The sequence below is a fragment of the Macrosteles quadrilineatus genome, unplaced genomic scaffold (assembly GCF_028750875.1).
Source record: "Macrosteles quadrilineatus isolate MER2022 unplaced genomic scaffold, UCM_ALF_1.0 Scaffold_3__2_contigs__length_128488019, whole genome shotgun sequence".
In the NCBI taxonomy this organism is placed as follows: domain Eukaryota; kingdom Metazoa; phylum Arthropoda; class Insecta; order Hemiptera; family Cicadellidae; genus Macrosteles; species Macrosteles quadrilineatus.
The window spans coordinates 23,521,604-23,593,692 of record NW_026542596.1 but is presented as its reverse complement, the minus strand read 5'-3'; the positions used below and the strand labels follow the sequence as shown (position 1 = coordinate 23,593,692).

The 72,089-nt window shown below is 34.6% G+C and overlaps 4 protein-coding genes across 9 annotated transcripts in view; 2 read left to right on the top strand and 2 right to left on the bottom strand.

The window, feature by feature from the left end:
• LOC128990542 (uncharacterized) overlaps positions 1-12,838 on the bottom strand; it is a 21,146-nt gene extending 8,308 nt beyond the window's left edge. For 2 of the 3 annotated variants that reach the window (XM_054412950.1, XM_054412951.1), the window contains exons 1-9: positions 12,610-12,837; positions 8,921-8,953; positions 8,207-8,269; positions 7,601-7,931; positions 7,327-7,462; positions 6,758-6,852; positions 5,053-5,165; positions 4,021-4,132; positions 1,621-1,740 (exon numbers count right to left, since the gene is read on the bottom strand). In XM_054412950.1, the coding sequence (XP_054268925.1) occupies positions 1,621-1,740; positions 4,021-4,132; positions 5,053-5,165; positions 6,758-6,852; positions 7,327-7,462; positions 7,601-7,931; positions 8,207-8,269; positions 8,921-8,953; positions 12,610-12,687 (1,081 nt within the window). In that variant the 5' untranslated portion in view covers positions 12,688-12,837. Of the gene's footprint in view, positions 1-1,620; positions 1,741-4,020; positions 4,133-5,052; positions 5,166-6,757; positions 6,853-7,326; positions 7,463-7,600; positions 7,932-8,206; positions 8,270-8,920; positions 8,954-12,609 lie in introns of all 3 variants that reach the window. The other variant, XR_008490539.1, reaches the window with a different exon arrangement.
• A 7,501-nt stretch (positions 12,839-20,339) lies between these two features.
• On the bottom strand, positions 20,340-42,574 carry LOC128989708 (nuclear pore complex protein Nup50). Its single transcript, XM_054411712.1, has 6 exons — positions 42,451-42,574; positions 32,808-32,966; positions 30,801-31,099; positions 24,836-25,291; positions 23,959-24,060; positions 20,340-20,657 (listed from the first exon to the last, which is right to left on the bottom strand). Exons 2-6 carry the CDS (start codon positions 32,964-32,966, stop codon positions 20,345-20,347), a joined length of 1,329 nt encoding a protein of 442 aa, XP_054267687.1. The 5' UTR covers positions 42,451-42,574; the 3' UTR covers positions 20,340-20,344.
• A 948-nt stretch (positions 42,575-43,522) lies between these two features.
• On the top strand, positions 43,523-45,795 carry LOC128990610 (succinate dehydrogenase assembly factor 4, mitochondrial-like). The gene is made up of 2 exons (XM_054413079.1): positions 43,523-43,820; positions 45,561-45,795. The coding sequence occupies exons 1-2, from the start codon at positions 43,637-43,639 to the stop codon at positions 45,728-45,730; spliced, it is 354 nt and encodes a 117-aa protein (XP_054269054.1). The 5' UTR covers positions 43,523-43,636; the 3' UTR covers positions 45,731-45,795.
• Positions 45,796-51,569: 5,774 nt separating this feature from the next.
• LOC128990356 (prolyl 4-hydroxylase subunit alpha-1-like) lies at positions 51,570-70,229 on the top strand. Of its 4 annotated transcripts, XM_054412698.1 has the most exons (11): positions 51,570-51,609; positions 51,948-52,130; positions 53,997-54,133; positions 54,869-55,018; positions 55,839-55,997; positions 58,802-58,953; positions 59,440-59,673; positions 60,117-60,338; positions 62,463-62,519; positions 63,882-64,047; positions 69,668-70,229. In XM_054412698.1, exons 2-11 carry the CDS (start codon positions 51,979-51,981, stop codon positions 69,763-69,765), a joined length of 1,527 nt encoding a protein of 508 aa, XP_054268673.1. In that variant the 5' UTR covers positions 51,570-51,609; positions 51,948-51,978; the 3' UTR covers positions 69,766-70,229. The 4 variants fall into 4 exon arrangements, with proteins under 4 accessions (XP_054268673.1, XP_054268675.1, XP_054268674.1 ...); XM_054412700.1 differs by lacking the exon at positions 51,570-51,609 and having other exon boundaries at positions 51,968-52,080; XM_054412699.1 differs by lacking the exons at positions 51,570-51,609; positions 51,948-52,130 and adding an exon at positions 52,485-52,518.
• The last annotated feature ends 1,860 nt before the right edge of the window (positions 70,230-72,089 follow it).

Genomic DNA, 72,089 nt, shown 5'->3' with positions numbered 1-72,089 from the left:
GGTTGTGTTTAAACTGGTACAAAAAGTAAATATTTACAATAGTAAATTAATTTAAAGTAAAGTTAAAACAGACGATGACAAGGATATTGGAAAATATAGGAAAAAATTACCTTTTAATTTGGATATATTACAGTAAATCTAGAGAGAAAGGTCTATTGTGTTTTGAGCGTGAAAAATGAGAAAAATCCATTTTTACCCCCATAAAACCCCACGTAAAACTCCATTCCCATGGTCCAATCATGCTAGTTTGCGAACTCATTCAAGTTTATCCCGCCTTACACCTTTAAACCAAATTTTATCAAAATCTGACAAAAATTACTCGAGTTATCGTGTTTACGGATACATATATAACTAACTATCTCTCTCTCTCTCTATATATATATATATACACACAACTCTAAAAATTTGAACGAATTGTGTTTTTGGCCTCTGGGGACATCAAAATGAAAAAGTAAATTGGTCCAGGGTCTATGTCTTACCGTGCCACCTATGGTAATAGCTACTTTCCTGTAGGGAAATTCGCTAAAATTATAAGTACAGTAGACTCCCTCTTATCCGGACACCTTTTAACCGGACATCGGTTTAACCGGACTACACTCGGCGGAAATTACATCTCTTTAACCAGACAATTTTTATCAGCACATCCGTTTAATCGGACTAGATCGGCAGGAAGTGGGATATACTAAAACAAATTAGCCAAGTTTGATCAAAATATGTTTATTAACAAGCAAACTACAACATTTTACAATATTCTCCATATGAATAACATGGAAATTTAAAATTTAGTTTTTTTAATTTTCTCCGTTACTTACCAATAACCGTACAAAAACACTTTGATATACTAAATTATTTGTTTTTTAAGCTCTTTATAAAGTTACGAATGGAGTTTTTGGCCCCTGGGGACATCAAAACGAAAAAGTAAATCGGTCCCGGGCCTAGGTCTTACCGTGCCACCTACGGTAATAGCTACTTCCCTATAGGAAAATTTGCTAAAAAAATTCTGAATTCAGGTTGTCTTTGTCTATAAAACCTCGGTTGGTGTCACTAAAGACAAAAGAAACTGCAAACCTCTTCAAAATGGAAATTCCCTTTTTTTACATAAAATATATGCCAGAAAGCAACCCACTCCAACCAGTAGAAGTCCAATATCGAGTATTCTACGACCCAACTGTTTTAGATTGATTTTGACAACTTTGAGGAGATTAAGGTCTGTTAATTATCGTACTTTATCAAATGTTATTATTGTGTTTTATGTTTTTATTTATTTTATCCATTATTCTTTATTATGGACAAATAGAATAAATATAGACTGTCAAAGGAAGGTTCCGGCGCCCACCGCTAGGAGTGCTGTGTAGTAACGGCGCACACCGCTGCAGGCCGCAGGAGCCGTATGCGAACAGCAGACGCTGCAGCCGTGTGCGCCGTTACTACATGGCAAACCTAGCAGTGGACGCCAGAACTTATGCTAACCGCAGCACGGCTGACGATATTTATTCTATTTGTCTATGGTATTAATTGAAATAAATAAAAGTTAATAAGTTTCCATCTGTCACAAGTTATACATATACCTTGTAAATATGGCAGTAAACATGTATATTTCAGTAAATATGTTATCATTACCTTCTATGAGAACACTGTTGGGTGATGGGGGTGCCTGGTGAGTACAGGCTGGACAGATGCGGTTGGATACACAGAATGTATGACAACCTGTCTGACAAATTTGGCATTCTCTCAGCTCTCCTAAGCAACAAACAAAACTCTTCAATAATCAACAGCTTCAATTCAACTAGTTAGTTTAACAGAAGTTAAAAATTCTATGACTGTGGTGAACGAAGTACAGCATGGTATGAGTAAAAATTTGTCAATTATGGTAAAAGTAAAAAATTTGTTGTGAGAAATATAACTTGATTGTCACAATTGCTCTAAGACAGTTTAAAATGATAGGTTGCCTATTTTTTGTTAATGAACTGTCAGAATTATATTGGCTGGAATCAACTTGTAAATAATTTAGGCCTACTTTAAAAGTACTGTTAGAGCGCGGGACTTCAGTCCCTGAGGTCCCGGGTTCAATCCCTGCCAAGTCACCAATGGATTTTATCTAAGTGATAATGCGCAACCCCTTGGTCTAGCCTGAAGTAATGTGAAAAAAATCCCAGGCTCGTGCCTAGCGTCCTAGGAAAAAAAAACTTTATAAGTACTACCTATCTATGGCTGTAAAAACATTCAGAAAATATAGTAACAACATGGAAATCCCTTTGCAGTTAACATACACTCCAAGTTAATTGTTAAGTTAGTTTGTCATGTTAAATATCAAGGTAGATGACAGTGGTCCCAATTTACAGATGGGGACTAGTATTTGCATCTTTTTCTGCTACCCTGTGGAAAAAAAAATAGAATTTCTAGTAACAATTACAAGTTATTCATCAACTAGTTTTTAATGTATTTGTGTAGAAACAAACAATGAGTTTGAAGAATGTAGCAAAATGCCTGAAGCGCTGAAACTCACTTAATTGATCCACTTGTACTACCACTTTCACCTGACTATTACTTAGAGATGGACGGGTCCCAAAACTTCATGAAATTAAAAAAAAAAAAAAATTCCGGATTAACAGCACAGGAATACATGTGAATTGGGATTTTATCGGCACAGGATTTGAACTGATTGTCGACGATTTTGCCGCATCGCAAATGGCAATGGCTGTTTTCACGACCGTGGGAGATATCACCAGTATGGCAACTGACGATGATTATGTCTCCGGGGTTACAAGAGAAGTTCACAACAGTTCAGCGAACACGGGAGGCAATGACGATGTCTCTGTAATCGCGGGAGATGTTTAAGGTGACACTGCAACCGAGCGACATGTTGACGATCGCCCCTTGACCGTGATTCATGATAAAGATGATACCGTGAACGCGGAATATGTCAAAGATCGCGCCGTGACAGCGCGTGTGTTCGGAGACATGTCGGCGATGGTATCATGACCGCGAGACATGTCGGCGATGGTGCCGTGACCGTGTGAAGTTCATGATGGCGCTGCGAACGTGAGTCATGTTGACAATGGCGCTGTGACCACGAGACATGATGAGGATGGTGCCTTGACTGGGATACAAGTTCACTATGGCGCCGTAACCGCGAGTCATGTTGAAAATGGTGCCATGACAAGTTCGGTGGTGACACGAATGCGGGACATGTTGATGATGATTCCGCGACCACGGGACAAGTTCACAATGACGCCTCGAACGCGGGACATGGAGACTACGGCACTGTGACCACGAGGCGGGTGTCTACCAGATTTCTCAAATGAAATTCCCCACTTTTCTTTATCAATGTTTTTTATCCTGACCAACTACTCGGTCCATTTCCCTTATTACACCTTTTTCCGTCTCATGGTACCATGGTAATCATGGCACCATGTCAACAGTTCTCGCAGTCACTCGCCATCATCAACATGTCTCGTGGGTATGCTACCATTGTCAACATATCTCGAAGTCACAGCATCATCGTCAACATGTCCTGCAGTCACTGCATCATCATCAACATGTCTGCGGTCAAGACATCATCGTCGACCGATGCGATGAGGTGAAATCAGCGACGATTAGAATGAAATGCGTTCCAAGAAAATCCTGTATTGAATGTAACCCCGCCCCAATGAACGGGAATATATTAATTCTGAAAATTTACTAAAGTCTTGGAAACAGTCCATCCCTAATTTTGAAGGGTTGGATTATTCCTGACCTAAGGCCGAAATTCATTACTTTTTCACTACCTTGCAAAATTTCCAACTTTCACGGGATTCCCGAATGGTAGACACCCTGACGAGGCACATGCTGACGATGGCGCCGTGACAAGTTCACGATAGCGCCGTGAACGCTGGACATGTTGACAATGGCCGTGACCGTAAGACATATCAACATGTCCAAGATGGCATAGACAAATAGAATTAAATACGATGTTGTCGTGAACGCGGGTCTTATAGCTACACTGAACATCGACCAACAGAGCTTTATTACAGGACTGACCTGGTTTCCGACAGACAAAGCACAGATCAGAATCGCTAAGAGGAGTTTCACAATCTCGTACTGAATACTCTCCCTCTGCTTCAGGCTCTTTTAGTCGGGAGCGTTTCTGCAACTGAGGTCAAAAAAGTCAGAAACATCAATAACGATACCAATAGTAACAAGGTTGAAATACATTTTGTACTATCGAAGTAACCTGTTTTTCAGAAAAGCGACCAAGTTTTTGAATCTACAGATTTATTCTCAAGCAAAGTCTAAAGTTTAAAATCCTGATATTTAGAAGAGTCACCGAAAAAAAATAACAATGCTGATAGCAGACATGTGGCTGTACACATATGTATAGCATCATGTTTAGCTGGCAGATCCGCAGATTAATAAAAGTGTAATTAACTTATAGATAAAGATGGTTAATCAACACAATCACCTTACAGATTACAGTGTGGCAGTAAGTTGCATTGTGCTACAGAAATACAAAATTTTCAGACAAATATAAAAATAATGTTTTTACTACTAATTATGGTTTATACTTATACTTTTAATTGAAAAGGCGACCATATGAAGGTAGGTATTTTAGTTTTTGCCAGTAACAGAATTTATACAGAATTTATATACAGTAGACTCCCTCTTCTCCGGACACCTTTTAACCGGACATCGGTTTAACCGGACTACACTCGGCGGAAATGACATCTCTTTAACCGGACAATTTTTATCAGCATATCGGTTTAACCGGACAAGTGGGCGGAACTGAAACGACTGTTCTCGTGGGAAATATTTGAGACCAGTGATCACGTGTCTAAATACAATGCTCTCCTAAATTTAAGTCAAATATTTGGGTTACATAACAAGTTTTTGGGGACGACAGTTTAACCGGAAAACCCGTTATCCTGACTGGCCTCGGTCCCGAGGAGTCCGGATAAGAGGGAGTCTAGTGTAGTAGTAATTTGAAACTCAGCTTTCGTTGAAATTTTAGTTTTATATAAAAATGCTGTGTTTTAAGTAAGATACCTACTGAAACTACTGAAAGGTATCATTTACCGTGGTCAGCTCCCATAGATCATCGTAAAGATGGTGATGACTGTTTACCCTTCTTCTTCTCCTTTCACTCTTTTTCTTGATAATTTTATTGAAAGTTTCTTTAGTGATTAGACCTGTAGAAAGAAATCTAAATTAAAAAAAAAATAGCAAACCAAAATCATGACTTTAGATATTCCTCTCAAAGTTAAACATAAGTTATATTAAGGAACCATATAATTAATTTTCATTTACTTTTAGTACGGTAAACCCCTTTTATCTGCAACCTGTTAAGCATAAAACATTCAAATCAATTGCAACATTAATCAAATTGGCAACATGAACTGAAGCCAGGGCACAACTAGTTGGTAACCGCTGTGAAGGTAAAGTTCAGAAACAATTGTCAATTATCTTATCTTAAGAAATAGATTTGTTGTAGGCCTATACATACAGTTCAGATTTCAAGATTAGGGGAATTTAAATAAACGGTATCAGCAATGTGACACATACTTTCTCCCATTAGCTTGTCGACAACCTTTATCATTTTATAGGGAAAATCACAAAAGTTCCAATACTTTTGATCCGTAATATATACAGCAATGATTTTGTACTATTTTGTTTAGAATCGTAAGGGTCATAACATACAAATTTCAATCAAACCCAGCTTTTACAAAAATCAGATTTTCTGTTTTTTAGGTGGTTTTTTAATGGGAAAATAATATAGCCTTAGAAGTTGTAACAGCTTTTGAACCACAATTTTTACAGCAATGGGAGTCAGGCTATACCATTTTAGCATACTAAACTTTTATCAAAATCGTTCAGGCCATTTTTTAGAAAATTTGATTTTTTTGTTATTTTATGGAAAAATTGCCATTAAAAATTAAAATTAAAAAAAAGGAAAATAACGCCTGGAGATACCATGGGTTAGTAGTTAGTACCCAAAACGGGTACTAATGGGGAGGCCCAAAACGGAGGCCCAAATATCTACTCAAACCTCAAACTATAAAATGTTGACGAAATCAATACTTTCTATCTATTGAGCTCTTTGGGATAAACTTCAATGCAATCTTTATAACACTTAATCTCACTAACGGCTGAACATATTTTAGCCAAACTTACCAAGGTTGTTTTGTCAAATATTTGGATGGTTTAGACGCTATGAAAGCAATCCTAGTTAACTTATTTACACACAAGACGACAACACCTAATTATTAATAGTATAATTGGTTATTTTGTACTACGGAATAGGGGGAGAAAGTAAAAATAAATAAAAGTAAAACCCACTGTTAAATGTTACTGTGAATCGAAATGGCCTTTAAATGGTAATAAATAATTAACAGCAAAAATAGGTCACCAGAAACGGCCTCCTCTCCTTTTTTTTGGAATCAAGTTTTTATTGTAATCCTATTAAATGCCTTAAATTTATCCTCAGTAGCATATAGTGGATGTCTCATATTTACTGTTACTGTACCAGTAGAATTCTTATTATAAACACCATTTGGATGCTAAGTTTATGGATATATATTAGTAGATATGTAGGCAGACATATCCAAACGGTCCTACTACTAGGCCAACATTAATCATAACGATTTAGAGGGAAACGACATAATGTTGGCGTCCATCCATACCAACACAAAAATATTAAAACATCGTAGGAATTGTAGAGTTAATTATGTGGTAAAAAACATGTATAGTCCTGTTAAAATGTAAAGAAATGTTGATTACTTACCTAAAGCTAGAGCAAAGTCTACTTTATTTTCTTGTTCTGATGTTTGTTGGGATATCAAGGAATCCGAAGACTCTTCAGAAGAACTACTTAAAACACTGTAACAGACCGTAAAAAAAACTTATAGTCCAAACCACACAATTAAAGAATGTGAAGTTGATTTGATACCATCAGGAAAAAGTTTTGGCTTAAGGTTTGTATAGACACAAAATAAAATAGGCTTCTACAATATTCAATACATCTTTGAAATGTTTAATTTGCATTATTTTGGCTTACACATTTAAGTTTGAAATGATTACCTACTGTATAAGGGTAATAGTTTTTTATTTCTGATATTGGAAAGTAATTAGAGAATTATATCGATCGTGCTGCAGTAAAGTTGAGTTAAAAAAAGGTTACACATAGCCTCTCAACAGCACACTAATTGGTGTTCCCTTTATGATAAAAACAAAAAAAAAAAACTTTATGGAATTGTAGAGAACATATTTTGGTTTAGTTATTGTTTTAACATTTAATCTACAACATGGAAATTTAACATAAAAACTCTGACTAATTCTAAAGCGAGCACTCACTCTAAATTCTTGGTCCGAGCAGGAACAGGTGAGCTTGGTCTTGGGGTGACCTGAAGAGTAGATTTAGGCCGTTTACCTGGACTTGAGTTGTGGTAGGGTTCACTTGCTGGTCGTTTCGCACCTCTCAGCTCAAATTCTGTAGGATAACAATCACAGTTTCAGTTTCATAGCATTCAAAAGCCTTTTAGAGCTTTCATAGCCAATTCAACCACTAAAAGTTATTTTTGAATATGTAGACCTAAAATGTGGAAATACCACATTTATGTCAACTTACCTGTATTTCCGTTGATGGTGACCGGCGACTGACAAGGAGGGGTCCGATTCTCCTCACTTGAACTGTCCACCATAGGTTGTCTCTCTTTTGGCAACACATTGTTTCGATCACAGTTATCACTGTCACTAGCATTGGAGGTCACAAACGACCTATCCCTGTTGGCAGCTTTTTTGAGAAGGGACCTGTTGAGGTCTGAGTTTCTTTGCTTGATGCTGTATTTGTCATTTTCATTGCTGATCTTTATTTTTTCAAGATTATTTTCTTTCTTGTTGATATTTACTTTCAACTGAGAGGTCTTCAGTTCGTTTCGTAGCCGGCTAACTAATATTTTCTGGAAAGGAGAGATTGTTTATCAACTTAAAATCTTATCAAACATAGATATCAAGGAGATAATTAATTTAGACTTGCCATTACATTATGGGTAGCTTAGATATAGTCTTGCTGTTTAATGCCTCACTTGGGGGTTTTAATTATTTATGAAAATTTAATATGATTAGGCCTACAATTTATTTTATGCATTAAAATTAAGTTAGGCCTACATCATTTTAAATTTAACAATTTGGATTGTACTCACTTATACACAAAACTTGCAAGAAAGAAAATTACCTGTGATTCTCCCAAACATATTATGTGCCGCTGAACTTCTTCTATCTGCTTCCTGACGTTTTCCTACAAATTTGATGAGTAATTAACATAAGTTATTGTTATGCAGTAGGCCTACATGGTAAGTAGTTTACATTGAACTGAGAACGACTTACAGGAGACTCCCTCTTATCCGGACACCTTTTAACTGGACATCGGTTTAACCGGACTACACTTGACGGAAATGACATCTCTTTAACCAGACAATTTTTATCAGTACATTGGTTTAACCGGACTAGATCGGCAGGAAGTGGGCGGTACTTATACAACTGTTCTAGTGAGATGATTTGAGACCAGTGATCACATGTCTAAATACAATGCTCTCCTAAATTTAAGTCGAATATCACCGTAAACGGTCCGTTTTAACGAGTTTTTGGGGACATCGGCTTAACCGGAAAGACCGTTATCTGGACTGGCCTCAGTCCCAAGGAGTCCGGATAAGAGGGAGTCTACTGTATATTAAATTGCAATCACTCACAATAGGACCAAAAAGAAATAATTTGTCAAATAAATAAAAGGCCATAAACTTAAAAAACCACAAAAAAAGTAAATTTTAATTTTTATATATTTATTAATAATAAACCAAGAAAATTAATATTTACATAGCGTAGGGCTACTCAATAGGTGGAAAGTAAAAATGTATTCAATTCAACTCAACACTTTATTATTATTACTTACGGAGGGGCTGACTTGCTGTCTAAGCACCAAGACCTGGAAAACAATATTTGTGATTAGGTACTTAGGACATATAAAATAGTAAACACATAGCACATAGTTAAAGTGATGGTTCTTGAACCAGGGATGACTAAAAAAAAAATACGTTTGACAGTTTGAACAATCTAAAAGGGTTTAGGATTTTTATAAATAAATCACCCTTAAAATTTCTTTTAGTTTTTTTTATAATTATTTAAAATTGGAACACTCAAATATTTGTACACAATCCATGTGTTATAAGTACTCCAAGACCAGGCGTGTGCACAGTGACCAACTGCTTATCAACAAAAGTAGATGACTAATCAAACCTTATCTAGCTTATTATTACAACATGTAGATTCCTCCAAGGGTTTCAGAAACATTCAATATTCTCAACAAGAAGAAAGAGTCTTGACAAATTTTTAGGGTGGCTAAAAGTAGTTTTTATTCAATGTAAAGTACGGAGTACAGTAAATAGAATCAGAAAATGTATAATGTAATGCTGAAATAGTACATCCAATTCAATTGATTAACTTTTTTTTAAGGACTAGTAGAAATCCATATATAAATCCCAAAGTAGGCTACGCATGAACTTTTGAGAAAACTAAAAATCACATCCATAAACCATGTACTTAAAATTTTCATGACGAGAAACCTTGAGCAAAACCATCCATTATTTCATAAATTGCCCTTTAAGGTTGTAATTCCTTTCTAAAGGGAACTTTCCATATACCTAATGTTAGAAATACATCAGCAGCTGTACTTATTTGTTTGTTATTCTTTCAATTTATTACCTTATTAAGATCAGGTGTGATTGTTTGTATTACTGTATTCTGTTATGTTTATTCACTTCAGCTTAACTTAACTAATCAATAGTTTTATTAATACTTAGAAGTCAAACGGGGTGAAACCCGTGGGTAACTGCTAGTTATAATAAAGCTTAAGTATCCGAAGATGTCTGTAAAAATTGAGAGACCAGTAAACGATGGAATGGCCTCTGGATCATCTGAATGAACTAAGTTATCAGAAGTTTAAATTAGCCTACTTGGTTAGGCCCTACTATCAAAACGATCCATAGTATCGTTAACACTAACACCCATCCACAACCCAAGAAACTGCTGTGGTATTTGTAAACTTACAAGGATCTCTTTTACATCAACCAGGTACCTAATTTAAGCCTCTATTAGGCCAGCAGTGAACATTTATTTATTTGAACATTGTTTTTCAAAATGTAGGTTGTCTTGTTTATTATCACAATTTAATTTGGGTCTAGTTCACATAGGTACTGTGTCATAACTGATGATCTACCGAGGCATTAAGCTTTAGCCTACAACCAAAATTGAACTATTTTACAAGGACCAAGTTAAGAAGTTAGAGTTGAAATAAATGTGAAACAAAAATTGTACGCAACAAGTTACTGTAACTTGAATGCTCAAAATGGCAACTTAGGCCCTACAGAGACATAAAACAAACTTAATTTACCGAGATACATTTATCTAAACCAATTAGTATGGTTCCTTATTTCAAAATTTTTTTAGAAGTTACGTATCTCACTTTCAAGAAATCACTTTCTTCTATCAAAATTTGAAACAAGGTGGAATACGTAGAAAAGGTTATAAGTTGGGGTTTATACAAATACAGGATTAACTTATTGCTATTTGCGTTACAGTAACTAAAAATAGTTCTTACAAGACAATGCCCCCAAGAGTTTGCTTTTGTATAACTGTACATAATGTAAGACAAATGTCTTGTAAAATTTTGCAAAACCTGTTTGTATACTTGGTTTTCTTGTAAAATTCCTGTCTCTTGTAAAAATATGTTTTTCGTACTTATTAATCTACCTTTGTAACTTAATACATTGCTACACATTTTTTCAAGCTCAGGTTGGCCGATGGACCCGAGACTACCTGAGGCCACCCCTCTAATACCTCGGCGCGTCTTTCCATCGGCCAACCTGAGTTTGACAAGTGGAAGTATTCTCGTAAGCACTCATAAGTTACCTTCTTTATTTTTGTAAAATTGTGGTCATTTAATTTGTATTGTGTAGGCATATAAGGATAGCTGGTAAGTTAACTTAATCCCTTGTACTATAACTATATTCTAACCTAATTATAACCTATAATATACCTAATGTACCTATAACCTAATTCTTGTACAAATTGGCTATGGGCGTTGAGATAAATGAAATGAAAAGAGGAGTTAAAATTAATTAGGCCTAAGTGTGTTGTTATTTCTTGGACGATTTAGCCTAAGCATTATTTGAAAAAATCAAAAAAAGGTTTAATGGTTAAAAACTAGGCTCCAATTGTCCTCCATCATTGGGTTTTCAATAAACGATCCTGACTATGGAACGAGCTGATCTTGTAGTCAGTAACAAAGCTGTCATCTCATCCAGTCAACCATGCATTGTTCACTCATGTTCACTTTAAAAACACACACGATGATGTATCGGTTTAGTAAAAATATTGCTATAGGCTATAACACTTATCTACCCAATAGTTACGCAGCATTTTAATTGAAACCACCTTTTCAAAACCCAAAATAAAATTATACTCACTCATTGTTCTTAAACTCTCATTAAAATTTTAATTTTATAACAAGGTTCTTTTAATGAAATTAAAAATAACTTAAACTTAAAATTTACTTCTGCAGAATTTACTAGGTATAACTAGGTACTTATGTATAACTTACACAACAAAACCCTGACAGTAAGGCTTGCTTGCAAACTTTGGCCTGTATAAATACCTAACTTGTGCTAAAGTTGTGTCATATGAGTCTACTGTCAAATATTCAAAAACACAGCTGATAATTCAAAACAAAATTAACATAATGACAGACAAAATATGCTGGAAGATAAGTTAACATCTTTTCAGCAGCATTCCTCAAGTACATGGATTGAGGTTAGGACCTAAATAAGGACAATTAATTGATGAACATATCTTAGCGAGCCTATAATTAGGCCCTAATAATTTTTAAATCATTTCTGTCTAAAGGGTTAAGTTGGGTAAATTGTATACAAGTTTCGGCTTTAAAGGCATAAAATGTACAATATGCTTACTTAAAAATTGTAACTAAAGTTACATGTAACTTAAACTTATTTAGTTTAATTTACCAATTTACTTATTGGTAAGATAACGTGTTGATAAAAAAAAAAAATACATTTAGAAAATCTGCAGTAGAAAACAAAGTTTCAAATGAATATCAAGATAGTTGGTGTGACTTAATTTTAATTAGAAATTTAACTTAATTGTAATTAAATACAAGTAAAAGATTTCCTTTAAACTGAGTTAGAGCCATATTAAGTTAATAATAATTATTTTGTATATATTTAAACAGTTTATGATAGAACGAATTAAAAACTTTTAATTCAAAGAGTAAAGTTTAAATCCAAATAAAAGAGGAGCAAGTTTATACATCTGTTCCAGCTTCCTCAACTTTGTTTGCAAGTAGTCATAAAGCAATAGCTCTGTAAAGTTCTCGGAGATAAAAATATCTTTCAGGTCTTTCGAAATACGGTTAATTATGTAAAAGAATAGTTAAAAGTTACACCAAGTTCTAAATATCCGATTATATTTTTGAAATATATTCAAACAATACAAACTCACTTTATAAGTGCAAAGAATTAGAATTTCTTAATCGTTAACCAACTTCTCTGTAACTTAAAAACAACCAACCTGATGATTCTGAATTGCCGTGATGAGTTCATTTTGTATCTTCACAATGTCGTTTTGCAAGGTCTCGGTTATGTCCATGGTTAAATAAAAATACAAATGAACAGCAAAATAATGCAGATGTGGAGAAAATCACAGTCCAGTTCACGATTCACACAACAGCCAAGTCGAACCCCTTCCACCTCAAGAGTCGCGGCCGTGGCCGTGCTTGTAAAGTCCTTGCAACAGATCCGCGCGCGCGCACTCTGCCACCACAACTCGAAACTAAAGCTAATTGATGCCGTTACGTCAATAACTTAGTTTTAGTAGTATTATCTCTTTGCATTTAGAACAGTCTTGATGATATATTTCCAAGTTTTATTTGGGTGGAATGGTAGTTAAGGATCTCAAAATAGCAAAGTAGCTGATCATATGGTATCATTTTACCAGATGTTCTTCCTCCTTAAAAGAAATCAATAACGTCAACTTATCAACACAAAAGAATCTAAAAAAAAAAATAAATCAAAATCGTGGTTATTTAAAAATCTAGGAGTCTTTTTACCATAGGAGTAATTTTTTGCCCTAAATTCATATAATTTTATTTCAGGAGTTGAGGTAAAAATAAAATACAGTACCTAACAAAGTTATCGTATCCGTTTACAATTGTCTGCGCTGTCTTTATAAAACACAAATCTGCTATTATTCTAATTCCATCAGGAATTTCTTGTGTACGGCAGAACTCTTTTATTTATGAACCGATTTTAATGATTGAGGTGTCAAATTATAGGGAATACTCTGTAGAAGCCAAGGAATAATTTTTGTCACGCTCAGTTCAATGTGATTTGCTCCATTGGACTTAAAAGTTTTCATGTATTTTTAAATACAAGTCAAAGTTTATTAAGTTTTACAGGTTTTACCTAACATATGATTCATTTCTTAAAAAAACATCTGTCTTCATAAATATAACCTGTTTTCCTTCTGTCATTTTAATATTTACTTTTTAGCGAATTTCCCCTATAGGGAATAAAGCTATTATACCGTAGTACTCATGGTAAGACCTGGACCCGGGACCGATTTACTTTTTCGTTTTGAGGTCCCTAGAGACCAAAAACACCATCCGTTCAAATTCATATATATATATATTTATTTATGTGTCCGTTAGCGCGATAACTCGAGCAAAAATCGTCCGATTTTGATTAAATTTGGTACAAACAAGTAAACCTACGTTTATTCGAACGAGTTCGCGAACCAGCATGATCGGACTATGGGAACAGGGGTTTATGGGGGGTTTTATGGGGCAAAAGTTAGTTTTCCCATTTTTGACCCTATAAACTTAAAATTTAGCATTTTCTTTTCAAACCATTTTGTAGAGCTTAAAAAAAGAAATAATTTAGTATATTGAAGCGTTATTATGCACCTAATGGTTACGGAGAAAATTCCAAAAAACTGTAAATGTAAAATTCCCATGTTATTCTTATGGAGAATAAGTAAACTGTTGTAGTTTGCTTGTTTATGATCATATTGTGATCAAATTTGGGAAATGCATTTTACTAAACTATTATCATTTTACAAAAAAACACCTTCTTACCCTCCCTGTTGCAGCAAACCTTAGTACTCGTTAACTAATGTTATTTTTAAATAGGGAATAAATGTGATATTTTTAAGGAGACATTTTAGTGTAAATCCAATCAGGCAAATGTAAATTCGCTTAGTCTGCAGGTTTGCTGCGACGGGGGTATTCTGTTTACTTATTTGTTTACTTTCAAATACAAAGATGACTTTAGTGTAAATCCAATCAGGCAAATGGAAATTCGCTTAGTCTGCAGGTTTGCTGCGATGGGGGTATTCTGTTTACTTATTTATTTACTTTCAAATACAAAGATGACTGATGAAATTGTATAGTTTATTTATGCAGTTTCATTCAGAGTATTGGGGAGTAAATATCAGTTTATTTCTTTTTGTGATTGTATTTTATTTTCAGATTTGGTGTGTTTAACGTTATCATATATATTATTATGTGTTGAGGTTTCCAATTTTTAATTTGGACTGGGCTATCATAAAATGCCACTCAAGAAACAATCCCGAGTTTGCGATTCGGCCACGATTACTAGAAAAATACCCGGTATGGATCATAAACATAAACAAAATGACGTTGTTGGCCCGAATCCTATACTAATAGCATTGAACATATGTTTTAGCAGTTCCATTTAACCAATGTTAAATAATGTTTATTTTCGGGCCAAAAACGTCATTTGTTGATGTTTATGATCCATGGATTCGGCGACGTATTAACAACAGAGATCGTATGATAAGAAATCTAGAATATTTACCTACCTATGCCGGTTTTTGAAATTCAAACAATGTGATAGCATAGTGCATAGTGATGGTGATTATTTTAATATTGCATGGCCTATTGTCACAACAGACTATTTTGGCTTAGGAAATCTTAGCGTACAGTTCACAACAGATTTAAATTATCAATGCAATTAAAATGAGTTCCCAATCTCCGGAATAAAACTGCAATGGTATGGTAACGAAGCTAAATACATAAGGATTTGTAAAATAATATTATGGGATGAAGCTTCTGTGTTTAATAAGGCTTTACCGTCTGTATTATGATTACTGCGAGATATTGCTAGAAGAGAAGACCAAAAAGCCTTTTAATGAAAATGTTTTTGGAGGTGATTTCCGACAATGCCTACCATTTTCCCTGGCAAGAATCGCTGTGCAATGGTAGAAAATGCGATAATTATATCACTTTTACGGCCAATGTTTGAAAATATATCACTTGCTAAAACATGAGAACAAATCCAAGTGAATCAATATTTGCTGAATATCTTTTACGAATAGTGAATGGCCAAGAGAGAAATATAAATTTAAATCCATAAAAAGGACTGGTTAATGGAACCAGATTAATGGCGAAAGAGATTAATAACAGAGTATAAATCTAGAAATTGTTACTGGAAGTCTGCCTGGAAAACGAGTAGTATTACTGTACTCCAATTAAGTTTAGAATCGTCAGAAGGAAATTTTATCCTAAAACTCGAACGTCTTTGTTCCCATGCCGAATTGCTTTTGCCATGGACATCACAAAAATTCAAGAACAGGCACTTGAAAAAGTCAGTCTTATCCATCGAAGTATATGTTATATACTTCGATGGATGGTCTTATCTGCCAGAGCCCTACTTTCAGCATGGAATTGTACGTACCGCGCTTTTGATTACCGGTAACTTAAAATAATAGCAATAGTCAATGAAAATAGTCAAAGAACAATGAAACCAATGTGTCATATGGTTAAAAACGTTAGAGTGTTTACGAAAAACCTCGTATATGGGAATAGTTTCGTTGCTAAAAGCAAAACATTAATTTGGTGACTGAGGGAATTAACTTTTATTTCGAATTTTGAAAGTCAAGTGATAATGGAGTAGGAAGTAGGCTATGTTTAATCTACGATAATCCTGTCAAGCGAGTTTCATCATAACCCTTTAGAAAGATAATGACGTTTTATATACCAGCTCTGTTCAGTTAAATATCCAGTTTAAATAACATAAACTCTTAAAAAAATTACCTTGTTAGGATATTGTATCAATATTGATACAATCATATTATTAGTCAAAGATATCACGCTATTTTCACGTTACTATTCCGGAAAAGGTGTTTTTTATATGGAGACGAGTATGGTAATTGTTAAGTACACGCATGCGAGTACCAGTAACAAACATTTTGGACGAGTGACGTAATAGTATATTACGTTACTAGTCCTGAAAATAAGTGTTTACCGGACGAGTGTGGTCGTTCCTGTGCGAGACGAAGTCGAGTACAGGATTACCATACGAGTCCGGTACACACATTTTGGACGGAGTTACGTACGATACTACTAAATCTGTACAAATCCTTATATATTTCCACCAACTAAAGGACTAAAAATCACTAGTCATAAGCTATGTTTTTATTTATAACCACTCATTGCCACCTAAAAACAGTATAATCAGCTATGATTGGTGTCCGGTAATAGTAGTTTACGCAACGATTGCGTTAAGTTAGTCTTTACGACACGAGTAGAAAATTTAAGGCACTCGCCAAGGCTCGTGCCTTAAAAACTTCTACGAGTGTCGTAAAGACTATTAACGCGAGTTGCGTACACTACTTTACCTACGACAGTTTTTTATTACTAACAATCTGGTTTTTAGTTACTAACAATCACTACTCATAACTTCTTAGAGAGGTTATGTTTTCGTTTATTGTCAGTGCCACTGAAAGTGATGCAACGACTTATTGTATAATCAGCTGATTTCATGTAATTACGTGTTTGTAAAACTTCGTTAAATGATAAGTTACCTCTTTCAGGGAATTGATTCTGCTAGCAGCATTCTTACCATAAATACTGCATCAGGTACAATTTAGGGAAATATTGCATTTAATTTATTTTTTTACAACTGAATGATTATAGTGAAAGAGTTAATTTACAGTCAGATCTCAACATCGAATATTATAGAATATTATTAACAGTTTGTGCTCTCATTTCCATCTCGTCAACTTCACTTTCACTAACTGACATTTTAAAAACAGTTTAATCTACATTCCTTTAACTTCCACCAACTTAATTAAGAATACGCGAGTATCAACATGAACAAGTCGGTTCAACAATTAAATTGGTCAACTGATCAGCTGATCAGCTGATTAGTTGACGTTCGAAGCATTACAATTTCTTTTCTCTCAATACTTGAACCTCATTGGTCCGTTACCTGTGTGGATATGAGAAAACTATGCGGATATGAAATGAAACTATGCGGATATGAAAGTAAACAGCTGTAAAGTGAAACTTTTCAATTCTAAGAACTGGACTGAAATGGCTACTTTAAAAAACGGTCGTAGGTAAAACTTATTTTCCTACAGTCACCTGACAAAGTTGGCTTCCTTCTACTGTTTATAGTACAGAAAGCTGCTAATTGCTGCATATTTATACTTTGCCGCACGGTTTATACTTTGTCGTACGGTTTATACTTTAATTGCCGCACATCAGGATTCCAACGAAACAACACAAAACAGCGTAGTTCTATTATGCACGTAATCCGTGTACGCTTGGAAATAGGTTGGCAACACTTAAAGATAATAATACTATGAGCAGCTGATTGACTATTAGAACTAAGATTTAACCTGTCATTTCGTGTTTATAGTTTCGGTATTTCTGAACTTTCTGGAATTTTCTTTTAAACGTTTTTAAAACATTCCTACGATCTTAATAAACAAGAAAATTCCTTTAAAGCATTTTTTTAGGCGCGGAAACCACTTCAAATTACAAAAACATACGGAACTATATTCTCAAAACGTGGAGCACATTTATTGCCGAGAAAAAATAGCGGAGTGATACGGACCGCGAGTACTACTTTCACTTTCCCTAGGGCAGTAGGGCACCATTTTGATTTTTGTTGCCATGTTGCCAGCTGAACCTAAAAACGTGTTGTATAAGTATAGTGTTTGAAAGACTAATGATTTATATGCTTTATATAGTGACTGTAGGAAAAATATAATGTGTAACACGAGTGAAAAAGGTCTTTGCTGCACTCGAGATCATTCCACACTCGCCTGCGGCTCATGCGTAAACATTGCTCTCGTGTGCAGCAAAGTGCCACTTTCACCACAAGTTACACAAATAACTATACAGTACAGTACTACCATTGACTTTATATCTACACAGTGTAGATACGTATAAAGTCAATGGTAGTACGCTGTCAAGTACTCAGTATTAATATGAAACCTCATTTGAACAAGCTGGCGGCAAACAGCTGTTTTCTGGACTAAATCCTTGCGTGGGAAGTTCGTCAAAATAATGTAGTGTGGTGGTCGCTAATTCTGAAACTGACCTAACAATAAATACCCCCGCCGCAGCAAACCAGCAGACTAAAGCAAATTTCCAAGCATTTTTGCCTGATAAGATTTAAACACTAAAATGTCTCCTTAACAATATCACATTTATTCCCTATTTAAATAACATTAGTTTAACGAGTACTTAGGTTTGTTGCAACAGGAGGGTAAAAAGGTGATTTTTTTGTAAAATGTTATTAGTTTAGTATGAAATGAATGCATTTTCCAAATTGGATCAAAATATGTTCATAAACAAGCAAACTACAACAGTTTACTTGTTCTCCATAAGAATAAGATGGGAATTTTAATAACGCTTCAATATACTAATTTTTTTTATAAGCTCTACAAAATGGTTTGGTAAGAAATTGCTAAATTGTAAGTTTTTAGGGTCAAAAACGAGAAAACCCAATTTTTACCCCATAAAACCCCCCATAAACCCCTGTTCCCATAGTCCGATCATGCTGGTTCGCGAACTCGTTCGAATAAACGCAAGTTTACACGTTTGTACCAAATTTCATCAAAATCGGATGATTTTTGTTCGAGTTATCGCGCTAACAGACACATATATAAATATATACAGTATATATAAATTAATATACAATTGTTTGGATAAAGGGCTACTATTATAAATATTCAAGAAAGCATACTAACTCAGTACCCTGAAATTATTTTTAATTTTTTTAAACTCTACATGTTTCGACCTTTAGGCCATTTACAAGAGTAACATAACCTCACTTTAAACACAACAAATTGATTAATAAATAAACATCATGTGATGATCTTGACATATGATTTTTCTTAATATTTATGGTAAGATAATCTTTGGTCATGAAATTTTATCATATATATATAATCGATTAGTTTTTTTTTTTATTTTATCTTTCTCTTGTTGTTTGTCTTAAATATTAAATTAAATTCTTTAATTTTATATTTTTCATATTTTATGAAAAAATTAAAGAATATTGTATAGGTAACCATCCATTGCCAATTACAATCAGCTGGTGCCCGATAAAAATGCATAACCGTACAGGGTAGTACATGGAAGCCCCTAAAGGCAAAGTGGACTAACCCACACATTTTCAGTTTTTAGATTGGTATACCTGCTGGTGAAGAAAAATCAGCTCTATCTAATGGTAAAACAAGCTAAGCTCTATCAGCTGCATTTTTTTTTCTAGAACAAAAAAATGTTTAGTCCAAAATGCATTATCACACATCTTCTTCTAGGCAGAATGGACTAACCCACAAAATTAAGTGCAAATTTGGACTACCCCCCATTAGAACAATGTTAATCCAAATGTCATTTTGTTGTAAAGTCAAAATGGACTAAACTCTGACATGCCTTTTATTTTTTTTGCTCTATTCTCCTTTATACTCTATGTAGGTCTTAGTTCCACATTGGTGTAACAGTAAAATGGACTAACCTTAATGTTAAAATGGACTAACCCACAGGAGATGGAAGCAAAACGGACTACTCAATTTTGGAAATGAAATATTGTGTTTTTTTTTAATAATTTACCAAACAGTATAATTCTATGGGTTAAATCTGTCAGATTACAAAAAGATCAACTGCTGACCTAAGATATGATTTTTTAACTTTAGCACTCAAGTTAGGTTTGCTTGTAGTTACAGCGTCTGCTGGTCACATAGGTTCCTGTGCTCTTCGCCTGCAGCGGTGTGCGCCGTAACTACTGTACACGGCACATCCTAGCGGTGGGCGCCGGAACCTTCCTTTGAAAGTGTCACTTTTATCTTTCCCAAGTGGTATTTTTATTTTACCATATTTAAAAAAAAATTTAGTTTATACCAACAAAAAATTAAATAAGGAATATTTTTTACACAGAAAATAGAAAATAGGTAGATGGCATAGGTTTAATAAACGAGTCAAATGGTACAATTAGTTAGATGGCTTATATTTGTCTATGGTGCTAAGCAAGTTATCCGCTTCTTCAGCAGTCTTGACTCGCAGAAGCACTGTAGTGGGAGGTGGAGGGTCTTGTGGCGTAGGTAGACACACCAACATGACATTGTTCTTGCCCATGCGTTGTGTCGGTACGCCGCTAGACAGCAGCACATTCAACAGTACATTTCCCAGAACCGTCTCAGCTCTCACTAATAGCTGGTGCCTCTCCTCGTCAACTTTCTTGATGTACAGGGTCCCTACTCCTTTGTCCTTATAATTACTGTCTTTCTTCACAAACACCTTACATCTGAAAAAAAGCATCAAAACATTATAAAAAATACGAGTACTTGCCTTGAATGAATTAGTGACCAGTGGCGTAACAGAAGGGCCCGCAATGCGGGGGGGCCCGCGACCGGTGAGCAGAGAGGCCTGTGAGACCGAAAAATTGGAGTTCATTCTTATTTAAATGTACGAGTATTATCAATCATTCAATAATTGTATAGAATAAGTAAGAACATTGATATTATTAATATTATGTTGTTATCAGTTATCGTTTAATTTCGTTTGGCCTCTTCAGTGATAACGAACTAGGGTAACAAATTTAACGTGAATCTTTGATTATTATGCAATCTTACTTTCATCACCGAGAAATATTTTACTTCTCGGTGATTTCGTACACTGCTTATGTTGTCTGCAAAAATTTTGTTACTTTGGAGCCTGGAGTCATGAATGTTGGCTGGGGCTATTAATATTGTACTATTTTACATTTTAGTTTTGTCCTAATATTGATTGTATTTTGTTAAATACAATATACTGCTACTCTACTGACTGTGTTTGTTAGCCCATATCTTATTTTACCTCACAATTAACCAATACTAAAGACATTATTGTTGTAAAATAAACGCTTGAAATCCATACAAAGATAAAATAAAAAAAATGCAATAAGCTATTTTAGCCTTTAATAAAAGTACGTCAATCTATTAAATTAACCAGCTTTTAGTGTATGAGTTAATTATAACCAACGATTAAACTAACCTAATAAATTAATACTTTAATACTTTACTTTGAAATGGCGACCATACCAATGTAGGCATTTCAAGCCAAGAATTAATGGAGATGAGTGTAGGATGAGTGGTGCAACCTTTTAGTTTTGAAAGAGACTAAGGTCGACATATGCCTTATAGACTAGACACAGCTGTTTTAATAGCCAATACAGCCAAATTTTTTCCTTGTAATTAACGAATTAGTCTAATTATCAGGGTATTAAAAATGGATAACATGTGTGATAAATTAAATTTAAAATTTTTAACTTCCTTGGTATAAACATTCTGATACACCGATGGAAAATAAGGTTTTTTTATATTTGATTTCAAAACTATTTACAAACACTGATATTAACCACGACTGAAATACTTAACACACCCTTTTATGGAACATAACCCATAATTTAATATTTATTATTCTAATTTTAAATTTAATATTTTTTCGTAATTTATTTACCACTCTTTTTATGATTACAATATCATCATTGATCATTGATCATTGTATCGGAGGTCCAAAAATAACTCTGGGGGAGGGGGAGGGCGTTTAATTTTGTTGTATCGGTGGTCTAAAAATAACTCATAAGAGGGGGGCCCAAAAAATAAGTTTGTAGGGGGGCCCGTAAACATTTTTTAGCCACTGTTAGTGACAGTGATCTTTTTATCTGTTCGGGGAGCTTGTGGGATGTTTGAGATAGTAGTGGGAGGGCGCATAACCCTAGTCAGAGCCAAAGAGAGCAGAGGCTACCCATATAACCATGAGTATCCAGAATTGGTACTACGTACAATAAGCTTCAGTTGACTTGCTGGGAACCTGAGTCCGCCCCTTATACGATACCTAGATTTGAGCAAGGTGTGGGTTCATCTGGCCAGCATGCTTCATGGGACACATCCTCCATTGAGGTACATTGTCAAAGTCAAAGTCATCTTTATTGTCACAAAACGTTTTTTTTAAATGCTCTGGCACAGCCAGACAAAACAGGTGACATTGTCAAACTATACTAAAATAAACTAGCTTATATTGGTACAAATAAATACATAGTAGGTAACAAAACAAACAATTCACATTGATTTGTCTTGGAGAAACTGATCAATACTATAATAATTCTTTTCCAACAAAAATTCAAAAAATTTTTCTTTAAAAGATACTAATCCTATTATAGATTTGTAGTACCCAGGCAAATTGTTAAACAATCTTTTACCCATATAAGAAGGTGTCCTTTCCACAAGATTTAATCTGTGTATAGGATATTGAAAATCTGTATGAAATCTAGTGTTATAATTGTGCCAATTATTTTCACTGTGGAGTTTTTCAAAATTTGATTTCACATACAATAAACATTTAAGAATATACAAATTAGGGACGGTTAGAATCTTTAGTTCTTTAAAAAGTCGTTTGCAAGAATGTTTTACGGGTTTAAAAGTCATAATTCTAAGTATTATTTTTTGAAGTTTAAAAAGTTGATACGAATCAGATGTGACGCCCCAAAGCTCTACTCCATACTGTAAAATTGACGAAAATAAAGCGTGATAAATCATTAGTCTAGTGTTTAAATCAACAACATTTCTTAAGACCAACATTTGAAAACATACTGAATTTAACTTTTTAGAGGTGTTATGAATGTGATTCTTCCAATTCAATAAACTATCTACATCAATTCCTAAAAATTTAGCTGTGTTGCTAAGATTTATTTTTTCATTATCAAAATAAACAAAGCCTTTAAGATTGTCCCTACACTGTGCAGTTTGAAATTTTACTATTTGTGTTTTAATGTTGTTCATTTTTAAACCGTTTACTTTAAACCATTTTGACAGATCTTGAAGAGCTTGATTCAAGGCTAAACTTAGTTCATGACTGTCTTTTGATTTAATGATGGCTGTTGTATCGTCAGCATATAACAACAAACTAGGTTTAACATTCTTAGGTAGATCATTTATGTACATCAAAAACAATAACGGTCCTAATATGTCCCTGAGGCACCCCCATAACAATCTTTTCCCATTCAGAAGCATACTTAATGTTTTCTTTAATAATAACTGTTCTTTGAAAGCGATCGTTTAAATATGTTTAAAATATCGTTTAAAAATGTACTTTTCAAGACCATTTTGAAATTCAATACTAATTCCCGCCTTTCCGGTTTTTTCCGACTTCTAGACACCCTGTTCTGAGCTTATCAACAATCACAAACGACCATCTAATGCCTAATGTGTACATTTCAGAGCCCATATCTTCCATAATTTACGTTTTACAGTGTCTAAAATCATGCAATCTTATTGCTTATTATCAATGATTAAAATACAAGTTTTCACTTTCTAAATGCTTGAAAAGAGTTTTTAGAGAAGTTAATTTTTCAACATTTTCCTGGTCTCCCCTTATTTCTGGGGGGGGGGGAAGGGGTATTATATGCCATACCCCCCCGAATCCCCCCTCTTGACAAAGGTCTATCTACGCTACTGGTTTAACCATAAAAAAAACCCATCCATCATGGCACTACTAGGCAAGTAAAGCACTCAAAAGCCTATTGGCATTGTCGCCAAGTTTACTGAAATGGATAAGTTTTCACACACCTTGTAGAAAACACGGATCCCTTCTCCTCAATAGGCTTCACCTCCACCTTGGGCGGCTCATCTGATTCTTCTTCTTCTTCATCTTCTTTGTTTTCCCTTGAACTGTTTTGATAAGAATCATTGTTATTAAAATTGATGTATCCATCCGGTAATAAATACAACATTGTTAAAATGAAAATGAAAGCCAATACAACTTGTATTTATTAGCAAAATGAACCAAAAAATATCTTTGGGTGAATCAAGCAAAAACAGTGTATTCTTAAAACATAATGAGAGAAAGCTACTGTAGGCCTACATGCAAAAATATTACCAACAAAACTGATGGAGGAGATGTGATTTAGTTAAAGTCCCTAAAACTTTGTAGTTTAAGCACCATCCTTGGTCAGATGTCAAGGATACATACCAAAGGTTTTTTTGTAACAAAAGCCAAACCATAGACATCCAGCCAACCACTATCTTTTGATTTAATTCAATTTAACATCTATTGATTGTTTACTCAATTTAATAAACAAATGTAAAGTACAAAATATCAACCTTTTCATAACCATTGTATAACATTGACAATGTTTGCATAGTCATAGTCATGAGATTAAATTAATACAATTAATAATTTCTTGTGAAAGAAAATGGCCTTTTCTGATACAGGGCCGTGGCGAGACAAAAGTGGCAACATCGCAGACCGACCTACTGAAACATTTTGGCACTAATAGAGCGTCTGCAAAATGTTTATGTTAACACCTTTGTTCTTACCATGGCAATAGGCCGGCATGTGCGGCATGGCCACACAACAATGCCGCGGCCTTGTATTAGAGGAGGTTATGCAAAGGATAATTTCTTATTTCTTGTTAAGGTTTTTAGTTCTAGTTTGGTGTATTACCTCGCAGGGATTGAGCTATTGTCAGTTGCAGGTTTACTGAGGGAGGAAGTAAAAGGGTTGATCATCAAAGACGCAGGGTCAGGTTTCTTCAGGAAGCTTGAACCAGAAGAATCGCTATTGAAACCTCCAAAGATTGATGGTACACTTGGTTTTTTTGTTGAATCGTCTTGTAGCATTGGACTTCGACCAGTACCAGATTCACTCTCTTTTACTCCAAACAAAGATTGTTCAAATTTAGTTGAGTCTGTAGAATCGGTTTTCTTGTTACTATCAACGAATGTAAAAGTTTTTGTACTACTGCTTTCTGACGTTTTAGGTACATTTATGGCAAATTTATTATCACTGGTACTGCTACTAACAAAACTAAATGAAGAGAGTGTTTTAGGTGCAGAAGAAACCACTGTTGTGCCTGCTTTCTTTGATGTGTCTCGATCATCCTCAAGTTCTTTTAAATATCTGTAACAACAAAATATAAACAGTTACCTTTGTTGTATCAAAAATAAAATTTACGTTTTTAGGCACTTAAGTTGTGATATCAGTAAAATTAAATTAGCTTTACTTTAGTCAATACCGCTTGCTTCACCTGAAGCAAAATGCTGCACAACGATTTGCTTGAAGCATTTTGTTTCTTTGATTCTGCAGTGTGCTGGAGGTTAAAGCATGATTCAGCATTTGGTTTTAAGCAAAAATAAATATTATTTTTAATGGTCCTCACTTCCTTTTTAAGTATTGTTTTCACATGTGTGATGAGGAAGTCAACGTAGCTGTTGATGTATGTCAGTTTTCGAAAATGCTGGACTAAATAGAAAGAAAACATTGGGTTCACCCAATCAATCAGATGAAGACAGACTTTCAGGGTTTTCTCTCAGAAACTAAATCAGATCCGAGAAATTTTACCCCGTAAGTGATATTGTTAGAAGTCAGATACTTTGATGATTATATATACAGTGTATATATATATATATATCAATAAGTGCTGCGTGCTGTAATGAATGCTTTTTATTATCAAAATAAGTAATCAATTATAAATTTTTGATAATACATGGGTCATTGAATACCATAATGTCATGTAGTTTCCTATTTGTAACTTGCAAATTATAATAATTGATAGTTAATTCTGGAAAATGAAAAATAGTGAACGCAATCATAAACCTGTTGTCAAAACAGCAACGCAGGTGTAAGGGTTTATTGTTTCAGAGGCTAGGGTGTTTCAAGGACAAAGTGTTGGGCCTCCCGGCTTAGGGGGGGAGGGTTGGTGGTTAGAGGGGGAGGAAACTGGTTTTGGCTATTTATTGATTAGTTCACCGACCCTTCTAGACTCTAGACAACAAAATTGAGTGACAGTGACAGCATGTTAAATCACCGTGTTCTGTATTTAATTTGTTGTTTACTTTGTGTGTTATTCTATTAATTTTAGTGTTTTGTTATATTTCCTCCTGGTCCCTTGCAAATTGTATTATCAATGCTAAATAATTGTGGTCAATTCAAATTATATTTTTGATTATTCAAATCTCCTACGCAAAAAGACAAAAGTCAAACCAGGCAAGGAAAAAACCTGCTATTGTAATCCCCGTACCCAGCCATTTGGGAAGTGGTGAAAGTCTAGTCTAAATATAGCTCAAAGGTCTCACCCTTCCCTTCCCCCCTTCCAACCCCCTACTCAATGTTACTATTCCGCTCATTTCGAGGTCATTGCACAACGCCTGCCTCCCTTCTATTGTTTTGCCTTTATAGTGTTTCTATTCTGACTTTTATAAACATAAATTTATTGCTTACGTAACAGTTCAGTAGTGAAATTTTCTATTGTGAAACAGTAGGCCTACTTTAAAACAAAATCACTACCGGTCATGCCATTCTATTCTGTGCCAAGTCAGTATACCATTGTCATTGCCAGTCAGTCGCCGGCGACTGCTTTGAGTTGACCTACCGGTATTCTGTCGTGACAGCTATAAAAATAGGTTAGGACAACACCTCTTTCTTATTTCTATATTTGTATGACTGTAGAATCTACAGTAATACAAATTATCCATCATTTTATGTAAACACAAGTTACATTTCAACAAATATTGATCTTTTACAATTTTATACCAAACTACTGTAGCGAGTTCAAAGATAAGCTGAGTTTAAGGCCGTACTTTACTCGAACTCAAAATCTCGAATACTCGCCCATTTTGTGTTAATAGTATAAATAAAATTGGATCCATTAAAACCGGATCCAGTCCAAGATCCGATTTTTTTGTGGATACGATCGGGCGTCGGTCTAGCTCAGATCCGGCGGGGATCCGGTAGTCCGATATCCGGATCCGACCATCACTAAAATAGACAGTAAACACTGATTATCAACTTTTTTGGTTCGTGCTGATTTAAGAATGAACCAGAAGTATTGAAAGCCAACAAATATAAATGTGAAAACTAAGTAACAATACTACCGTACGTCATAAAATAAACTCTATTTTATTTAATACAGGTCAATAATAATTAACTTAACGATTGCTTTATTGATATATAGGCTTATTCTAATTGTTAGTGAAGGGTGAATTTCCTTAGGCCAACCATAAAATTAGCAGTGTCCATTAATGAGGTTAGGTCAGCAACTATCCTCTTGTTCATAATTTTATTTAGTACATTTTTTACTTTAACTTTTTTTAAGGTTAAGGATCCATTACAGAAACACATGTTGTATTTAATTTTTGAAGAAAATCATGGCGTGCTGCATCGAATCGAATCGCATCGATTCGAATCGAAATTCTTTGAATCGCATCGATGCATCGAATCGAAAAAAATATGCTGCATCGCACACCCCTATTAGAAATTATTAATAGATAATGTTGTGTTGTGATTGTTATACAAGAAACCCTTCCCGACAGACCGCCACCACCCACCACTGCTCGAGCGAACACCATTACCGCAAAGATACGTTGTACAGCTATCGGTCTCGGTGGTGTAGTGGATAGCGCACCGGGCTGATAATTTGAAGGTAGCCTGTTTGAAACCCACCGGAGGCATTAACTTTTTGATTCGATTTTTTTCATTATTAGCAAGTTTGGTTGGTTTGGTTAGGTTATGATGGTTAAATTTTATAAATAAAAAAATTATATAATTGATTTTGAGACATTTATAATTTTATTTTATGAACAGAACTTTTTTTTTATTTTCATTATCAGCAAGTTTGGTTAGGTTATGACAGTTAAATTCATTTAAATTTAACCAACTAACGATACGTTTTGACAGCGACAGTGATAGAGATAACAATTTCCCTTGAACAGTTCGGCTATGCACGGTATGATGCGTTCTGCACGGCGTGGTGGTGGGTGGTGGCGGTCTGTCGGTAACGTCTCATGTTATACATAATGAAATGAGTAACCTTGGTAATTTCTTAATTATTTACTAATTTGCATGGGCTGTATGACTATCAAAGTGGTAGCAAGAAAAATTAAACAACAATTTAGTTTAATGGAAATTCTAAATATAATTTGTTAAGTTTTAATGAAACTTAAAATTCATTTTCAAAGAAGAGTTATTTTATTTTTTAAACAACAAAAGGTCAATTGAATATTGAGAGCCACTAATCCTTTACTAATTAGAAGGGATTTGGCGCATGCGCAGAATGTCTTGATCATTGAAACATCAAGCATTTTGCTGTATGGGATCCATTCGTCTAGCGGCTGCTCAAATGTTTCAAGGTATTGCGAGGCGCCTCGCAACGTTTGCTTGATAAATAAGCAGGCTCCCATCAAAATACATGGGGCGCCCGTACCCAGCGAAACGGCACACGGAAGATTTCTCAGGTGCCGTTTGACGTCACTAACGCTGACGTCACTTTAAGGGAACACCAATACTGCAACGATACGATTTTGAGCCATCGGCCTCGGTGGTGTAGTGGATAGCGTGGCGGGTTGATATACCGGATGTACCGGGTTCGAATCCCGCCGGTAGCACTAACTTTTTGTCAACAATTTTTTCCATATCAGCAAGTTTGGTTGGTTTGGTTAGGTTATGACAGTTTAATTTTATAAATAAAAAATTAAAAAATATAATTTTTGGCATTTATAATTTTATTTTATAAACAAAACTATTTTTTAGATTAGTAAACTTTAATTAGATTTTTCCATTATCAGCACGTTTGGTTAGTTTGGTTAGGTTATGATAGTTTAATTTAATATTAGAAAAATTATACAATTTTCTGTTTCTTCAGACGCATCAGTTAGTGACGTCAAACGGCACCTGAGAAATCTTCCGTGTGCCCCATTGCCGTACCCAGCAAAAAATTTTGCCTCGCAACACTTGCTTCAGGTGAAATGCTGCATCAGTGTGCGTTCAGCATTAACAACCGTTTCAGCATTACAATGGTATTCACAGACACTTTCAACGATTTTGGATAAAGCATTGTTTTTTAAGTTAAATCATATAACATGTAATTTACAAAAATGTATCAAAAATAAATATAATTACATATTAGTTATTATTACATTTTAATTAATTTATAAGATTTATAAGTGATGTGTAAATAATGAAATGGACGTAACAAAAGTTAAATCTGTGGAGCTTGAGTTATTGACTGAGGTAACCATAGACCTACAAGTTTAGTTAAGTGAAGATGAGTATAAAATGAATCAGAAAAATAGCCTTGGTGTATCAAAGACACCTTGAAAATAGTTGGGCCAATCGTGTTTGAGCACATTTGTTCACAATCAATTGTAATTTTTAGACAGTTACCTAGTTAAAACTTTGAAAAACTCCAAATATAAGGTTAGAGTAGAAAATTAATACTCATCCCAGTTTGAATTAATAAAGAGTGTGAGCTCACTCCATTGCTCTTTAATTTAGCTCTGGAAGGAGCGTTAAAATAAACAAGAAATATAAATCTAGGTATAAGCATTGGAAATAGAAGCACTGGCACTTGCAGATGATGTTGTGTTTTAGTATCGGAGGACAGAGATGAACTGGCGTAGATGACACATATTCTAATAGACAAAACTCGATCCATAGGATTAGAAATAAACTATGAAAAGACTGACTTGGTACATTTAGGGCGGGGAAACAATGGTAGAGAAAGTATTGAACTATAAATTCAAATAAGTTAAAGAGTTCAAATACCTGGGTGCAATAGTAAATTCAAAACATAATAAATTAATAGAATAGAAGCATGTATGCATTAAACATCATTTGTGAATCATAATTACTGTCACATAAAACAAAACTAAGTGTATAAAGGACTATTATCAGACCAATGCTTCTTTATGGAGCGGGGAGATGGATAATAGATAAACAAACAGAAAAGAAGTTGGTTACATTTGAAAATAGAATTTTGAGGAAAATATTTGGACCTGTTAGAGAGGAAGAATGATGGAGAATCAGGCACAACCAAGAAATCAGAGAAATGCCCCATCCCCAGACATAGTAGGAGAGGCGAAGAGCAGAAGGGTGGGCAGGGCAGGCCATATATCTAGGAGGGAAAATGGAAAACCAGTTAAAGAAGTTTGGAGGAAACCCCCAGCGGGAAGAAGACCCCAACAGAAGACCAAAGAATCGCTGGAAAGACCAGGTGGAGTCAAAGATTTGCAAAAATTGAGAGCGAGGCAAGAAGATTCGGAAGACAGGGGGAGATGGAGGCAACTTATTGGCAAGGCCAAACACCACCTAGGCCAGGGAATCCAAGGCCATAGGAGTAAATAAGTAACTAAGTTAAAACTCAAAACCTGACATCTAAATATTACATATAGTTTTCACATTTATAAACTAGGCCTTTTTTAATAGGTTATTATGCATTAAAATTCTTCAGCAATCAGACCTTTAGCTCATAAGAATTCTAGTTCAACGGTCTCAATTATTATGTACTAATTAGTAATTTCGTTGATCACTTTTTGAAAATGCATTCAAAAATCCAAAACCCTGAAGAAAAAAATAATGTTTTGCTATAATTGGTGGAAATTATCACTCATGTTAATGAGTAAACAAAACTTACTTCTCATAATCTTTAAACACTGGAGTTAAAATGCAGCCAGGGTTTTTATCGACACAAGACTTGATCCAGGTTGAAACGCTCTTATTGAGCTCCTGTAGGTTGCTGAGATATTTCTGTTCAGCTGTAACTTCCGTTGACATTGGCGTAATGGTTGTGCCATTGGTGGATGGTGTAGAGGTACTAGATGAAGTGGAGTTGCTCAAAAAACCAAAACTGGTCTTGGAATTAGAACTTGGGTTCAGTGATGGTGTGCTTGGCTTAAATCCAGTGAATCCGGCAAACAAAGATTTTCCCGCTTCCTAAAAAATACAATCAAGTGATTTATTTCACTTTATATGAACACAACTGCTTTCAATGCAGTGCAAAAAAAGCAAAAACAGTGGGGGTAAATTAAAAACTCTAAGATTTTAGAAACCATTATACTCTGTTCACTAAATTAAGCAGTTTTAAGGGAATCAATTCTATCCCCTCCACTTGAAAACAACAATTATAACCATACCTTTAAAACAACAGCTCCACAGGTGAGGTTTAGCAAAACGTTGTCAGCTGCATAACAAAAATATTACCTAAATTTTTTCTGAGTAAACAGCTATCGATGTGCTAATGAACTACTCACAAGATACTGCTGTTTGTTACAGTGTTTCACACTATCTTATATACTAAAAAACTTTTTTAAAACTTACAAATGACAGCTAGACTGGCCATACTACTGGACCGAATTGCACGCGGTTAGTGCCAAATGAAATACATTTTCCTGTAGATGAACAGAATCCCTTTAATAAATTAAAATAGGCTAAAAAATAAGCACGAAAAATGAATTTGAAATTATAAAAAAAAAACATGGGCCTAATGGGTTGCTATGCTGGTGACAAAAAAACAGTATTTACACAGAATATCCAAACAAATTCCAATCACATGTTTTATTTACAGTGTGGGGTGAAAATAGAGAAGTCTGTACATTACATATTTTGGCTTGAGTTTTCAACCACTGGACGATTTCTATTTTACTATTAACTATTTTACAGAGTCGTTCAAAGAAGGGATCGTCTGTGGCAGTTAGATTAATGTATCTGCAATATTAAAATGATACATGGGAAGGGAGAAAAGGTCCACGATGTTGTAGGAAGTGGTGAAGGAAGTAGTAAAAGCGAGCCGTGCGGAGTGTAGGAACAGTCTGTGGGAGCTATATTAATGCTGTTAATACTGTTCGATGAAATGGCGACCATACATAGTAGGTATTTTAAGCCAAGTATGAATGGAGATGAGTGTAGGATGAGTGGCGCGATCTTGTAGTCTTGTTAGTGACTAAGGCCGACATTCCTTAGACACAGCTGTTAATTAATAGCCCATACAGCTAATGGCAACTAAGGGACCTACAGTTTATAGTGGAATCCGAACCACATTTTTTCCTTGGTATATACGAATTGGTCTTATTATCAGGATAGTACTGCATCTGCAACACTTAAATGCTATGGGAAGGGAGGGAAACAGGTCCACGACATAGGAAGTGGTGATGGAAGTACCTAGTAAAGGCAAGTAGTGCGGAGCGTGGGAACCGTTTGTGTCAGTTGGATTAATGTATCTGCAATACTAAGACTGTGCAGTCAGAGTAAACTAATGATTTTCTCCAAGCAAAGCTTGGTCCCCAGGTATTTGGTAGAATACAAATCCTGTAAATTTTATCTTAAAATATCAGCTGGGTAAAAAATGGCAGATTCAAGAAATATTTGAACGGTTGCCATTTTGACAAGGTTGTATTTTACTAAATAAAACCTTTAATTTGATACCAAACTCGACCTATGCTGATGCTGTTCAAGGAAACGCATGTACGGTATTAACATTTTACTGATTAGGTTGAAATTAAATCTTATATAAAAAAAAAAACTTTTGCAATCTTATTATAGCCACTGATCATACTACTGGCCCAGTCAATTGCTGATCTGATTAATCCAATTTATGTGTAGTTACACATGCTTTAAAAATAAATAGTTTGTAGACTATTCTTACACTACTTTCAGATGTTTTGACTCTTCGCCGAGCTACTTTTATAGCCCTCTTCTGCAGCAAGTCTGCTGAAGCAGTTTTGAAGGTTCCTGCTTCTTCCGATTCAACTTCTTGATCCCAATTGTCATGGTTGAGGTCTGTTGTTGCAGTTCTTTTCGCCATCTAAAAGTTTGGAATTTTATCAATAGTACGTAATCCAAAACTAATTTTAAAATTGTAGACCAATTTCTTTCTTAAAAAACGACAAGATAAAATAAAGCTATTTTTAAGAATGGTTGGGTACAAACAGGAGTAAAACATAATTATTATTTTGCAAATAAATCCCCTTTTGTTGGATGATTTTTTTTTTAAATTTTTGAATTATCCTGTCTTTGGAGAAAACAGCATCCGGATAAATTAATGGTAGCCTATATTTAAGTCTACATAACACTTACACTGAGAAGTAAATTCTCAAGCTTTTCTTGGTTAGCAAATTTCGGTATAAGAGAGATCTTAGTTGGCAAAGGGTTTTTTCATGGTTTTCCCCCGATCGCGGCAACACGCGTGAGCATATTTGGTGGTTTCGGCAACACCGTTAATCGTCCCCCACGATCGCGGTAACACCCGTAAGCATATTATGCGGTTTCGTTGACACCGAGAGTCGTTTCCCGCGATCAGGGCAACACCAGTTGTTGTGTTTCGGTTAACCAACGTTTCCGATGACCGGGCTCCGGATTCCCGGAGGTTTGGGTTAATTCCTAGAGTTTTCCAGAATATTTCAAGGTAAGATAAAATTCCCAAAGGTTTCCCGGTTTTCCCGGAGAGTAGACACCATGTTTTTATAGGTGGAACCATGTCAGTTTAGGTTGATATCGTAAGGTTTTGAGAGCTGATGATGGTGAAAAGCATCTGTGTAAAAAAAAATACCCCCACCGCAGCAAACCTTCAGACTTGGTGAATTTCCATTTGCCTGATTGGATTTTAAATTAAAAAATCTATTTAAATAACATTAGGTTTAACAAGTACCTAGGTTTGCTACTACAGGGGGGTTAAATAAAGTGGTTTTTTAGTAAAATATGAATAGCTTAGTATAAAATAAATAAGCTTGCCAAGTTTGATCCAAATACATCCATAAACAAGCAAACTACCGGTACCGTACAACCTTTTACAATATTCTCCATAAGAATAACGTAAAAATTTTAAATTTACAATTTTTTGAATTTTCTCCTTAGCCAATAACCGTAGCCTACGGTACAAAACACTTTGATATAGGTACTAAATTATTTGTTTTACTAAGCTCTTTAAAATGGTCCAGATAAAAATTTGAAAATTTTGAGATTTTAGGGTCAAAAATGAAAAAAACAACCTTTTTTACCCAATAAAACCTCCTGTAAAACCCTGTCACCCATGGTCCGATCATGCTGGTTCAGGAACCCATTCAAGTTTATCCCACCATACACATTCAAACCCAATTTCATCAAAATCGGACAAAAATTACTCAAGTTCAGGGACACATATATAGATCTACTAGCTGTAACCCGCGGGCTTTGCCCCGTTTAACTTCTAAATTTTCAAGATAATCTCGTTCGCATGGCTCAATCACGTCCTGGTTGAAGTTTGTTCGCTACGCTCACTCACCTTTAGGTTGGAGCTCGTTCGCTGCGCTCACTTGCCTTCAGGTTAGCTCGTTCGCTACTCTAACTCGCCTCCAGATTGAAGTTCGTTCGCTACGCTCACTCACCTTTTGGTTGCAAATTAGCTGTTGTCATAAATGTAAAAGAAATAATAGTGCTGCACCCTGTTGGTAATCCTTGTAACTTTAATGCTATTGAACATCATAGAACAGAACCAACTTGTTTAATTGAAACAGCTGTTAAGATTCAATAATTCCATTTCTCATAAGGTTAACATGGTAAACTCCAGATATTTTGAAATGTCGAACTAACTTATAGGGAGTAAATGGAGTTTAATAAATACAGGAAAGTTAGAACCAACAATATAGAAATCACCCAAATTTATTAAATAGGAAATTTAATATTTATTTATAGAAAAGCTTATCAATTTCACGGTTCATTAGTTAAGTCTCAAGTCAACAATAAATGACAAATTAATGTTCATGTCAGCTTACATCACAATAGTATCCATTAAATATCACTTGACAAAATAGCTAAGCCCGTGTCGAACTACAAGGAGTGTCGAACTATCGAAGGTTTACTGTGTATAGCCTAGGGGACAGTTGTGTAGTATCGGACAGCGGGTCGGGTAGTATCGGAAAAACGATGTTTCTAGCTTTTGCTGCTAGAGGCAGCACTGAATAGGACATTAGCAGAAGCATCAAGGAGAAAAACTACGTGAGCGCCATTATGCGTTTCGTGCCTTAGTAAACGTCTGTGCTGTAACAAATTTTTATTTTTTCGTTATCATTTCTGTGCACGTACTAATGTTTAAGACATCAGTGTGCTAAACTAAGAAAGTACTTTTATGTTTAAACATAATTATTTGATAGTAAAGGGGTTGAACTTTATTTTGTAGACGAATGGTTAGTTTAGTTCGGTTAGTACGGAAGTGGTAGGCAATATGGCGGGCCATGTTGGTCGGGTAGTATCGGACAAGCTCACGTCGGGTAGTATCAGACAGAATGAATAGGTAGACTAAAAGTTAAATTAAAATTATCTAAATAATTTTAAAACAACTCAACGTAGGCTAATTGATAACTAGGCATGCGGCCTCAGGTCCGCCAATTGAGCGGAGTAAGCAAGCTTTGATATAAACAAATAACTTTAATTTGTTTTCATGATTCAAATTGAATACATGATGACGTCACCATAGCAACAATCCAATTGAATTCTCGTGGTTGGTTGGAAGAGTTGAAGGAAATATGAATCCAGTTAGCTGTTTCTATTAGCCTATTTATTGGGTTGTACTAAATTTTCAACCTAACATAAAAATGCCAACATGCTGTTCTGTTAGCTGTAATAATTCATCTTATAGTATTACGGAAAAAAATAGGAATATTATCACGCTTATTTTATAACTGGACGCCCGTACAGACCAAGCAGTCTGGGCTCTACTTTTTGTAATTATTACCTTCATTTTTTACCCAAAAGGGATTAATGGCGTCAGACTTTCAAATAAAAAATATATACATTTAAACAAACAGACATAAATTACTGAACATATATTTACAACATTGGCATGTGTAATTGTAACTGTGTCTGTATATCTGCACAGAGATAATTATTTCCACACTTATAAGTTATAAATTGGACAACACAAGTTAACAAGTTTAGATAAAAGATATTTAATATTAATATAAAGATATTTTAGATATTTAATTATAATAAATAGCTATAACTGAACTTCTGTATAGGCCTAGCAGTCTAGGCATTAGGCCTACGCATCGTAATCGTAACTATACAAGCCTAACCAATTATTTACACGCCTTTGTTAAAGTGGACTTCTATAAAATCCTAGGTAATTATTTATTTATTGTAGTCGCAACTGGACTTTAGTGTGCAAGCCCAGCAAATCACTGTATTTATTTAGGATAGGCTACCGTTAATAATATTTGAAAATACTGAATTCCTGCTTCGGAAATACAGTTTCTATAGTTTTAAATTTGAATACTCTCTTTTACTGTTTATAAACTAAGTACAGTACCTGGAAACCGAGCTTTGTTCGGGAAAAATCATTCCCCCACTCTGCGATGCCAGCCTTTACTACTTCCTTCACCATTTCCTACGTCATTGTTTCCTTCCCTTCTCATAGCATTTAAGTATTACAGATACATTAATCTAACTGCCACAAAAGGTTCCCACACTCTGTGATGCTAAACTTTACTACTTCCTACGTCGTGGACATGTTGTCATCTCTTTCCATTGCATTTTAGTATTTTAAATACATTAATCTAATTGCCAACAACATTTCCCACACTCCGCACTGCTAGCATTTACTAATTCTTTAACCATTTCCTATGTCTTGGACATCTTTTCATCCCATCTCATAGCATTTCAGTATTTAAATTTCAGATACAGAAATCAAACTGTTACAATTGGTTTCCAGTTCCCAGACTCCACAGTGCTCGCCTTTACTACATCCTTCACCTCTTCCTACGTCGCGGACCTGATTCCCTCCCTTCCCATTGCATTTTAAGATTGCAGATACCTTAATCTAATCCTTATAAACAGTTCCCACACTCCGGACTGCTCGCCTTGACTACTTCCTTTACCATTTCCTACGTTTCGGACCTGTTTTCCTCCCTTCCCATAGCATTTTAAGATTGTAGATACCTTAATCTAATCGTCATTAACAGTCCCCACACTCCAGACTACTCGCCTTTACTACTTCCTTCACCACTTCCTACGCCACGGACCTGTTTCCCTCCCTTCCCATAGCATTTTAGAATTCCAGATGCCTTAATCTAATCGTCATAAACAGTTCCCACACTCCGGACTACTCACCTTTACTACTTCCATCACCACTTCCTTCGTCGCGGACCATGTTTCCCTCCCTTCCCATAGCATTTTAGGATTGTAGACACCTTAATCTAATCGTCATAAACAGTTCCCACACTCCGGACTACTCACATTTACTACTTCCTTCACCACTTCCTACGCCACGGACCTGTTTCCCTCCCTTCCCATAGCATTTTAGAATTTCAGATGCCTTAATCTAATCGTCATAAACAGTTCCCACACTCCGGACTACTCACCTTTACTACTTCCATCACCACTTCCTACGTCGCGGACCTGTTTCCCTCCCTTCCCATAGCATTTTAAGATTGTAGATACCTTAATCTAATCGTCATAAACAGTTCCCACACTCCGGACCGCTCACCTTTACTGCTTCCTTCACGACTTCCTACGTCACGGACCTGTTTCCCTCCCTTCCCATAGCATTTTAGGATGACAGATACCTTAATCTAATCGTCATAAACAGTTCCCACACTCCGGACTACTCGCCTTTACTACTTCCTTCACCACTTCCTACGCCGCTGACCTGTTTTCCTCCCTTCCCATAGCATTTTAGGATTGTAGATACCTTAATCTAATTGTCATAAACAGTTCCCACACTCCAGACTACTCACCTTTACTACTTCCTTCACCATTTCCTACGTCGCGGACCTGTTTCCCTCCCTTCCCATAGCATTTTAGGATAACAGATACCTTAATCTAATCGTCATTAATAGTTCCCACGCTCCGGACTACTCGCCTTTACTACTTCCTTCACCACTTCCTACGCCGCGGACCTGTTTCCCTCCCTTCCCATAGCATTTTAGGATAACAGATACCTTAATCTAATCGTCATAAACAGTTCCCACACTCCGGACTACTCGCCTTTACTACTTCCTTCACCACTTCCTACGCCGCGGACCAGTTTTCCTCCCTTCCCATAGCATTTTAGGATTGTAGATACCTTAATCTAATCGTCATAAACAGTTCCCACACTCCAGACTACTCACCTTTACTACTTCCTTCACCATTTCCTACGTCGCGGACCTGTTTACCTCCCTTCCCATAGCATTTTAGGATTGTAGATACCTTAATCTAATCGTCATAAACAGTTCCCACACTCCGGACCACTCACCTTTACTGCTTCCTTCACGACTTCCTACGTCGCGGACCTGTTTCCCTCCCTTCCCATAGCATTTTAGGATAACAGATACCTTAATCTAATCGTCATAAACAGTTACCACACTCCGGACTAATATTTACCACAAAACTAATAGCAATAACAACAATTAAAAGAAATAATCTGCTTGGAATAGAATAGTAAGGCCGCCAGAAATTATGCGAATCGGTGTATTGTTAATCAACGCTTAATGGTACCTATTCATCGGACTCCTTTTCTTTTGTACTGTCCTTTGTAAATAGGCCATATGTGAATATGCAAGCTGAGGTGCCCGTGGGTACAGAATGTCGAGTCGCATACGCTACGATTCTTTGTTTACATCTACGTTGTTATCTCGTAACCATCATGGCAACTCATAAAACTCATGTTAAACATTGCAAATTTAATGTCAGTCTTAAATTGTACAGGTATCATCAAATTGAAATTTGTTTGTTTCGAAACATCAAAAATATTTGTCGAAATACCCCTGGTAAGTTTGGATTCAATATGTTCAGCCGTTATTGAGTTAATTGATTACATAGTTTGCATAAGGTCCGATCTCAAAGAGCTTCGCTCGCTCCGCTCAATTAACTCGCATTATTTATTTTTAGGTGTTCCAACATGGGGAAAATTTGGCATAAATGGGATGAGTTTAATATGAAACAAGCAATCAACCAAGTTTTATTGAAGAAATTAACAACGAGACAAGCTAGCGAGAGGTTTGCTGTTCCAAAGAGCACTTTACTTTGGGGGACAGAATTAAGTCACTATCACAAGGACAGGAGATAGAAATTAAACCAGAATTGGGTTGCTTACACTTGAAAAGGGCATTTACTGACGACCATGAACAGATTTTGTACGATTCATATCTTATTCTTTAGTCTTTAGATAGCCAGCCTTTGTGTACGGTAAAGATGTATTTTTAAATGTTGCTTACCAGTACCGTACGCTATAAAGCTTTAAAAAAATTAAGACTAGGTTTCTAAAAAATTAACCCTCCGAGTGTCATGCGTCGCTGCAGCGACGCGTAACGCACTTTGTATAGTGTCGTGCGTCGCTGCAGCGACTCGCGAACACTGTTTACGGCGAAGGCTCTATGACTAACTGAATCGGACTGTACTGGATTGAGTTAGGTATCGTTCTGTCCGTAATATTCTAAGCTTTCTGCAGAGGTCTGTCTCTAAGCACTATTCATTTTAGTTCCGAAAATATTGTAGCAGACAGCTGACTGAGCTGACGTGCGTGTATTTGTAAACAGCTAGGTTACCCTCGGACCGATGACTGATGTGTTTTATTACGTTTATCATTGTTTTAGTGTTAAAAATCAAAAGTAGTGATATACGTGGTGCATTATAAGAAGATTTAAGTGGTTTTGAAGTGCTGGTTGATGATCCTGAAGAAGTAGGTAGTGATATTGATGTAAATTATCAGCCAGATTCCTAGCTATGGTTGGGCTATGCATTCTTAGCTAAACGCTATGTACTGAAATCTGTTTTTTGCCCATAACTTTTTTATTTGCAAATCTACTTTCTTATATTATTATAGATTTGTAATCCTCATAAAATTTAGAACAAAGTGGCCATTTTCAAATATTTATAGGCCTATAATTTATACAATTTCATTGAGCGCAAACTTATTTTTTTTTGAAAATTTTCGAAATTATACATTTTTTTACCTAAAAAAATTTTTTTTTTTTTAAATCTTCCTTATGTTTTATATATAATATTGAAGCCCAAGATTTTCCAAACAAAATGGTATATAGAACAGTATAATTAACATTGTTTTTAAGCTTCTCAGATCAGTTTTAATAAAACCTTGCAAATGAGCAAAAAATAGGCTGACATTAAGGCCAAAACACGTGACACTCGGAGGGTTAAATAAAGAAAAACAAAAAATAGAAAGATTTTTTCTACGAGTTTATGAAGAGGCATCCAGACCTGAGGATGAGGACGGCAGAATCAACCAGCCTGCAACGAGCGTCTGGTTTTGGCAAAGATCAAGTAGACCTTTTTTATTGTAAAAAACTGTTATTGTAAAACCCATTTTTATACTTATAGCCTGATATAACTTAGTTAAGCTTTTTATAGCCTAGTGTTGAAACAATTTGTACCGATAAAAGTATGTTATCAGGCTGCATGTTGTTATTTTTTAACCTAAAAGTAGTTGTAGTCAACCCTGTCTGACACTACCCTCCAAAAATCAGATGGGCCCAAATGTAAGGGTTAGAAAAAGTGTGAAAGCATCACTATGCATTCATATTAGAAATATTATATTGATTGTGTAAGGTATAAAAGTGGATATGATAGGTCTATGCTTTTTAGGTAGCTTTATTATAAACTAAACTTATACCAGCTGCAGCTGTCTAGGTCTTTACTATTTATCAAAACTAGCGAGGACCATAATATTGAAAGCCTAGGCCTATAACAGCGTTTACCTTGTTGTTATGAATTGATAGGCCTAAGTAGGCTATATTCCGTAAAAATGTTACAAACTTTCAATTATAATGGTAATTATATCGACCTCCGGACCTCACGCGAAATTAAAAATTTTTTTTTCCAAAATGTTCGAAATTTCACGCTGATTTCAAAAATGATTGTCGTTTTTTTCGGAAACGTCCCGTTTTCCCGGAAAATGGGAAAAACGGGAAAAATATTTTTTTGCTCAAAACCCATGTTGTGGGTACTCAAATTGTGCGGAATTTCCTCCTGAACAAGAATATATAAATTTTATTACGATCGGACCACTATTAAGTAAAATATCACCGAAAAACGGGAAAACGGGGAAATTCTTCTTTGCTCAAAACCCATGTTGTGGGTACTCAAATTGTGCGGAATTTCATCCTGAACAAGAATATGTAGTTTTTATTACGATTGCTTTTAAGTAAAACATCACCGGACAGGTTACCCAACCTAACATAACCCAACTTAGGTTTAGATTAGGTTAGGATAGGTTAGTTTAGGTAAGGTTAGGTTAAGTTAGGTTAGGTTAGGTTGGTTTAGGTTAGGTTGAGTTTCGTTAGGCTAGGTTAGGTTAAGTTTGGTTAGGTTAGGTTAAGTTAGGTTAGGTTAGTATAGTTTAGGTTAGGTTAAGTTAAGTTAGGTTAGGTTGGTTTAGGTTAGTTTGAGTTTCGTTAGGTTAGGTAAGGTTAAGTTTGGTTGGGTTAGTTTGGTTAGGTTAGGTTAGTTTAGGTTAGTTTACTTACAATACTCATGTTATTGATAAACTTACCTAACCTAACCTAAGTTCCTAAGTTAGGTTAGGTTAAGTTAGGTTACACTAAACTAACCTAACCTAACCAAACTTAACCTAACAAAACTTAACCTAACCTAACCTAACCGAAACTAACCTAAACAAACTTAACCTAACCTAACGAAACTCAACCTAACCTAAACCAACTTAACTTAACCTAACCTAACTTAACCTAACCTAACCTAACCTAACCTAACTTAACCTAACCTAACCAAACTTAACCTAACCTAACGAAACTCAACCTAACCTAAACCAACCTAACCTAACCAAACTTAACCTAACCTAACCTAACGAAACTCAACCTAACCTAAACCAACCTAACCTAACCTAACTTAACCTAACCTAACCTAAACTAACCTATCCTAACCTAACCTAATTTAACCCTAAGTTAGGTTATGTTAGGTAAGGTAACCTGTCCGGTGATGTTTTACTTAAAAACGATAGTAATAAAAACTACATATTCTTGTTCAGGAGTACCTACAACATGGGTTTTGAGCAAAGAAAAATTTCCCCGTTTTCCCGTTTTTCGGTGATATTTTACTTAATAGTGGTCCGATCGTAATAAAATTTATATATTCTTGTTCAGGAGGAAATTCCGCACAATTTGAGTACCCACAACATGGGTTTTGAGCAAAAAAATATTTTTCCCGTTTTTCCCATTTTCCGGGAAAACGGGACGTTTCCGAAAAAAACGACAATCATTTTTGAAATCAGCGTGAAATTTCGAACATTTTGGAAAAAAAATTTTTTAATTTCGCGTGAGGTCCGGAGGTCGATATAATTACCATTATAATTAATTAGTGCCTACCTCTTTTACACGATTACAGGCTTCGACGTTTATTTAGTGTTGCCTTGCTTCAACATGGAATTTTAATTTCTCAATTTATTTATTCTAACCTCGCTATTCACTACTAAGTAAGGAGTTCGTGACTTCGACTTTCGACTTCGCTTCCACTTGTTGTCTTGCCTCTGTGCTCTGCTCTCGCTTGGATCTGACTTAGGGGAGGTACGAATGAGGCATTTAGTTCAAAATTCCTCCGTGAACAGCGCTGTAGTAGAGAGCACTTTGGCAATGAAGGTTTATCGCAAAAATAGTTCTGTTCATAAAATAAAATTATAAATGTCTCAAATTCAATTTTATAATTTTCAAATTATAAAATTAAACTATCATAACCTAACCGAACTAACCAAACTTGCTGATAAAGAAATAATATAACAAAAGTTTAGTAATCGGAAAATAATTCTGTTTATTAAATAAAACTAGAATTTGCTCAATTAAAATTTTATAATGACTTAATAATAAAATTAAACTGTAATAACCGAACCAAACCAACCAAACTTGCTGATAATAAAAAAATCTTGGACAAAAAGCTAATGCTACCAGCAGGATTCGAACCCGGGACCTACAGTATATCAGCCCGGTACGCTAACCATTAGACCACCGAGGCCGACGGCTTCCGACCGTTTTGTTACGGTAATGGCGTTCCCACAGCTAATAAGAAGCCCACAGCTGTCATCGTAGCCTCTTCTATACCTCCCCTGAGTAAATACCCTCTCGCTTCTCGTTCTCGCTCTGTCTTTTGTCTTTCCTCTTGTCTTGTCTAATGGTCGGTGGAAGGTCTACTCTAATCTAATCCTAATGTCTGCTTCGGTTCCGGTCCAGTCCACCACTCCTTCTACCTAGTCTAGTCTAGTCTGTCTAGTCCTTCCTAGTCGAAGCATATTGGAACGATTGTAACAGACGTGCGTGCGTGGTAGCGGCGCACATCTGACGTGCGAATAGCCACTGCCTTTGATCTGCTTTGATACTTTTTTTGTTGTTTTGTTCTTTGTTGTTATTGTTGACTTGCTAAACTTAACTTGACGTCTTGACTTGACATAAGTATAAGTTGAGTTCTCTCTGAGCTGAGTGTTTCTGCAAGATTCCTGCTAGGATTATACTCACCCGGTAACTTAGTTAATTTTATATTTTTAAATTTTATTAACAAAAATAAATGAATTGTGTTAGTATGCTAAATATTTCCCAAAGGTTAAGTTGTTTGTACAAACGGAATACAATAAACACCTTGAAGAAATTTTCCTCTACTTCAAGCACAAAACCTGAGTCTGGCAATGAAGGTTCATCTTGTGAAAAAACAGAACAAATCTCCAAAAAGCTCCGTGCCAAGACACCTATAGGTAGGCCTAAGCTGCTAGGATATAATAAATTATGATGTAACTTGCTCACTTTGATAATACTAGTAACTTAAGCCTACACTGTTAGATCACAGGGTTGATCCGTTAAGAAGGCTATTAACTTATTTCATCAATCTTCAACTTAAAATAACCTACGGACATTGGTGTCCATGTCATATCAATTTATCAAGGCCCAAATTAGGCCTACTGTTTTTTTAACACGTTCAGTGCTGACTACGTCATTTACGCTTCTCTCGGCCTACATCAATTGATGTAGTTGCGCAATACCAATACCCATTACATTAGTTCAGTATGAGCTCAGCCATTGCCGGGGAACGTTAAAACTGTTGCTAGCCTGTAGCTTAGAATGTGAGCTATATTGGTGTAGGTTGGTAATAAAATTTCTCGTAAAATCCCGTCTGACAATGCTTTTGTCCCGGTTTCGGGGATTTTCTCTCTTCAAGCCATATTACAAGGCCACTGACTACTGATCCAGGCAGTGCTGCTACCTTTGGGTGTTTTAGGGAACTACGTCCAATCTCGGGGTAACATAATACAATCACCGCTGCTCTTTTGTTATTCGTCAGATTAATATTAAAAATTAATGTTACATGTGCCAATTGCGTTTGCTGTTATGGGCCTCGCCGCCATTGGCGAGCGCCTGTTGGAATGCCTGCCGCACTGAACGTGTTAAGTAACTTAACCTACTGTAGGTACTCAGGCCTAGCCATGCTTGGGCTGAACCAAGGCCTACTGTAGGTATTTGTCACACAATAGGCTTATTTTGTGGTCGGGTCATTCCACGCCAAATCATCCAGCCAAAAGTAAGACTTGTCACCCAAGGTTTTCTGATTTCAAAAAAAATTTTGCATAGATAATATAGTATAGGCTACATATAGATAAGAAGAAATCCAAAATTTTATCTCATTCTGACCAAGGGCTTCAGAGATACGGCCATTTTAAGTTTCTCACAAATTCAGTTTCCGAGGCTTATTTTTGCGCTAAACTGAAATGCATATATTCTCGTCTTTCTATGTAAAAAGGACAATTTTGAAGATATGGGCTTCAAATTTTACTTATATATCCAAAACTCAATGCAGAATCATATTACACTTAAGTGAAATGATAACTATTTCCTATTATCACCCAAAAAAGATTCCTAAATACCGTACCTACAAATAATTAGATTTTTCCGAAATCGGAACATTGAGTTACAAAAGGTTTCATAACAAAAATCTCTCTCCAGATAAACCTATAAAACTATATATATCACTGGAAAGAGGATAAAATTATCTTTCAAATGGTATAATAAATAACATGAGTGGGGTTTTGAGTATTAACATTGTTATCACACGTGCTGCAATGGAAACTGGGCATCCTCAAGAGTAATATTTATCTAAGGCATGCACGATTAGACATAAAAACATTTCCTGGGGTAGCCAACTTGGCTGTTGCAAGATAGATTTTCAGGACAAAATATTTACCAGCCTACTGTACACACTTTTTAGAGTATTTTTCATGTAGGCCTAAGTTTATTAAATAACCTAAGTGCAGCCATCAAATGTTTATTTGCTAGTTATTAAACTCTGTTTTTTTTTTAATTTCTATGGAACAAATCAATTGTTTATGAGATCTGAGATCAGTATTTAATAGTTAGGCTTACATATAAATTAAATCCATCTTCTTACAGAAATAACAAAATTAGCCTAAAGATAAATTTAATTAATTATTTTCCTTCCTTAGGTAAACTTGATGAGTTGGATGTGGGAAAGCACCCTTTTCAAGAGAAAGAACCTTTACCTGAGTGGCCAGACAACACCAACCCCCACACTGGAGAAATAGGAGGTCCTCGTGGTCCAGAACCGACTCGCTATGGTGACTGGGAGAGGAAGGGGAGAGTCACCGACTTCTAAACGTAGATCATGTACCGGTACCAGATATGTATAGCCTATAAATAAAGTTCTCGTTGTATATAAAATGATCAGTTTTCTTTAAAACCTGTTAAAATTATAAATGTCGATAATCTCTGCTTTTAACGAACTTATATTTCATATCCATTATAGAGAGATATTTTAGTCAGGCCTAGTTGGATTTTTGAAATTTCATATTAATTTTTAAATCAGCCTGGACAGATACGAGACTGACAAACAGGACAAAAAGAAAGAGTGTTTAGCATTTGACTCATTCTAGAGAGAGAAAATGTACACTAACTTTTAAACTTTTGATTAGATTTAGTTGATAAAGTAGTATTTCAAATAGCTGTGTTGCTTGAAATGTAAGTCTTTTTCTTTTAGTCTAAAATACTATATATGATTAAGTTTACAGCTTTAGCTACTAGGCTAATTAATTGTTATGTTTATGTTAATAATATAGTAGGTTTTATAATAGTCACATTTATAGAATTCCGTTTCAAGAGAAAAAGCTATTCCTATATTTATTATTTCAAAACCAGAACCAATGCACTTTTAAATTAACTTGTAGTTTGCAGGTTAATTCAATTCAATTCAATTCAAATATCTTTATTTGTTTTTATGTACATTGTACAATAAATAGTGTCAAAATAATTACAATAAAAATAGTGTCAAAATAATTACAATAAAAATAGTGTCAAAATAGTTGAACAGGATAAAAAACAGCAAAACATGAGGAATGGTTATAAAAACAACAAATAGGCTACATTTTACAAATCTAGTAAGTTAATTTATCATAGCGACTGAGGGAGGTGAAAAAATCGTCAAAAGAATAAATTGCTAAATTTATTAAAAACTCTTTCAATATTTTTTTAAATTTGTTTGGATCTGTTTCTTTTTTAATATTTTTTGGAATAAATTTAAAAAATCTATTACCTGCATAGGATGGTTTCTTTTCAAAAAATTTAGTCCTATGTGGTTGTAAATTTTCTTTCTTATTTCTTAAATTATAAGAATGGGATTTTTCTTTTGGTTCCGAATATATTTCTTGTTTTTTTGCAATTATTATTGATTCATATATATACTGCCCGTAAACAGTTAAGATTTTTAGGTCCTTAAAATGCTCTTTAGCTGACTCATCACGCTGCAGCTTAAGCATGATTCTAACCGCTCTTTTTTGCTCCTTTAAAATGCTATCTAGATTACATATTTTTGTTGAGCCGTAGAGTGCTATGCCAAACGTGATATGTGAATGCACATGTGCAAAATATATATTTTTTAAAGTTTTTAAATCACAGTAAAAAGACATACTTGATAAAGCATGAATTCCGGAATTAATTTTACTTAAAATTTTGTGGACATGTTTATCCCAATTCAAGTGCTGATCTAGTGTTAAACCCAAAAAATTTGTACTAATTTCTTCATCAATGTTTTGTAAGTTATAGCTGATTGTTGTTGGCTCCTTCTGTCTATTTTGTTTTGTCTTAAAATTTATAAATTTAGTTTTTTGTAAATTCATCATCAAATTGTGGTTATTAAGAAAATTTCCAATACTTTCCAATTCTACATAAGCGAACATTTCTGTTTGCTCTATTGAGTTGGATGATATAACCAAATTCGAGTCATCAGCATACAGACATAGTGTTGAATTTTTATTATATATTAAAGAATCTTTCATTCCACATAGATAGCACAAAAAAAGCAAGGGCCCTAATATTGAGCCTTGTGGCACTCCGAAAACTATTGGCTTATAAGTTGAGCATGATTTAATAATTCTATTGTAATTTGTCAAGTGAGTTATTTCTACGTATTGAAATCTTTCAGTGAGATATGACGTAAACCAATTAAGAGTTCGTTTTGCTACTCCTAGTCTTTGAAGTTTTTCAAGTAAAGTAGAATGCCTAACACTGTCGAATGCCATAGATAGGTCCATAAAAATACCAGTTGTACATTTTCCCTTGTCAACCGACTCAATTACAGTTTCAATAAAAGATACAGCAGCACTCACAACCGATCTTCCATTCCGAAATCCATGCTGGTTATCATCTAAAAGATTAAATTGTTCTAAAAATTTGGAAAATTGAATGTATACTGCTTTTTCATATATCTTAGAGATAGCAGGGAGCACAGATATTGGTCGATAGTTAGATACATTTGTCAAGTTATTTTTCTTATGTAAAGGTATTATTTTAGCTTGTTTTAATTTCCTTGGAAAAATTCCAGACACAAAAGAGGAATTTATTAAGTGGCATAGAATTTTACTAATGTTCCCTTTTACAGCCTTAATTACTGTTATAGGGATTTCATCATACCCACTAGAGTATTTATTTTTCAAAGAATTTATGATTTTTTCCACCTCCCTATCATCAATTGGATTAAGTTCAAATTTTGGCTTTATACACATACTAGTTGTATCACAAAAATTATCATTAAAATTTACATTAACAGGACTGTTCTTACTACTTAAATCTCTAACAGTGTTGGCAAAATGGTGATTAAATATTTCAGCGATTTTGTTTGGATCTGAAACAATTCCAGAATCATCTTTTAAAGTTATGTTATTGAAAGTCTTCCTCTTGTTTTCCCCAACTTCAGAGTTTATAATATTCCAAACTGTTTTTTGAATATTAGTAGCTTTAGAAATTTTTTCGTTGAAATATTTATTTTTAGCTTGCCGAAGCTCACATTTATATTTTTTCTTTTCCTGATCCAAAAGCAATTTTAAATTTTTGTTTGTTTTTCTACGGTATTCTTTTGATAAATTTATGATGTACCTACGTTTATCTTCCAATTCTGAAGTTACCCAATTCCTTTTTTTTTTCTTTTTTGTGATTAACAATTTAGGGAAAGCTAGATTAAAATAATAGTTTAGTATGCTGTAAAATGCATTGTATTTTGATTCAACATTAGCATCATAAACATCAGTCCATGTTTCCTTTGAAAGTAGGTTTGAGAAAAGAGTTATATTTTCAGGAGAAAATTTGCGCATTTCTTGTTTGATGGATTGATTGGTGTTTTTTATAGAGTGGTTGAAATTAAGTTTTAATAATTGCCCATCATGATCAGACAGAAATGTTATCAGACCTTCTACCTTTATACTGGAGGTTTTTATATTTTTTACTAAAAAGTTATCAATACATGTTTTTGAACTTTCCGTTACTCTGGTTGGGAAATCAACGAGGTACCTCATATTATGTCTTTTAAGTGTTTCTTTTAATAATCTATGTTTACTGTCATTTTTCAAAACATCAATATTTAAATCACCAGCAACAATTAATTTATCACATTTATTGCTGAAGTAATCAAGTAAAACGTCTAATCTATCTGTAAAAATAGCTGCATCAGAATTAGGTGATCTGTAAAGACCTATGATGATAAATTTTTGTTTATTAACCTTCCAAGTGCAAGCACAAAATTCAAACTGCATTTCTTCTAGCAATAAATTAGATAAAGAATCTGGCACAGTCACCTTCCGCAACTCAAACCCCTCTTTTGCTAGAATAATGACCCCGCCCTTAGACTTTTTCCCCCTTGAAAAATGAGATTTTGTATTATAATAATCAATATTTAATCTTTTAATTTCCTCGTCTTTCATATCATGTTCTGATAAAATTACTATGTGAGGTTCTATTTCATTTAAAGTTGCCTGAAGGGAGTTAATTCTTGAGGCTAGATGCTGTATATTCTGGTGGAAAATTATAGTTACATTTTGCTTGGCTATTATTTTATTGGAGGAGACTTTTGGACCCGTGAGTTTAAAGTTGATTTAGGTGACTGAGTGAAACTTAAACTATTAACTGCGCTGAGAGTTTAAGCTATAACTATAACTCTTTGCTAAAACTGCCGTTAATATTTATATAACATAATTAAATGATAATAATGTGGTAGACTTCATTTACCTTTTTAAACACTAAGTTTTTATTAGTGAGACAAGTTTATTATTTTAGCTGAGATATTAAACAGTCTCCATTTATAGTCATTTGTCAATTTACATTGCTATGATAACGTCAAAGAACAAAAGAAATACAGTAATATGCAGTATAAAAAGAAAGAGTAGGCTACTTGTCAGGTTAATAGGTATAACAGAATAAAACATCACAAATAACAATTAGCAAAAAATCAATATAAACGATGAAAATAAATAATAAATTATAAATCCATATAGGCCTATAAATCAAAAAGTATGTGTGAACATTTGAGAAAACTACAAGTCACGCCCCCATAAACCCTATACTTAAAATGTTAGTCATGACGAGAAACATTGCGCAAAACTAATCCATTATTTCATAAATTGCCCTTTAACGCCGTAATTCCTTTCTAAAGGGAACTTTCCATATACCTAATGTTAAAAATACCCCAGCTGTACTTATTTGTTTGTTATTCTTTCAATTTATTACCTTATCAAAATCAGTGATTATTTGTTTGTATTAAGTTACTGTATTCTGTTTTGTTTATTTCATCTTAACTTAACCAATCAATAGTTTTATTAATACTTATTAAGTCAAATGGGGCGAAGCCCTTGGGTAACAGCTAGTTACAATCACCAAAGCATCACTGGATCAAAGCTCATAAATATTAAGTTAAAATTTATATGCTAAAAATTCATCAAGAGAATAAAACACTTAATTTATAAACCAGCTTGACAGTTTTGATTTAAATGGTTGGATTTCAAGGTTTCTGATCTCTGGTGCAATTTATTGAAACACTTGATTTGTAGGTACCGGTATTTGTTTTCCTGCCTATTTATATTTTGTATTTCTGACTATTGTTTTCCGCAATCTAGAAGAGGGTGGGACGATATCTTGTGCTCTTCTAGTGTTATAATTATGAACTTTGTAGAAACTTACATAATCACTCTGGTTTTCCTTTACATAAACAAGATTTTGAAATATGAAAATGCAAGGGACAGTCATTATATTGTAATCAATAAAAATTTGCTTACATCTTGATAAGGTTAATTGTAAATTAGCCAAAATCCTTACTGCTTTTCTTTGCCAAGCAAAAACATGGATAGCACCTCTACTATTTCCCCAGAGCATTGTGGCATACAGCAAATGGGAATGAAAATCACTAAAATAAGTATTTAACAACATATTACTTGTTGATGAACTGGTTGATGAGGCATGGACACATAAGATTGAACATCAGTGTCAACGACATGAACATCAAACAATGCCTCCATCTGAGTCTCCCATACGCCTCTACAAGCTAAATCAGCTTTTAGTGCAGGTTCATTTAGATGCCTGCCTTCTGCCTTGTTCCATCATGTTACGATGGTTCGTTTATCTTTATGTTCGTTTATCTTACCTACTTCATTGCGACGTTTCAGAGCATGTATTGAAATCATTTCCGCATCCTTCACATTTTAATAGGTTTACTGGTGTTTTCCCGTAACGTAGAGCAAGGGCATCCCTTAATTCTTTTGGGGAAATGTCCAGGTAAAGTTTCTTCATAGGCACCCATGATAGCCAGCATCTGTTCTGTTAAATATTTCAACAAAAGAATACGTAACTGGACACTCAGCAAATCACAATGATCTACAGACATTTTGCATTGTACATTCAAACACTTAAAAAAAATGTGTTACTAAAAAAAAAAAACTTCTCCTACACACCTGACAAAGTGGCCTTCCTTGCACTGATTATAGCACAGAAAGTTGCTGATTGTTTCATTTACTTATTTTTGCCACACTTTTTTTACTATTGCTGCACTCTTTTTTTGTCGCAGTCCAGTATTCCAACCAAACAACACAAAACAGCGAGCTTTTTTTTTTTTTTTTTTTTGGCAACACTTAAAGATGTTACGACACGATCAGTTGGTGCAGCGTTTGTTTCCCATTTCGTTAAGGGTTTGGATTTAACCTAACCTGAAAATAGTGTACAGTATGTTGTACAGTGTTTAAAAACTAATGGTAACTGTAGATAAAATATAACGTGTAACACGAGTGCAAACTGCCTTTGCTGCACTCGAGAAACTTTCCTCACTCGCCTACGGCTCGTGCGTAAACATTTCTCTCATGTGCAGCAAAGTGCCACTTTGCCTACTAGTTACACAAATATATATGTAAACTGGATGTTCAAATCTAATTTAACTTTTCCACTAGTTCAAACAATCCCCAATATCAGGTCATTGTGTTTTTGATTACTGGTACTGGAGGTTCCATTGTACTTTGCAACGTCTTTGTGAATGCTTACAGCTTTATCATTCTGTTATACTTCAGGGGGCCCCAGGAGGTAGTAGGCTTATCCCTGATGTTAACACTTAGTGCTACAGCCAGTCAACAGTATCAGTACTACACGTCCAATGATGCCTTGGAGGACTTGTACGAGATGGAACTAGCTCTCCTTACTAAGGTGGGAGAGTATATTCAGGAACAACAAAACATCCTTACTCTCCTTATTGGGTAATCTTATCTTTTGTTCTTAGTGATTTTACAAAATTGTAGAATATCTTGTTAAAAACATATGATTTTGATAAGCTGAGTCCATTATTATATGTTGACGTGTATTTCTTCCTAAAGACTTATTCCTCCTATTGGTAACTTACTTCTTGGTAACATCACCTCCAAGAGAGTAAGACATGTTTGCTGTCATTTTTATTTTTTGTTAAAACCCCTAGAATTTTTAAAAGTAGAGCTGAGAACTGTGGATAAGGAGACTGCAGTCAAGTTAGTGTGGGCCATATTGCATTACCATTAGTTTATTTTACATGGATCAAAGAACAAGAGATTTTTATGGAAGTGGTTAAAATAACTATTTGCTCGGAGTAAAGGTGATGATCACGTCCATAGGGTAGGTATCATATTTTAACGAATGAGGAAGAAAATGAATCAACAAGAACACTTACTGTGTTTCCTTTTTACATAAAGCCTATACTATATGATGATTAACTCTGTAGCTGTATAATACAACTTAATAATTAGAGGATTCTGTATATTTTGACCCTTTATCTAAATCTTTGATCTGTAAAGAGTGTTTTATTTTGTACAAGAGATACCCACATAATTCTGGATATCCATTCCCTTTTCATTATTTAACTCATCCCGGACGGTTGAGTCTTATGGCCTAGGCTATACCGGTAATGGGTGAAATTTTGTAAAATAAGAATAAGTGGCAAATTTGAACAAAAGCTATGTTGTAAAACAAGTTTAGCTTGAAAAGGGTGGTACCGGTATGCCATGTTCAAGGTCACAGAGCACTTTAAGTATTTTATTTATTTATTTTTTAATGAGAAATAGCAACTTATTATTGGAAATCCAAATGCAAGTTATGCAAAAAATTGGAATTTAATAAAATCATCCTTATCATGTCTCAACTTTGGAGGTTAGGTTTGAAAAGATCATGGCCATGCATCTAAGTTCTCCACTATGTCTTTGTAAATACTAAAATACTCATGTATATTCTGAGTTTGTATTAGTAAAAATTATATTCAACCGACAATATCTCAAGTAAGAGATGAAAAACAAAAAGTTTAGCTTAGCCTAGGACTGATGATAACGCTCCGGCGTAGAAACCTAGGTCTCCACAATAAATCAATTGGATCGTAAGGTAAGCCTTAGCCGATTACACGATGGATTTTACACAGTCAAACTGATGAAATGACTTATTATGAGCTAAAGCAACTGTTGTGACCCAGCAACTATGTCAGTAACGAAAAATAAGGTACAAAATAGAGTTTTAGACACTAGAGAAATCTGTGACTGGCTCACACAACTACATTCTTTTTTAGTAAAAAATTTGGTGACAGCTGATACAATACAATACAATACAATATTGTATTGTATCAGCTGTCACATAGATGGGATGTCTTCTTCTGTATCCAATAGTCAATGCTTTAATAACACTTAAAGTAGTGCTATAATGGCGCAAACCATTTACCCATCTCCAAAATTGGCGGACATATCTTATCCACTGGGGCTTCATCTAAAAACATACACAGTGGTGTAGTGGGGCGGGAATGTTCCCACTCTGCTTTTTCTAAAGAAGCAATATATCGGTAAGCAACCCTTATTTTTTGCGACAATCCTGAGTGTTCTCGCTTTAGAAAATGTACTAACACCACTGATTATGCAGATATCCGTTGGCCATCCAGGAAGCCCATGGTATAATCTGGACTAGGATTCCCCACTAGGCCAGATAAACGAGAGTTGGCTGTATTTGTTCTTATAACATGTAGAGAGCTACTTTAAAGTTAACTTTTATATTTAACTACAACTTTATTTATAATTGAAAGATAAGTTAATCCTAAATCGTTCCTTTCTCCATTTCAGCCGGTATGATCAAGCCGTGTACACACTGTCTAACATAGTCAGTCGGGACATGTATGTGTCCAACCCCATCAATGCATTCTCCTTGGTACGCAGACTCACGCAGGACTGGCCTCGTACATTGAGCCTCATCAATAATGGTACGTTTGCTAATCTTGAATACGATTTTAAGTTGTAAAATGGGGTAGAATAAGGCAGTAGCTAGTCAGGTTTGCCCTATTTTACAACTAAAAATCGTAAATACTTAAGCTATTTCTTATTCAATCTTTTTGATCTTGGTATCGTTTGATAGGGAATTAAAAGTGCTAAATAAAAGTGTGCTTGGCATTTTTTCATAAAATTAACCGTTTTTGAGTAATTTAAGTTTAAAAAATTAAAATGGCCGCCATTTTAAAATTTTAAGTTGAATCAAGATGATTTAACACAAAATTAAACAAAAAGGTTTGTGAAGCTACCAATACCTATATCGAAGTCTGGGAGGCCTTTGTGTGGTCCAGGGCTGTCCGAAGCAGGTCCAGGAGCGGCATCAACGTGGTGGATGGTAGCTGTCCATAGTGAACAGTAAAGGATGAGAGTTGTATGATTGATGTTTTAGCCTTATTCTTAAGTGGTGCCTTAACCAGAATATTTTATAATTCAAAGTCCACTGATCAAGGACTAGTTTTTTAACTATTTATTCAAAAGGGGGTAACTTTCTAAGGATTGAGTCAGCTGCATATGATTTTAAAAGGTACATTTGACTGAGAAAATGTATTTATATACTTGTAGCTTCATTTTATTTTTTTTTCTTACACTTAAAACTACTGGCAAGTCATACTGTAATGACACATACATGTGTGAATTGTAGGTTTTTATACTTCAGAAACATGTTGCAGAATTATTGAAAGACTTTAGCCTACCCAAAGAAGAAGACTTTGCAGGTGCAGTGAGAGCATTAACCAGACTGCAAGATGTGTATGATATCAGTGCTGAAACTCTGGCCCAAGGACACCTGCCTGGCACCCACAGAACTGCCCTGCTAACTGGTAAATTGCAATTGTGTCTGTACACCATTTGAGTCCAAACGCTGGTCTTATTACTGTGGGTTTGTTCTTTGTTACCATGGAAACCAATCAATATTTACTTTCAAAACTCTCACCTCAGAACTTTGAAAGCCTGCGGGGCAGAGTCCTAGGTCAATATCGAAGTGGAAATAGTTCTATATGTATCCTCGGAGCTGTAGCTTTATTTTTGTCCATTTTTAGCCCAGTCGGTTCAGTAGTTTTTTAGTTTATCTCATATAGACAGACAGACACCACTTCTTCTTAATAATAGTATAGATAGATAGATAGATTGATAAAGACCTTTTGCTATAGCAATTATTGATGAGCATTTATTGAATGAACAATGATGAATTGCATCTGGGTCTACAATCTCGCTTTGAATCAAGCCAACCACTCTTAGATTTGAATGCAAAGACTATAAACACTTAATGGCTCTTTTAGAAGTGAGAGCAGTCTATTTTCTACATACAGCAATTACAGATATTGTTTCCTTGTCTGGGATTGTTCCCTTTGGTACCACACACACTCTCTTCCAGGCAGTTGTTTATCTCCTCGCAGAAGTCACAGATTACCTTGTTGGGGTTAGGTGGATATTGAAATAAGTCCCTGCTCCGGGCCCATTTTAATGTTTTATGCCGATATAAGTAGCTGCGAAGACCTTAATTATTGTAAAAAAATGTCAAGGCTTAAGCTTTTTGATCTCATCCAGATGTTGGTCATTAGCATTTATTAAGGGTATGCACTTGCTCATTGCTAATAAGAGTGATAACCTTGTTACTGACTAAGATGTTTTTGTCCATAGCTGCAGACTGTGTATCTGTCGCTCAGTTCTACAGAGCCAGGATGGACTACACTCTAGCTACCGATTGGTTACTAGAGGCACTAGACAAGGTCTATGATGACAAGACTTGTTCACCAGCAGTTGTGTTGGAAAACATCTTCATCACAACTTGTTTTGAAGGTTCATATCCTATATATCAAAATGTGAAGGGTTTTTTTTGCAAAAATATTATAAATAAACCATTTGACAGATTTTCATGACTCATTTTGGCATGATTGTGAAAGACAGTACATCTATATTATTAAAAGAATTCGTTGGATTTTTGTGTGCAGGAAATCGACCCATAAATATTTATTTTTATGGGCAAATTGGGCATCAATGTAACCCTCCCAGTGTTACTTGACGAAAATTCGACAAGCAGCACACTTTGTGTAGTGTTACTTGTCGATTTTTCGACACGCAGACATCGTTTACGGCGAAGGCTCTATGACTGACTGAATCGGATTGAACTGGATCGAGTTAGGTATCGTTCTTTCCGTAATATTCTAAGCTTTCTCCAGAGGTCTGTCTCTAAGCGCTATTCATTTTAGTTCCAAAAATATTGTAGCAGACAGCTGACGTGCGTGTATTTGTAAACAGCTAGGTTCCCCCGGACCGATGACTGATGTGTTTTATTACGTTTATCATTGTTTTAGTATTAAAAATCAAAAGTAGTGATATACGTGGTGCATTATAAGAAGATTTAAGTGGTTTTGAAGTGCTGGTTGATGATCCTGAAGAAGTAGGTAGTGATATTGATGTAAATTATCAGCCAGATTCCTAGCTATGGTTAGGCTATGCATTCTTAGCTAAACGCTATGTACTGAAATCAGTTTTTTGCCCATAACTTATTTATTTGCAAATATACTTCCTTATATTATTATATATTTGTAATCCTCATAAAATTTAGAACAAAGTGGCTATTTTCAAATATTTATAGGCCTATAATTTATACAATTTCATTGAGCGCGAACTTATTTTTTTTTTTTGAAAATTTTCGAAATTATATTTTTTTTACCAAAAATTTTTTTTTTTTTTAAATGTTCCTTATGTTTTATATATAATATTGAAGCCCATGATTTTCCAAAGAAAATGGTATATAGAACATTAGAATTAACATTGTTTTAAGCTTCTCAGATCCGTTTTAATAAAACCTTGCAAATGCGCCAAAAATAGGTGGACATTAAGGCCTAAACTATGGACACTTGGAGGGTTAAAGCTCTTATCCTCTAGATGTGCCTTTTGCGGGTCTCGATGATATCCCATGAAAGACCTTTGACCTATAGGCTTAAAATTACATAGATTGTGCTGAATTCTGTTGTCAATCATATGAACTTTTTCAAGTTTACATTTGTTTACATCAAAACAGATGGCCATGATACAATTTTGTTTACATCCATACGGAAATGGGGTTATCTGTAGTTGGTGATGTTTCAGTGAATTCAAGTAAAATGTTATTTGTATAAAATGTAAAGAAGAAAATGACTTACGTTAGGAATCATGTTAAGGAATCACACGAACATGATTGCTTAGGGAAATAAAGATTTACAAATAAATCAACCCAATGATTAAAATGAACTAGGCCTAGAGGTAGTCCAGTGGTTGAAAACACGACCAAAAATATGTAGGCCTACAGTTGGATTTTTTTAGCTAGAATTGGTTGAGATGTTGGAATATCTTTGAGGATGAACCTTTTTGGCTGTAGTGAGTGTGATCATGTGTTAAATGTTCACATGTCAATTTTTGAGGTTAAATCCAATCAAACAAACTGGCTTGTTGTCAATTAGGAACAATGTTGTATTACTTACGAAAGACTGTTTATAGAGATCAAATAAATTAATTTAGTATATTATGTCATTGTCTGATTTATTAGAAAACATTCAGTATTTAGGCTACTGCATTTTATGAACCAAACTCGAATCATGCCTTTCATTCCTTGGTCTATCGTATAACGTTTTCCTGTTTGGTACTTGGTAAACTTACCAGATTGCATAAGTGAATTATTAGCGATACAATTTAGCTGTTAATTTTAATTTAAATGGGTCAAAACTCAAAACGTTAGTCTATAAAGGTTTATCTTGTCATCTCGAGAGTATATAATTCTGAACCCTAACTTGAAACTTAAAGGTGGGTCTATTTTCAAACGAAACGTATATCATCATTATGCCCCAACAGTTTATCATGTGTATCCCAGTCACAGCAACTACATTATTATATTAAAATAATGATCGACATTAATTTTTGCATGAAGATTCAAAATTTTAATATTCGCTTACATTAAATAAATTATTTTCAAAGCAACCATTACTTAATTTGAAGACAATAATTAAATAACAATTTATTAATTAGTTGATATGGAATTAGGAATCATGTCTCTATTTCACAGTAAATATTCTCTTATGACCAAGTGATTTTATAAGTAGAGTAAGTATATTTAACTATTGTCAATTAAAATAATATATTATGCCAGTTTGTTTGTTTTGATTTAACCTCAAAATTTGACACCATGAACACAATGATCACACTAAAACGGTTCATCTTCAAAGATATTCCACCACAGCTTAATCGTTTCTAGCTAAAAAAAATCCAATTGCACTGTACAGACTTCTCTACTTTTCACTCCGCACTGTAAATAAAACATATGATTGGAATTTTGTACATTTGTTTTGATTTTCTGTTTATATTTCGTTGTTATTTCGTCACCAGAATGGCAACCCATAAAGCCCATGTTAATATTTTTTTAAATTTCAAATTCATTTTTTGTGCTTATTTTTGAGCCAATTTTAATTTTTAATGGTATTCTGCACATCTACAGGAAAATGTCTTTCTAACAGTATGAGTAGATTTTCCCTGCGATGCACATGAGCTGAGAAAAAAGGTTTAAAAAAAACATGCTTGGCTATTAATATATAGAAGATAATTTACAAATAATTTGGTTAAAACAGGTGACCACGAACTATCTTCATTCTACCTCAACAAGCTGCTAGATCAATATCCCTCTCACCTTCCTCCCACCAGTCACTTGAAGGACTACAACCTGGCTCTCTCAGGGAAGTGTGGTGAGATTACAGAAGCGAGAAAGAAGATCAAAGTAAAAGTATGATGGTTTGTGATATTTGTGTGTAAGGCCACTACCTCTGAAATTTTGTTAAAAGAATAATATTTAATGTATTCAATATTCATTCAAACATCTTTATTCATTTAAATATATATGGTACGATGAACAGTGTGACTAACATAAGGAATGAATACAATAAATAACATAAAGGGTAAAAACAAAAAAAAAAACAGAACATGAAAAAATCATAACATTGACATTTCTTTTCTAAATTACTTAAATTATTTGAGGGAGGTGTAGAACTACTCAATGGAATAGATTTCTAGGTTCAATAGATAGGCCTACTCTTTTAATAATTTGCCAAACGTTGTAAGATTTGTTTATTTTGCCATTATATGTTTCAGTGATTGAAACTCTTTTTAAATTGATCGACACATTTACCTAAAAATTGTGAAGCATGAAACATTTCTAAGATGTCAAATATAATTTTCCAGTATTTTAGAGTTCATTGCTTGGTTTTTCCAGAGCATACCGGAGATGCCAGAGGAGGGGATAGATGAGTACAACTCCATGTGTAGAGCACACGTGAGTTCTCCAGCTTCTCATCTGAGATGTCACCTGGTTCACTACCACCGCCCACACCTGCGTCTACAGCCATTCAAACTGGAGGAACTGCACCTAGACCCTCCAGTAGTCATGTTTCATCAGGTCATCTCAAATGAAGAGATCAAATACCTCCAGCACACGGCTTATCCTCTGGTAAATACTGTCATGTACCACCCTAGCAGGTCTGACAATTGTTTCACCATCATTAGTACGTAACTGTTTGTGTAAATGGTTTGTTACCGAACAGCTTTAAAATGGCAAAAATGTCGTTTTTTTCTAACAAAGTTTCACAAAACATCACACTTGCCATTTAAATGTTTGTGAAATCACACTGGTATTTGATTTCATTTTTATGCTCGCTTCGGATGTAAATAGCTGTGTAAAAGATGATACAAACTGCTTACTGTCAACTGTAATTGATAATTTATTGGCTCCACATACATGTTTGAGACAATTCCATCGGCGGGTGGATGTAGCAGTAGCACACTAAACTATTATATAGTTATAGTTACAGTTATATAGTTAGTGTAGTTATGTCTATTTACTGTTTAACTTATGATTGATTATTCTGCATGAAATGATTGTCTGTTCAGTAGATGAAGCCAGCCAAGGTGCGGATGTCTGATGGTAATCACAGTGTTGCCAACTACCGCACCAGTCACATCGCATGGATAGACGATTCAGACCCTATCAGCGCCAGGCTATCTAGAAGAGTGGCAACACTGACCAACCTGCACGTGTCGTCTGCAGAGATGAACCAAGTGAACAACTACGGACTGGCAGGCGAGTACGCAACCCATCTGGACGCTGTTGAAGGGGTTGGTATTTCTTGTCTTTAATGCATACCAGGCGGGCGCGTATCTACTGTATTCAATTATAAACAATAACAATATTGACAAGGATAATATTGACATAAATAAAAAATGTCCATGTATGGGGTACAAGTTGATGCCCAAACATGAATTGGGTTGTGGACGGAAGGAAAAGTTGAGGTAACCCAGTGTTCAACCAGGAAAGATCAGTGAAGAATATTTTGAAAGAATACAAATTTGATGCAAACCTATGAAAAATAAAGATATAATGAGACAATTTCCACTTTTCTTTGCCACTCTCTCATTATAATGCATTCTTTAGAATTCCTCTTAATCATTGATAGTTTTACCATAGATAAACATACTCCCTTAGTAGTTTTCCCATCCTTATGGAACAGCTGAAGCTAATTTTACTGTTAGTCCTGTCCGTGTACTGTAGAGTCGTGTTTTGTTTACAATTCGTTTCTTGCTATTTGAGTAATCTAAAACCTCGTTTAACCAAATCAAACTATCTAATTATAAACAATAACTTGTCCACTAGCTATATAACCAAACAGTGAGGCACAAATCATGAGAAACTAACCCTAAAATAATAGAAACAAATTGTAAACAAAACACGACTCTACAGTACACCGGACAGAGCTAACAATAAAATTGGCTTCAGCTGTTCCAAAAGGATAGGGAATCTACCAAGGGAGTATGTTTTTATCTAAGGTTTTACTAATTTTCTTTAAAATTAAATCCAATCAGATGTAAATTGTTAAGTTTAAATTTCAATGTAAAATACATCTTATTTATTTATTTATCTATATCTACAAAAGAGGAAGCATGTATGTATCGACAGATTGTAATGAAACTTACTTTCAGGCAATATTAAGCATTATTCAGGATGGTTTGTGTGAAGTTTGGTTCAGATCCGTCAAAAGGGCTCCGCCCTAGAAGGTTTTAAGGGGTTCAATGTCAGACTTTTGTAACTAAAATGTCTACAAATAAATATATGCCTAATTTAAAAGCAGATCTTTACTTTCACCAACTGTTTTGTAGGTTTGAATCATCACAACATTCTGTATTAGTCGATTTGAAATAGTGCCACACTGTTTCCACAGAATGCAGCACAGAAAACTATTTTACTTTTGGATAAGTCCAAATACATTAAACCCCAATCGCAGCATACATGTGTACTCAACAACGCTTAAATTCTCCAATATTAAATATGTACCTATATGTGAACTTAAAAAGTAAAAACCTTTTTCAAAGAATTATAAACAATAAAAGGGATGGCAATGCCTCATAAATTTTATCTTTTGTTCCATACCTACACAATCTAACATAAATTATTAAGTGAATAATAATCGTGCGTGCTATCTCAGATATTAAAATGCCTCCCATTTTTTTCATTAACCCACCAGATTATTGTCATTAAAAGAAGGAACTCTAATAATACTAATGCCAAACTTAAATTCACCCAAGCTGTGCAACGGAACCAGACTGACGATAAAAAAAGACACCAAACTTGATCGAAGCAACAATTATCAGTGGTAAGTTTCAAGGAGAAATATTCTTAATCCGAAGAATACCGATGATTTCATGCGAATTACCCTTGAAATTAAAGCGACTACAATTTCGTTTGTGTCTTGCTTTTGCAATCATTATTATAAGGCATAAGTGCAATCCCTGACCATCGCTGGTTTAAATTTAGAAAATGCATGCTTATCACACAGACTGCTGTATGTTGTGTGCTCACGTGGTGGTAGGTACGCCTAAAAAGTAAAAACTTATATATTTATACAGTTAATGAAAAAGCAAAAACATTGTTTATCCACTGGCAATTAAGTAAAATAAATATTCTATTTTTGTTTTGGTATACATTTTTAGTATCTATCGTAAAGAACAAATTACAATTAGAAATAATAGTTGTTAGCTCAGCAACGCGCGCCAGGTAACTGCTAGTTTTATATACTTGACTCTCTCGTGATGTTAAAAACGATGTTAAGAAAGTGAAGAAATGATGTTAAGAAAGTGGTAAAGAATCCAAACTTCTAAAGATAAACAATTGCAATAAACAATTATTTTTCTAACTTGAAAACCACAATATGCTTTTTTCTTGTAATAATTTAATCAATATTTTAGGTAAACTTAACTCAAGGAGATCCTGATGGCAACAGACTCGCTACTTTCATGATTTATGTAAGTACTGCTTACAAATATTACATTTACAATAGAAAATTAGTAGTAACTGACCCTGTTTTGGGATAGCAATGGTTAAGAAAATTATAATTTGTTTTAGAGTCCCCTCTGATAGCCTGGAGTATCAGGCTACATACAATCGCCCACCTCCTCTAAAAGGTTGAGTCCCAAAAAACCCCTTGATCTCCAAAAAGTACTCTAAAGATTACCTATGTATGACTGCCATTAAAAAATACCAAAATATTTCCGAAAAATAATGTACCATTCATTTGAATGTTAACATGTCAACCATCACTCTGGAAAACGGCTGTTACTTAAACAACATTTGTTGTTAATTGAATTTAGTTGTGATTTCTCTTCTGACACCATGTGACTAGTCTGGCTGAATTTTTATTTCAGGATTAGTGTTGCCTACAGTATTATTTTGAGGCTTCTGATTGGCTGAGGGAACATCTTTACCGCAACGATACGGATGATGTCAACGGCCTCGGTGGTGCAGTGGATAGAGTGTTGGGCTTATGATCCGAAGGTCCCGGGTTCGAATCCCACCCGTAGCACTATTTTTTTATTGGATTTTTTTCATTATCAACAAGTTTGGTTGGTTTGGTTAGGTTATGACGGTTTAATTTTAAAATTAAAACATTATGAAATTGAATTTGACCCATTTATAGTTTTATTTTATGAACAGAAATATTTTTTTCGGTTAAACCTTCATTTGACTTTTCATTGTTAGCAAGTCTGGTTAGTTTGGTTAGGTTATGATAGTTAAATTTTATAATAAAAAAATTATAAAATAGGATTTGAGGCATTTATAATTTTATTTTATGAACAGAACTATTTTTTCGATTAATAAACCTTCATTAGATTTTTTCATTGTCAGCACGTTTGGTTGGTTTGGTTAGGTTATGACGGTTTAATTTCATAATAAAAAAATATAAAATTGAATTTGAGGCATTTATAATTTTATTCTATGATCAAAAATAATTTCTCAATTACTAAACCTTCGTTATAGTCAATCAGAAGCCTCTAAATGACACTGTTGGCAAAATTAATCCTGAAAAACAAATTGTGCAGACTGAGTAGATATCTAAAACCAGCTACCTTGCAGGTGTATCACTAAACTTGTATCCCATGTATACCCATTATTTAGCAAATATCAACATGACGTAAAAATAAAGTAAATAAAAACATAAAAGTGATGTCCTGAAAAAATGTTTGACGTCAAATTGAGTGAACTTCTTTCATTAGGTTGACATCAAATTGACATAATTTTGACACAATTTGATGACAATATGATGTAAAAGATATCATTGATATTGATTTTTTTACCAGTTTTACATACTTCCTTGCTATGTGGGATAGATGAGCGATGTCATTTGGGGAGGTCACACAGTGTTCCTAGACCTTGACCTGTCTGTGAGGCCAGTCAAGGGCTCAGCACTGTTCTGGTATAATCTGCATCAGGATGGCTCTGTAGACTATAGGATGAGACATGCCAGTTGTCCTGTAATTGTGGGGAATAAGTGGGGTGAGTTGTACAAATATTTATGTAGGGTTTCTTATTAATTGAGGAAATTCTAAACCTAAGGATAAAATATTATGAAGGTTCTCTGTAAATTTAGGCCTCTATTTAGCTCCGATACAGTCAAGTTTAATTTCTGAGGTGTTGCTTTCCGGATTACTTAACAACCACTAATCTAGAGGTAAATAATTTAATTTAATTTATATAACTTTAATTGATTTTTATGTAATTTTAATAACTTAATTTCTGGGGTAAATACCTTGTCAATATAATCCATGGTAGTCTTAATAGCTACCGGTTTTGACACACGTACGGTGTCATTGTCAAGCCTAGATGTGGTTGTCTCTCCTAGGAGGTTGCCAGAAAGTCTTTAAAACTCATAAAGAAGAACGAGACGAATAAATAATGAACATGGACACATACAAACATTTCTACAAACGCATAATACTGTATGCCCACTCGGTAGCGACAGGCATTAGAGATAAGATCGCTGACAACAACACCTTGGTCTGCAAAGCCGATAAAGGCAACTCAATAATAATTCTTCCGAAATTTGACTACATAAGGAAAGTACATGCTTTTTTTTGAAACTATTGACAATGGAAAATTGAGTAGCGATCCAAAAAGTTATTACAGTAACAAAAAATATTCCAAAGAAATAAACAAACAAATTAATTCTAGTACAACGCTCCTATCAAAATCTGAGATCTTCGCTCTTAAGGTATTTAACCCTCCGAGTGTTATGTGTCGTAAAAGCGACTCATAACACATCCGCTGTAGTGTTATGTGTCGCTTTTGCGACTCACAAACACTGTTTACGGCGACGGCTCTGGGACTGACTGAATCGGATTGAACTGGATCGAGTTAGGTATCGTTTTTTTCAGCAGATTCAAAGCTTTCTCCTGACGTCTGTTTCTATATGCTTTTCATTTTAGTTCCGAAAATATTGTAGCAGACAGCTGACGTGCGTATTTGTAAACAGCTTGGTTAACCTCGCACCGATGACTGATGTGTTTTATAACGTTTATCATTGTTTTAGTGTTAAAAATCAAAAGTAGTGATATACGTGGTGCATTATAAGAAGATTTAAGTGATTTTGAAGGGCTAGTTGATGATCCTGAAGAAGTAGGTAGTGATATTGATGTAAATTATCAGCCAGATTCCTAGCTATGGTTAGGCTATGCATTCTTAGCTAAACGCTATGTACCGAAATCTGTTTTTTGCCTATAACTTATTTATTTCCAAACCTACTTCCTTATGTTATTATTTTTTTGGAATCCTCATAAAATTCTGAACAAAGTGGCTATTTTAAAATATTTGTAGACCTATAAATTATAACAATTTATTGACTGCAAACATAATTCTTTTTAATTTATTTTATAATTTTTGAGAAATGTTAACCCCACAAAAATTGTTGAACATTTTTTTTGTAATGTTTTATATGTTACATTGAAGCCCATAATTTTCCAAACAAAATGATATATAAAACAGTATACTTTACATTGTTTTTAAGTTTCTAAGATACATTTTAATAAAACCCTGCGATTGCGCAATAAATGGGCGAACATTAAGACTAAAACTAGAGACACTTGGAGGGTTGAGCTCCTATTTTCAGAGGCCTGCCTAAAATCCATAAACCTGACAATCCCATCAGACCATTGGTAAATTTTATTCCATCAGCTTCCTATAATATTGCAAAAAAGCTAGACAACATAATAAGGAGAGAAATTAAAATAGAAAATAGTTCTAGTTTAAAAAACAGTATTGACTTAAAAAATTAGCAACATAAATAATGTAAGACTGGAAGATAAATACATCCTAGCATCACTTGACGTAGTAAATTTGTATACTAATGTGTCAATAAATGAAACAATTGCTATTGCATTGAAAAACTCCTCATTAAGTAAGGTATTAAGGTAAGGAGTAGTTGACGAGCTAATAAAACTCACTAAAATAGTTCTAAGACAAAATTACTTTCAATTAATTGGAAGACAAAATATTTTTACAAAAACTAAAACAAAAAAACTAGCTATGGGATTACTCTTTTATAGTATTTTTGCAGAAATATACTTGAACAACTTGGAGAACAAATATCTGTAGTCTTATAGTAACTGTCTGAAAGACAAGATAATATTTTATCATCGTTAAGTGAACAACACCATTGTCCTTTTTAATGGACTAAAAGACAGTTGGGAATGTAATGCACTGTCCTAAACAATATACACAGGAATATTAAGTTTACACTTGAGATCAAAAACATTTTCTGGACCTAAATATTTTAAAATTCTCTGATGAAAACAAACTAAAATTCAAAATTTACTCAAAACCTACTACCACTAACCAGACAATACATAATACCTCACACCATCCTCAAAATTAGAAATTAGTCGCTTACCACAGTTATGTCAATAGATTATTATTAATTCTATTGTGAAGAAGATTACTAGGAGGAGGTAAACACACTAAAATACATTGTGGAGTCCAATAGGTACAATAGCAATATCATAGATAAACTCATTAAGAAACACAAAGATAAAATATCCACACTAGCGAGAGAGCAAACAAACTCAAATCTCTTATATTAATACGTGAGGGCTGTTTTTTGCGAACAAAACTCCTCCTTTATTTCTGGACCGATTTTAATGTTTGAGGTGTCAAATAATTTGTCTCAATTCGTAGTTTTGCATAAAGGTTTTAGAATTTTAAAACTCTTACCCTTAAGGGCACGAGACGCTCTCAAAGGCTGCATTTTCCCCCATAAGAATTACATTGAAAACAAATTTAAAAACAAAAATACCCCCGCCGCAGCAAACTTGCAGACTTAGCGAATTTCCATTTGCCTGATTGGATTTACACTAAAATGTCTCCTTAAAAATATCACATTTGTTCCCTATTTAAACAGAATTAGTTTAACGAGTACTTAGGTTTGCTGCAACAGGGAGGGTAAAAAAGCTTTTTTAAATGTAAAATGTTAAAAGGTAGGCTACTGTAGTTTAGTAAGAAATTAATGTATTTTCCAAATTTTATCAAAATATGTTCATAAACAAGCAAACTACAGTTGACTTATTCTCCATAAGAATAACATGGGAATTTTAAAATTACAATTTTTTTTTTAATTTTATCCGTAACAATAAGGCGCATAATAACGCTTCAATATACTAAATTATTTGTTTTTTTAAGCTCTACAAAATGGTTTAGAAAGAAACTGTGAAATTTTGTGTTTTTAGGGTCAAAAATGGGAAAAACCTATTTTTACCCCATAAAACCCCCCATAAACCCCCGTTCCCATAGTCCGATCATGCTGGTTCGCGAACTCATTCAAGTTTATCCCGCCTTACACCTTCAAACCAAATTTTATCAAAATCGGACAAAAATTACTCAAGTTATCGTGCGGATGGACACACACACATATATATATATATATATACTAGCTGACCCGGCGAACTTCGTATCGCCAAGATGATCTCGTTCGCATCGCTCAATCACGTCCTGGTTGAAGTTCGTTCGCTACGCTCACTCACCTTTGGGTTGGAGCTCGTTCGCTACGCTAACTCGCCTCAAGGTTAGCTCGTTCGCTACGCTCACTCGCCTCCAGGTTGAAGTTCGTTCGCTACGCTCACTCACCTTTTGGTTGCAAATTAGCTGTTGTCATAAATGTAAAAGAAATAATAGTGCTGCACCCTGTTGGTAATCCTTGTAACTTTAATGCTATTGAACATCATAGAACAGAACCAACTTGTTTAATTGAAACAGCTGTTAAGATTCATTAATTCCATTTCTCATAAGGTTAACATGGGAAACTCCAGAGCCACTGGGGCGGAGCCCTTTTAAGAATTTCGAAACGGGAAATAGTTTACGTCCGATTCGCATACCTACAGAATTTACACACCAAATTTCATTACGATCGGTGAAGTCGTTCCGGAGGAGTTTGCAGACAAACACTGTGACACGAGAATTTTATATATTAGATATACTAGCTGACCCGGCGAACTTCGTATCCCCTAAGTTATAGGTTTCCCCTAAGACAGACCGATGGAAAGAAAGTACCGTTACGTTTAATTTTCAAGATGATCTCGTTCGCATCGCTCAATCACGTCCTGGTTGAAGTTTGTTCGCTACGCTCACTCACCTTTGGGTTGGAGCTCTTTCGCTACGCTCACTCACCTTTAGGTTGGAGCTCGTTCGCTGCGCTCACTTGCCTTCAGGTTAGCTCGTTCACTACGCTCACTCGCCTCCAGGTTGAAGTTCGTTCGCTACGCTCACTCACCTTTTGGTTGGAAATTAGCTGTTGTCATAAATGTAAAAGAAATAATAGTGCTGCACCCTGTTGGTAATCCTTGTAACTTTAATGCTATTGAACATCATAGAACAGAACCAACTTGTTTAATTGAAACAGCTGTTAAGATTCATTAATTCCATTTCTCATAAGGTTAACATGGGAAACTCCAGAGCCACTGGGGCGGAGCCCTTTTAAGAATTTCGAAACGGGAAATAGTTTACGTCCGATTCGCATACCTACAGAATTTACACACCAAATTTCATAACGATCGGTGAAGTCGTTCCGGAGGAGTTTGCAGACAAACACTGTGACACGAGAATTTTATATATTAGATATATATCTATATATAGATATATACAAATTTGAACGAATGGTGTTTTTGGCCTCTGGGGACATCAAAATGAAAAAGTAAATCGGTCCCGGGCCTAGGTCTTACCATGAGACCTACGGTAATAGCTACTTCCCTATAGGGAAATTCGCAAATATTCAATGCGGGTACATTACATATTTTCGGTCGAGTTTTCAACCACTGGACGACCACTAGTTTTTATAAAAAGAGAGGTTGTTTCCTAAATACAATTGAAGAATAAAGAGTATGAGATTTTAAAGGCTGGCAAGAAATCCCCCAACATGTTCCCAATGAAAAAAAACTTTATTTATAAAGCTGCCTCAAAAATCAAAATCAGAATACAATGGAACTGATAACAATGCGAGGGGTAGGAGGGGAGGAGAAGGACAGGCAATGGCAGGAGGCTCTTACATCCAAGGGAGCTTCTTCAGAAGGATGTAGTATATATAATATCATTCAAATTACTTGTTTTGTGTGCTGCCAACCGTGTTTGTAACTCTTTTATTGAATAAGTTAGATGTGCATTTTTTCCTTATTCATTATGTTTCCATCATAAATAATACTGAAATAATTGTTTTGACCCCAGTTAATTTATCAACGTTGAAGATTGCTTCTTACAAACAGTTATGACATTTTATGTTTCCATTTTACCCTAAAAAGGTAACATCTTTTGAAGCTGCAAACTGCATCTTTTTGTGCCCTACGGTTGTTAGGCTGTTAATTATTCATCCTTACCTAACAATAATTGTTTAATCCACAAGTAATCTTAAAGTTGCCAACAAAACTAAAATTGGTGTAAGTTAATAGTTTTGTCTTCACTTGTCAACATTTTTTAATGTTCTAAAAGCATCCTTTATGTTCTTAGTGATAAATTCCTTTTAGAAATAAAGTTATGTCTGCCTTAAGCTAGATAATGAAGTATAAGGAGATTACCAATCTTATTATTGTTTAATTGGTCTTTTTCCGCAATTCCAACAACTTAACTGTTTATGTTTCAGTTCTCAACAAGTGGTTGCATGAGAAAGGTCAGGACCTCAATGATTACCCTCCTTGTAAGCTCCGCAGGGAAGACAGCTGGAGCAACTTTTATCTCTAATTTGGATAATCTATTGTGGCTACTCATCTTACCAGAAACCCTGAACAAATTTTTAAACAGTTAAAATATTAATACAAACCATATAGCATATCTATTAGGAATTTGTAAACCCAAACAAAAATAGGACACCAAATCCTCTTACCTCAATAGAATACAGTTCCTTATATATTTTCTTAGTGTATTTACCAGGTTTTTGTTCTCATTAAAACATTAGATAGGTATTTAATGAACATCAGTTTTAAGAAAAGTAAGATTGTAAGTTGTGTTTATGATATTGGTGCAAACAACTATAGGTCTAATCTAAATTTGTTTAGTGTCAGAGGCAATTTTATATTTTTTTTACTATTGGCAGGAACAAAAATACATTATCCTTTATTTTATTTACATTTAAACAGAAAGAAAACAAGAAATATTTTCTAATTATGTTTTTCTATGCTTCTCTTTCTTAGTACCACTATAGTTCAATGAGATAAATGTTAATTAAATATAATTATAAAATGTTAAATATCAATGAGATAGATATACCCATACTGTATCTATCTATATCTATATCTATCTATATTATTAATACGCTACATTAAACTTTGTGAGCAATAAGGCTTTTTTGTTTTAAGATTTAACCCCAAATATATACCGAAATGTTCGTCTACGTGTGTATATTTGCAAACTGACCTTACATTTTTGAAAAAGACCCTTGGGCTCTGCCCCAGTGGCTTTTAAAGATCCCATGTTATCCTTATGAAGAACATATTTGTTTACATTATGATCAGCTGGATACTTTAATTGCTGTTAATATTTTAGTTGCTATTTAAGGAAACATGTGCTACAATCCTAGGGCCGGAAATGAGGTTTTGCCGGCTTGAGATAGTTTTTAAAGTTCGAGAGAAAAGTCGAGAACTTAAAACGATCGAGAGCTGCAAAACCATTTCGGTCCGTGGTACAATTGGTACAAACGCTATTTTTACACCACACTATATCCTATTACCACTATTCACCACAAAATAATAATGCACACTGATAGTCAACACAACTACAACTTTAAGAAGAAATAGTTTGAGGAATCAGCAAAAATAATAATAAATAGTTGTTAGGCAGCGGTAACAATAAAACAATTCTATTGCAATGCTATGGACACTGACAGTGTATTGAATATGCATTAATGTTTTAAGTAAGCGGGCAGATGATTTTGCGGCCCTAGGATTTAAAAAACTGCTCAGTCCCCAAATGACGGTGACAGCTGGCATGGACGAAACTTTCAGCCACCAATTAATGTATGTAAAACAGCTAAAAACATTATAGTGTGGCGAAAAGAATATTTAACATATTTCTAGATTAAATAGTACCTTTGACAATGATAGTAAAAAGATATGTGTACATCTATGAAAACAGAACAAAAATTATTCTATAACCACTTATTGTACACTGTACAATTTTACCTGGGCAAAGTCGGGTTTTGCTGCTAGTATATATACAGTATATATATATATAAACTAAAACGATAGTATTTATTAAAAGATTGTTGTTGCAGTAGTTATAAATAATGGATCTAATTCACTTACAGTTAGCGTAATACACTCAAGAGGAAATATTGATGTCAGAGCCAATATTGATGAGTGTAAGTGTCTGCATTTCCAATCCAACCAACTACTCGTTGCTGCTCTTTGGTCATCTTATGAACCATATGGAGCCACTTGCCAGACAAATTTAGATAAGATACTTGTTTTACAGTGAAAAAAAATAAGAATAATTTTAAATCTATATTATAATGACACTAAAGCAACACTTTGTCAATTTGAAACTATTAACTGTGTTTAGTTTTCTATGTACTAGAATGTATTGTACATTTAAAAAATAATCAGGATAAATTTAAATTACATTGTGAAACATTAATACAACACTATAGTTCGGCCGCTTAGAAAGCGACCTCCTCTAGCATTGGTTAAGCATTAGCACGCAGGTCGCTTTCTAAGCGGCCGAACTATAGAAACAAAAATAATATAGTTCTACCGAAACACAACCTAAAAATGTATAAAAATAGCCCTCATATGCCAGTGTAAAGTTTTTAAAGATAATTGAGCGGAGCGAGCGAAGCGAGCGAAGCTCTTTGGGATCAACTTCAATACTAACAATATAACACCATCACTCAATAACGGCTGAACACATTTCAGCCAAACTTAACAAGACTACTTAGACTAATAATGAGATGGTTTGTAAACAAACAAATTTCAATTAGATAATGCTAATGCAATTTAAAACGAACTTAAAATTTCAAAATTTTTAACATTAGGCTTATGGGACTAAAGTAGCTATGACAGTTTTTTTGT

What these genes read in the sequence shown, in the direction of transcription:
- LOC128989708 (XM_054411712.1), bottom strand. Translation starts at nt 32,966, where the DNA reads ATGGCGAAAAGAACTGCAACAACAGACCTCAACCATGACAATTGGGAT. An exon ending in GTGTTTAAAGATTATGAGAA is followed by an intron (nt 25,292 to 30,800) that starts GTAAGTTTTGTT and finishes TTGTTGTTACAG; the next exon opens with ATATTTAAAAGAACTTGAGG. An exon ending in AATAGCTCAATCCCTGCGAG is followed by an intron (nt 24,061 to 24,835) that starts GTAATACACCAA and finishes TTATCAAAACAG; the next exon opens with TTCAAGGGAAAACAAAGAAG.
- LOC128990356 (XM_054412698.1), top strand. Translation starts at nt 51,979, where the DNA reads ATGTTAACACTTAGTGCTACAGCCAGTCAACAGTATCAGTACTACACG. An exon ending in ATTGAGCCTCATCAATAATG is followed by an intron (nt 54,134 to 54,868) that starts GTACGTTTGCTA and finishes AACATGTTGCAG; the next exon opens with AATTATTGAAAGACTTTAGC. An exon ending in ATCTGGACGCTGTTGAAGGG is followed by an intron (nt 60,339 to 62,462) that starts GTTGGTATTTCT and finishes TCAATATTTTAG; the next exon opens with GTAAACTTAACTCAAGGAGA.
- LOC128990610 (XM_054413079.1), top strand. Translation starts at nt 43,637, where the DNA reads ATGAATTGTGTTAGTATGCTAAATATTTCCCAAAGGTTAAGTTGTTTG. An exon ending in CCGTGCCAAGACACCTATAG is followed by an intron (nt 43,821 to 45,560) that starts GTAGGCCTAAGC and finishes TTCCTTCCTTAG; the next exon opens with GTAAACTTGATGAGTTGGAT.